This window comes from Fundulus heteroclitus, chromosome 15 (assembly GCF_011125445.2).
Source record: "Fundulus heteroclitus isolate FHET01 chromosome 15, MU-UCD_Fhet_4.1, whole genome shotgun sequence".
Lineage (NCBI taxonomy): Eukaryota > Metazoa > Chordata > Actinopteri > Cyprinodontiformes > Fundulidae > Fundulus > Fundulus heteroclitus.
In genome coordinates this window covers 1,115,001-1,186,099 of record NC_046375.1, presented here as the reverse complement: position 1 = coordinate 1,186,099, position 71,099 = coordinate 1,115,001, and the positions used below count along the sequence as shown (strand labels likewise).

Sequence of the window (71,099 nt, the reverse complement as noted above, 5' to 3'; positions counted from 1 at the left end):
ACCTGGTCTGTTAACTGTGACATCATCCAGAGAAGACGGCTCACCCGCTACTACCATCTAATGTAGAACAGATTACTAAATCAATGTGTGCTTCTGTGCTTTTTTGTTTCTCTTGTCGTGTCTCTGCTCTGTCTTCTGTAACCCCAGTCGGTCGAGGCAGATGACCGTTCATACTGAGCCCGGTTCTGCCGGAGGTTTTTCCTTCCCGTTAATGGGTGGTTTTTCTTCCCACTGTCGCTTCATGCTTGCTCAGTATGAGGGATTGCAGCAAAGCCATGTACAATGCAGACGACTCTTCCTGTGGCTCTACGGTTCCCCAGGAGTGAATGCTGCTTGTCGGGACTTTGATGCAATCAACTGGTTTCCTTATATAGGACATTTTTGACCAATCTGTATAATCTGACCCAATCTGTATAATATGATTGAACTTGACTTTGTAAAGTGCCTTGAGATGACATGTTTCATGATTTGGCGCTATATAAATAAAATTGAATTGAATTGAATTGAATTAAAGTAACCAAATTTAATTAAACTTATGAATGCCTAACGATTTAATTACAAGCAAAAAATGGAAGTTATTTGGAATAAATTAACACATTCAGCAAGGAAGTAACAGCTTTTTTTACGTGATGTTTTTGTTTGTTTTGTTTCGCCATTTTAAATGACTCTGCGTTTCAGTTTGGTTTAGCATTATTACAACCAGTTTAGAATCAGTGACGACTGCTAAATGCGGGAACAGCATACCTTATTTTGGGGCCCAGCAACAGCTCCTGTGTCTGCAGGAGAGGCAGGGTTTCCTGGGGCTCCTCTCTGCTCTGCCCTAGGATGCAGGAGGCAGCTTTTCCTGTGTTGGTCCCTCTAAGGCACCTTTGCACCGGGGGTCCTTTTGGCCATCTGGGGTTCCCCGGTGTCCGCCCCCGGCACTCTGGGTGTCTGCCCCCACACAACCACTATTGAGCATTTTTCTTATGGATAAACCTTACAAACACAAGTGAACTCTCGCAAACACCTGCAGGTGCTTACAGATTCACTTCTATCCAGAAAAATTCCTGTTATTATCTTCAGCTGTCACTTGATACTGTAACGCTTGGAGTGGAGATGAACCCGGTATTCAGCCACACACAGTAGCAAAAGCTTTTAACGGGGTTTGTTAACAGAGGAGGTGATGAGTGGGAATCAGGGAGACAGAACAGGATCCAACATATGGGACAGGAGGACATCCAGGTAACACTTGGCAAGTAACAGGCAAACTGAGATAAGGCAAAAACAGACAAAACAGGTTAGCTGACGGACAGAATCAAGGTGCTGGGAGGCTCTTACCAACGGCGGAGAACTGAGACACGAAATGGCAACAAGTGACGAACCGATAGGGAGCAGAGAACTAAGGCAGGCTTAAATAAACGGACGAACAGGTGAGCAGAGTGAAACTAATTAATCACGGACAGGTGGAAGCGATTGAGGGAGCTGACAGGAACTAGAGAATAAAACCTAAGACCGAACGAAAACACAGAGTTGAAAAGAGAACTAATAAAGAGATCAGATAACTAAAACTGTAAACAGGCTAAACATGAATCCAACACAATACAAAACTAGAAACAGAAATAAACCCTAAGGCAGGAAAGCTAACTTAACCAAAATAATAACATGAACCAGAACAGAACATTACAGATACATCCCGTATTAAATAACACAATGTATTTTTCAGTGACATTATCAAGACGTTTGTCGTTTGTACCTGTAATACTTTATCGGCTGGTTTTGCTGTTCTTTTTTTTATCTCTCTCTGCATGTTCAGATTCACTTTATTAGCCATTTGCAGTTTTACCTGCATTGGAAAAAAAATGTGCAAGTAGCTCAGAGTGCAAAGTCAATGTAAACACATCAGAGGACACAACATAGAAAACAGACAAACAAAGCCACATGAAGCCTCAATATTAAAAATGCTCCATATAAAAATGCTGTACAATAAAATCCACAGTTCACATAAAATCCACAGTTCAGAACTGCTTCTACACAGACTCCGAAGATGAGAGAGGAAAGACAGGAAGTGGATCAGAACCAATTGGGCCTTAACTCGCTCAACACTGTGAAGATGACAGTGGACTTCTTGTGAACATCCTCCACATTCTAAGTCTCAGCACATAAATTGTTTATATTCTATCTGACAGAACGGTCTTTCACAGTTGTGGTTAATAACTTATCTTCCTCCAGTGCTCCTCCGTCATGTAGGGTCCTACAGAGGTGCATTCTTAAGCCTGCTAGTCCCAGCTTTTGCCCCTTTGCTCCCCCTTGAAGTGACTACTCAGCACCACTTGTCTTTCCGCTGTTATGCAGATGATCTTCAGACCTAGATGTGTTTAAAACAAGGTAACAGTCATATTCAGCACATCCTCCTTGTAGGTCTGTCTGCGGAAAAACAGCCGTTAAACCTCAACTAAGACATATGGGGTGATTTTTTAACGTTAAAGTCAAACATTTATTTATTTTTGCCGATCTAGAGAAAGCTATACAAGCTTTTATCAGCTCAAGGCTTCAGTTGGTCCAAAACGCAGCTGCATGCCTTTTAAGTGACACCCCCAGACGGGAGCACATTGCCCACTGGTTGCTGGTCCATTTTAGATCTGCATTAGGGATCTGCATTCCCTGCAGATCCCTAAGAGCATCTTCCCAGTTCTTCATGTATGTTCAGAGAACTACATATAAACTTTGGGGCAACCGGGCACCTTGGCTCTGGATCTCCACTCATTTAATGACCTCCTCTTAAATCTAAATTTAAGACATTTGTACTCAGAATGGTTTATTACTCAGTAGCACTGTGGAGTTTTATACCAGATTTCTAACTTTTAGTTATTTTTGCATCTGTTTTATTTGATTTTGAAGGATTTCTGTGAATTTACTGTGAGGTCACATAAATACATTGCCTCCGCTGCCATCATTCAGTCTGTTTTGTGCAAATCCGTCGCCGTATGTCGTGGCTTACCCACAGAACAGAACCTGTCCAAACTGTAACGAACAATCAGGTCTGCAGAAAGGATCATCAAGGCTAACCTTACCTCCATCCAGGACTTGTACAAGTTTAGGGTGAGGAAAACGGCAACTAGACACAAAATTTTTAGACTTTTGCCTTCAGCTCAGCAATACAGAACAGCATCTGCAAAAGCCAGCCGCCACGGAGACATTTTCTCCGTCCAGGCTGTCAATCTAATCAACATAATAAACACCTTACAGCCTGAGTAGTCAGCTATGCTGCTGTTAAACAAAATAAGCACATTTGCACTGTGAAAAGCTCACGACCTACCTGTTTTTCTTGTTTTACATATCGTTATCATCCTAAAATAATGGCCTAAGTCATTTTTTTTTTTGCCAAGAGTGATCTTTTTGCCTAAATCGGCCTAATAACAATATAAAACAAAAAACGTACTGTTTATATATTGATACTTAGCTATATTCTGTGACCGCATGAGTCAAATTCCTTGATTCTGCTCACTATCATGGGCAAATAAAGGTGATTCAGATTATTCAGATATCCAAACAAAAAATAATTGTGCATTTTTAAAAAAAAGTAACAAATGTTTTATATTCTTCATAATATGACCTGTTTTGAAGTCCATTTAGTTTGTGAGAAAATAAGCCTTGTGTTATGTAATTTTCCTGCCCACTGGATCTGTTTTAAGCTCTTCAGCATTCCACAGTTTAATGGTCTGCAGGAGGTTTGTGTGGCACCTCACAGCCGTGACAAAACAAACTAAGAGCCCGCACAAAGTAATCTGACACCTTCTGTCCTTAAAAGCTGCAGCAGATGACAAGCAGCAAGTATATATAGCTGAAAGGTTTCTTTTTCTTCTTCTTTTTTTCATATTGTACGCCCTCCTCAGCTCAGTCCGATACAAGAGACCTTCCTTTTGCAGAGAACTGAAATCTGTTTAAAGATGAAACACATGAAATACCGAATATGTTTTCTTTTAAACTGTGTTTCTTTATATGATTGAAAACCCAAATGTTTAATATTGAGAAATCTGGGATATTTTAGTAGATATTGTCTTAGAGCTCTGAAGAGAATGGCATACGTTTGATTTAAAGGTCCCATCTATTTCCATACTCCATACAAATCTCAGCAAACATATTATATAGATATTAGCAGTATTTTTAAGTTGGGAATAAAGTATAGCTTTGTGGTTATTAAATAAACGAGCAGGAAAGCAGCAAAGCGGCCTCATTCAGCCCAAACATGAGGCCCGGAGTGGCTCAGAGTGTGGCCTCTGTGGGGCTGCGTGTGGACTGTGGGAGAACAGGTGGGCATAGTTTCTGTCAAACAGTGAGAGATTGATGGAGTGGGTTAGAGCGCTGACTGGGGGTATTCCCTTACAGTAATGGCTGAGACAGAGACAGCTGGACACTGGACTATATGCGTGCATGTTGTGCAGCGCTGTGCTCATGGCCTTCTATATGGAGATGTATTGTGTTCCTCCTGAAGCCACTGAAAACGTGACGCTATGAGCGCTCCTGATGCAGTTTGGCTTAATAAGGGCTGAGGGTTTAAAATAGATCACAATAACGAAAGAGGAACATCTGTGTTAATAATACTAGATGAGACCAGGGGTGTCCAAAGTCGGCCGTTTGTGCCTCTTGAAATGATTTTGTGTGACCCGGATCCCAATTCAAGAAAATGTTTCTACAAAAATCCGACTGCTTTGTTCGTTTTATTAATATGTTGCATGATTAGTTATTGTTGATGTAAAAAACTAAAACAACGAAAAACATAAAACAAAAACTAAAAACAAAGACAAATTAAATGAAGACTATTTTCTATTTTTAATCTGGTTTACATGGCCTGAAAGTAATTTCAATTTACTGATTTTGGCCCATCTGGCCAAACGTCTGGACACCCCAAAGTATTTAAAATTCCTATTTCCAGCAGCTTTCTTCAGACAGATGTAATGCTTTTCAAATAAACTGTTTACTACACTTATTATTCATGAACATGGCTTTATCCGCTATACAAACATATGCTTAGAAACTTTGATTTGTGGGATGCAACATACTTTACTCGCTATTTTAAAACGTGTAGATTTTAGTTTATAATTAGCATTAACCTGAATCTAATGTGTCCCATTTTTTTCTTTGTTCAAGTCTACGAGAATATTATTTTCCCAGAGATGACTGTGACCAAGTATAACAAAAATATTTGGGATGTTAGATGCAAATGATTTATAAAGATTTATAAACACATATGTGCATAAGAGCAGAAGCCATGGTTAGGTTTAGTTTTTGGTTAAAATTTAGATATATCTGTAAAATCCAATCAGACTTTCCTTTTCTGGTTATATTTTATTTTGGCAAATTCTAATATCAAGGGTAGATAACCACAGCAAGTTTGCCAAAAATGAACATCGAAAGTGTTTTCAGGGCCTCTTCAGCCCGAGTCAGTTATTTCGCACTGATCGAGTGTATCAATGATTTCTGAAAAAAACCACTCATCGTGTGGCATGTAGTTTAAAATAAATACTGATCAGTGATCAATTTAATGGAGGCAATCTAGTTTTGCCACAAGGTGTCCTGGTTCATCCCGAGCAAGCACGTGGCGACACTGGAAAGAAATGACTCCCCTCTGCCCTAACACTTCCTGATCCAATGCCTGTGACTGTATACTAAGAATATTTGATGCATTTCCAGTTCGTTTCCTGTTTCTGGTCTGTTTACATTGTGTGGATTCTGCTTAATTTATTATTCTCAAAGGTATTATTATATAAAACAATCTGTTTTTATGTTTTCTAAGATAAGATAAGATAAGATAGGCTTTATTAATCTCACATTGGAGAAATTCCCATGCCACATCGGCTCAATAATCAGAAGAAGGTGCCAAAAGTAGGACAAGGTGCATCAGGTAAATAAAGTGTGTCCTCATTTATACAGTGGATCAAAAAGAAGTAGATAGGAAAATAAGAATAAAAAATACAAAATAGAAATAAGGCAGAGGATATTTTATGTACATTCACGGTGACTTATATACATGTGTATTGACATATATTCAGGTGGTAATAGCAGCAGAAGTCACTTCGTTCAGGATTATTGCACAATGTATTAAATAGAATTGCATATTAGATATTGCACATAGGTTATTACAGTTACAGTTATAGTTAATTGTGGTTTTGTTACAGTTATTGTGCAGCATTCTGCATTTTCTCCATAGTTTATTGCCTTATGTCTTGCCATATTCTGTGGTATATTTTTGCCACAAGGGTTTTGCCATATTAGGTAATTTTTTTGTGTTGAGTTTATTAATTTATGATTGTGCTCTGCTCTGTTCAATTAGACCTCTGCTTATCTTTTCCCCTTGGTTGATAGTCTCTCTGTTTCTGAGCTCGGCTCCAGTTGTGTTAATTATTCTCCCTCCATCAGCTTCCCTACTTAGCTCACCTAAACGTTTTTTGCCAACCGCCAATAAAAAAATCAAGAAGAAGAAGAAGAAGCTTCCCTACTTTCCTATCGCCACAGCTGCTCCACATTTCCTCTGATTAGCTCATCTGGCGTCTTTGTCATGTTCCACCCCTGCCTCAGCAATTAAGCTCCTGTTTTCTCATCGCTTCCTACTGGAATCGTTATTACTCTCTCCGGTAACATGCCCGTTACTGCCTGCTTTGCTTTGTGAATTTTTTTTATTTCTTTTTCATTACTAAGAAAAAAGTTTTGGCCACACTCTGCATTTTGGTTCTTTTTCTACCAAAAACCATGACGTCTGCGATGTCCCAAGATGCAAATTCTAAATAAATAAAACAACAAAGTTAAACATTGCATGTAACTATTAGCACTAAAACCATTTTTTCTGTAAAATAATATCCGACAACCCTTTGTCTTCTTTGCCAAATTCAACCAATGTGAATAAAGACGGCCTTGAGCGAGCAAAAAGTATTTTCCTCAGCGACCCCTCTCCCATCTGATGAGCTTGATACAATGATGCCGCTGTGCTGCACATTTTAATCCGTCCATTTCGGTTCTTTAACCGGATTTTGGAGGTGAACATGCTCAGGTACGTCCTTACTGTTTTTTTCTCGTCTGCGTGCTACTGTTGTAAATACCCCAGGCACGCAGAGCACAAAATACCGGCGCTGTGTGGAGTTTGAGAGGCGAGCAGTGTTTAATCACACATCCTTCAAAACCACAGCGCTGCACAATGGGTCCAGTCAAGGGCAAGTCTCTTAAGCAATGCTTTAATCAAAGCAAAAATGCACTCAATTTAAGGAACAATGTTTAAAAACCATCATTCTGCGTCTGTCTGCCGGGACCTTCTGTCCGACGAGGTTGTCACTGAAAACTCACAAAGCGATGATGTTTTGAAAGAGCAATAAATTAGTTTTTCTCCTAGTCCATAATCCGAAATGACCATGATATGTTCCTTGGTCTTGATGCTCTGTAAGAAAAAAAAGAAAAGATTATCTATCCACCTCTGGATAGAATAGGATATATAAATATGGCGTTGGCTCTTATTTATGATATTTTGGAAAATATACATTGATTTTCATACCATTGATTAGACATTTCCTCCATACATACACAGATGCATACTCACCCGGAATCATCTCAGGTAGAATCAGGAAAATGTCCCACAGGTGGCGCTGTTGTGCTTCATTTAAAACAAAAGATCAAACCGTTGCTGCTCCGTTTGTCAAGTTTTGTTCTCACTAAAACATTTTTTTTTCTTTTTATTTTTTTTAAACAGGGGGGAAATGAACCAGAAAAATGTTTGTCCTTTGGGATATTTTTTTAAAAATGTGAGCAATAAACTGTGATATAAACAATCCAGAATGTTGCTTCTAATTGAAGCAGAAATTTGAGAACGATCACCAGGGTGCGTATCAGCGCCCAAAAACACTTTCAGCATACTTTAAAGATGCCAGAGGCTTTGACGGGGAGAAAAACCCTGCTGCCCTGGGAATGTTAACAGGTTGGGAACAAATATTTTAACTAAGATACTAGCAGCAGCGGAAAACAAGTCCTGCTTTTTTTTTTTTTTTTTTTTTTTTAGGAAGGTAAAAATCGCTTTTATCTCAATACTGCAAACAGGTGGGTTATTGGATGCTGAAATTACTGAAACATCTCTCCTGACTTTCATTTATCTGCTCCGGCTGAATACATTTGCTTAGAAAAGCGTGAGGCAGACCTATTTATTTTACACCTCAGAAGAAATGTTGTCATTTTACTAAATTATCTCTGTTTAGTCATCCTGTGTAATATCCCAAAACAGTGTTAGTATGATCTGCTCTTAACCAACAGGATATATATATATATATATATATTATAGTGCCTTTAAGAATTCATGTCTGAACTTTTTCACATTTTGTCCGGTTACAACCACAAACCTCTTTGCATTTTGGTGTATTGTAGGGATTATAGGCAGTTGGCCAACACAAGGTATCACATGACTGTAAAATGAAAAGAAAATTATCTGAAGAGTTGATACTTTGTAGGAACCCTGAAAGATTAGATAGAAGCATCTCTGAAAGCAAACTTTTCAACCCTCTCTACAGATTCTTAACTTAGATTTAGGCCTGGACTTTGACTAGGCCATTCAATATTACAATGCTTTGTTCTAAACCATTCCTCTGTTTCTCTGGCTGCATGTTTAGAGTCAGTCCTGTGGGAAGGGGAACATCCAGCCCGCCCAGCGTTGCCCGCTATCTGATCTAATCCGTCAACTCTTACCGGCGTCCCTGTCTCTGCTGAAGAGATGCATCCCCACAGCATGCTGCTGCCACTATCATGCAATGTTAGTTTTCACTAACAAAATAATTTTTCATGTAGGTCCAAAATTATAATTTTGGTTTGTCAAGCTCCAAACATTATACCTTGCACTTTTTTTGTGCGATATTGTTTTGCCTGATTGTTTATAACCTAACTGTGTCTTAAACTTCTTAAGCAGCTATAATGTCTCAATATTGTCACACTTTTTAACTATATAATGTTAACAATTATAAATCTTTTTTAGCCCTACCTTTACCTGCAGTCAACTTCTAACTAGCTATGTACCTCGTATAGCAAAAATCTTATTAAGCCCTGAGAAACATAGCCTTAGTTACATTAAGTTTTGTACTTTTTTAGGAGTTCAATCATATTCCTCATACTACTGACCGCAGGTACTGGCCAAACAGCAGGGGGTGCTGTTGTCACATTTAGAAGGCCTTTATTTTCTGGACGGTAAAAGAAAAGGCTTTTCCTGCGCCCCCCTGTAGTACCTTCACGACCCCCTAGGGGGCACTGGGGTAATTGGTTGCACTGGATTTTATTTTAAAGTCATGGAGTAAAAGGGGCTGAATGGAAATTTATGAGGCAGCGCACAGATTTCGATTTGTTAAAAAAAACACGTATTATTTTCCTTTCACCACATATCTATGCGATATATTAAGTTGAACTGTCAAATCCAAATAGAGTAAATTAAAGTTTCTGGTTCTCCTCTGATAGATTTTAATACTTAAGCAAGAAAATAAAGTTAACTGGAAACAGTCAAAGGGTCTTTCAAGGTTTCTGGTTGGCGGCCTTTTCACACATTTTCAGTCCAGTTCTTGAGCCGAGCCATCAGAGGGTCCGGTGCCAAGTTGACTTTAAACAAAAGAGGAAAGTGGTGGCAAACAAAAACTATCTACAGCAGATGAACGGTGTCTGAAAATCATGTGATTGAGAAATTAAAGCAACAGAACTAAGAAAGGACTTGTGAGATGGGCCTCCTCCAGGTTTCTACACATCAAACTGTGATATCTTTGGTATTTTACATGGCTTCAACTAAAAAAGTGGGAACAGAGGCATTGTGACAGACTGCTACTGCTGGTTCTTTGCTATGTTCTCTGTCTGGTTTTGACAAAAACCCCGTTTGTCATTATTACGTCTAATTGATGCAAAGATTAGAGTTTTGTATCATTCCTCTGAAAATGATCCAGTTCTTGATTGAAAAGGAGTGCTGAGGGAAAAAAAACAGCCCAAGTGTAAAAAATAAGATGATATAGGACACCTGCAAAAGGCCTGGAGAACTAATGAATTCACTTTAACACGTGGCTACAGGTTTAGCAGCTTGGAAACATAATACTAAAAAGTAATGGATGACCGACAACTTTGATGGAGGAGCTGGAAAAGTTCAAGTTCGGCTTGATACTGGTTTATAATCATGTGCAGAGCTTTATATCTTTTTTAGCAGTTTTTGCACATTTACCGAATGATTCCAACAATGTTAATGCTTACAAATCAGCTATTGAAGTGCAATAAAAAACAGAAGATATAAAATGATTTAGCAGTAAAAAAAATAAGGTGTATTCGGTGGGTTTTGTTGTCATTGTTTAGTTCCAAAGCTGAAAAGAAAGAGAAGCAACCCTGAGCTGCAGCTGTAGAAAGAAGTCCTTCTTTTCTTTTTTAAGGAGAGGGCGGCGTTTCTAAATTGAGGTCTGACAGTCGGATATTGATTGAGCTGAAACCTTGGACGCCGCAGAGCCCACACCTCTCGCTCACATCCCCTGTATTTGGTATTGTTCTGGTCCATCGTTCTGGAAGAGGCTGACCTGCAACTTTCAGGAGCTTCGCTGATACACTTAATTTGTTAGTAAAACAACAGCGGAGACCAGAAACTTTCCCAAAGACAACAAAAAAACAGTTTTTACTCGACAAACTGGGTTAGCATTGGAAAACAAATTAAGATTGGAGGTTTATTTAAGAGAGTCAGTATAAATATCAGAAGAATCCAGCGATGAACAATGACAACCAGACAGCTTATATACAGGGGAAGGAGTAAAGCATGGAGACACCTGTGCGAGTAATCGGGTAGTAAATGAGGAACGGCTGATACTAAATGAAGGCAGATGAACTGAGGAGATGAATGACCAAGATCTGGGCAGAGAATGAAGAATCAATAATCATTATCTTTTCAATTCAATTTTATTTATATAGCGCCAATTCATGAAACATGTCATCTCAACACATTTTACAAAGTCAAATGCAAACAGATTATACAGATTGGTCAAAAAAGCTGTCCTTTCTAAGGGAACCCAGTTGATTGCATCAAAGTCTTGACAAGCAGCATTCACTCCTTATGAAAGAGCGTAGAGCTACAGGGACAGTCGTCTGCATTGTTGATGGCTTTGCAGCAATCCCTCATACCGAGCAAGCATGAAGCGACAGTGGAGAGGAAACCTCCCCTTTAATGGGAAATTATGTTTTACTATAATGACATCTTTGATGAGAGGTAACCATAGGAAAGAAAATAAACAGAAATAACACAAAACATACAAAGAACAAGAATTTATTTAAATGACTTCAACTAGAAAACATAAAAGAAACCCAAAAAACACCAAAGGATGATGAGAACTTCCCATAAGCAGGGACAAGGAAGTTGGGGATAGTTCATGGATAGAGCTAAATGCAGGGTAAAAAAAGCAATTTCACAATTGATAATGACATATACTCTTAATCCAATCTGACTGAGCTTGGGTGGTTTGTAAAGAAAAACAGGCATACCTCAGATGTGCAAAGCTGGTACAAACAAGCTATTGATTCAGGAAAGCTGAGTTGATGTGCACGCCACACTTTTCAGATTTCTTTTTTTGATAAAACTTATTTTAAGTAATGTAATTTTCCTTTCCCTTTTCAACTAAGTCCTGACATATTGCATAAAATCACAGTAAAACAAAAAAATCTGTGGCTATGTGACGTGGAATTATTTAAGCTATGTGAATAATTTTGTAAGGTAATAGATAAAGATTTAAAATATGTGGCGCATTTAAGAAAGTCTCTCCTGTTGTCTTTATGTGAACAAAGATCAGCCTTTATACTCAGAGGTTGCTTTGATATTTTAAACACAGCTGCTATCCTAAACAGTTCTGTGGGTCTTTAACACTGCAGGTTAAATACTTCTCTTATTACTAATTGGAACAATTAAGTCTTTCTGCATGTTTGTTAATGTATGAAAGAATTCTAGTCAAGGATTTATTTAGCTTATTCCATTGTTTTTCCTCTGTAGTGTTTTTTCTGTTCATGTGCAGCACTTCGAATCATCTTGTGACTGAAAAGCGATATATAAATACATTTACCTTACCTTAAAATCTAAAGCAGCAACAATGTGTGATTCAATTTTTTCCCTGCAGAAAATCCACCGTGGTTATGAGAATAAAAGAACATTATTTGCTTCATGGTGCTATAGAAGCTGCTAGCACCTCTCAAATACTTGTGGAGGTCTTTTAGGTTAACAGCTGTTAAACAAAAAACGTTGCCTTTTGTGTTTGAGTTCTGAATAAAACTAACTTTTAATTCCTACGAAAGGCCATGACCTTTAAAATAAAGTATATAAAAAGGAATTGCAGCACCTGATGTAGCTTTAGTTTGCAGATTCTTTTACAGTCACCCTCAGAGTAGAAAAGCGCCTCAAGGTTGCCTACCAACAGCACCCCCTAGAGGCCATTAGAAGGTACAACATCATTTTTCATTGAAGAATTATTTTTTTATTGGGAAATGACTAAAGATTAAATATAAAGGAAGTTTTCTAAAAACCAACCAGTTGTATGCAATATCTAAAAAGAGGAGGTAGTTGTAGATGTTGCAATTTTTTTTAATCCAAAATGACACAAATACTAATAAATACACCATGTTTTTGTAGCATATAACATACAGTGTATAACAACAGCATGTTAGTGTCCCAGTTTTATTAAGTAAAGGTTTTTATGTTCCACCTGAGTTAAATCAGTAGATTACCAATATCCAGTATCCTTCTTGATTTTCTTGCAATACAGTAATTTTTTTTTTCCCAATAATAGTCACCTTTTCCTGAAACATTTATTATTTGTAAAATAATTAAACTGGGCATTAGCTGCTTTTTATTTGTAAACGAATGGCTTAACTATTTTTTTAACATCCGTAAGATTTATCTTTGTTCCACTTTAGCGTAGGAGGGCACCTAATCTCAGTGGATTGATCAACAAACAGTTGGACACAGTTTGAAAATGGTAAACAAAGTTGATCAAAAATGAATCAGATAAAATGTAGTTTTGCACAGTTTAGCGCTGGAAGGTTTTTCATTTCTTTGAAGGTAATATCAGGAATTTTTATTAATTGAAGATACTTGGAGAAGCATTTGTAATTTGCTGAAAACAAAGTTAAACAAAATTATTTAGCTGCTGAAGACTGAGTTTGACCCACATAGAAGCGTTTCTCTTTAACTGCTAATTCTTAGTATTTCAGAAATTTAAATGAAATGAAATTTTCTCCAAATACAGTTGAAACCAAAAGTTTACATACACCACATTCAAAGATAAATAGCATTTTGGATTAAATACGTGCTTTTTAAATGGTAACTTTTGGCTCTTTGCTCCAGGAACTTCTCCACAATAGTTTGCTGTAATGTTTGAAGAGATGCGTTAAATTAAACCCAAAGTTGTGCCTCCATTTAACGCAGTTGTTCTATATGTATATTCTGGAGTTTCCCAAATTGCTCAAAGGCAGAAACCTTGTCTCTTTTATAATCCAAGTATTTACCAAACTGAAACAATCCTAACTGACCTGAAATGTTTTGTCTTATTTAATGTTCAAAAGACAGAAACAAGCTTTTTAGACAAAATATGCAAATATCGGTTCTTAACTGGTTGCATTTCTTTAGGTTTTAAGTTTGGTTTAGATTATAAACCACATATTTTAATGTCAAAAATCTTCCTATTTTTGATGTTCAAACATTGCTGTGTAGTAATTACAGATAATTAGCATATCTTTTACATTCTACATTTCAAATACTCACTGGAGATAGGCACCAGCACCCCCCGCGACCCCATGAGGGATAAAGCGGTTCGGAAAATGGATGGATAGATGGATGGATTTCAAATACTCAATTTATTTTCCAAAAATGGTCCACCATCTCCTGTGGCCCTTCACCTGACTCATCAGTAATGGCGAATATGTCCTGGGTTTTATCCGTCTGGAAACTAAAAATAAAATGAGAAGATTATTGATTTACTCATCAAATAAAAACTAAAAGCAGTCCTAAATAAAAGCTGCTGCTGGAGACATCTGTTCCTTGGTAATGTGAAGTTTCCAGTGTTCGGCTCCAGTTATTGTTTTTAACCCTAATTATAAGTAGCTGCTGAACATTTTTGTTCTGAAGCAGCTTTCTTCAGATAGAACCCAGAGTAGGATCTAAAGCTCGTTGAGGAGTTGATGTAAATCCTTTGTGTGCATAACGCAGAGGAGTGAGTGGAAATATCTACACCTGCTGATCTAAAATACGTTTAAACAGATATCTGGTTGGTTAAACATCCTTTTCTGCTCCTTTGTGTTCTCAACGCATTTCAAGGCCTCGGTTTGTGTGAAAATACCTGCTTAATAGTTAAGGTTCTGAACTCTTTCCTCAGATTTAAATCTCATGAAAATAACTTGGTCGGTCAGTATTTTAAGGCTATATTCGCAGTGCAGCATTGACTTTTGTTAACTGGTAATTTCTAAATTATGAGTATATCATATCTAAATATTTCTAGAGCTCATATAAATGCTGACGGTCATTTGCTTTTAATATTTATCTTTATTTTCTTTGATTCCCTGTAGAATGTCTTAGTTGACATTTTCTCTTGATGAACATGTTTTTATATTTTTTGGACCCACATTCTTTAAAAAGCTTTTTAATATTTAAAGGTAAAGCTGGTAGTACCAGAAGGCTCTGTGTTCAGGCCATTACTCCTTACTATGTGTGCTTCCAATACATAAAATTATTAAATACATACATTTACATAATTATGCTGATGATACTTAGCTATATTTTTCTATAAAGCCTAATGAATGTAAACAGTTAATTAGACTGAAGCATGTCCTAGAAACATACAACCTGGATGAAGTTTTGTTTCTGCTTTTGTAGATGGAGGCTGCGGCAAAATGTCCTCTTCCCTTGCTACACTCTCCACCATCATTCTGGGGCATCCAAAGGCGTTCTTAGACCAGAAGTGATTTATAAATCCTCTAACATAAACTGGGTCTTCCCCCGGAGGTCTCCTCCTGGAGGAATGTGCCCAGAGAACAGCCATGAGATGCCCAAACCACCTTAACTGAGTCCTTTCAATGCACAGAAGCAGTGGCTCTACTCTGAGCTGCCCCACGGTGACAAAGCCACTCACAGTATCTCTGAGGTTGAGATTGGCGACCCAACAGAGGGAGCTGATTTCAGCCGCTTGGACCTTGAACTTTGGACCGTTCCACATCTCATCAGCATAGATGTGAGTTGGAAGATAGACAGATTGATACACTGAGAACTCTACATTTGGCTCAGTTCTTTGTTCTTCTAACTTGACTCTAGCCAGATTGACATTGCTCCGCCTAGCTTCACTCACATACATCTGGGACATCTCCCATAGAGAGTGATTTCTCCAACCAATTTTATTGTCTAGCCAATCAGGATGCAAGGCTGGAGTTTCATAGATGTGACGTAGTGGAGAAGCGACCGTGACGTGAGACTGTTTTGATTCAGACAACAATGGCGGCTCGCATCGAGGAAGCAAGCGTTAACATTGATGCTGCTATTTCTTCCGTGTTGTCCAATCTACCTAATATTGTTTCATTAAAAGAACATCAGAGAACGCCTCTGAAGGCTTTTGTTGGTGGAAACCATGTTTTCACCCTTCTCCCGACCGGATTTGGCAACTTTTGTTTTCCGGGGCACGTCTGCGGCAGAGCGGTTAGCGTGAACCATGTTAGGAGGCCTTTAGTCCTCAACGCGGTCGGCCCGGGATCGACTCCGACCCGCGGCGCTTTGCCGCCTGTCTTTCCCTCTCTTCCTGTCAGCTCACTGTCAATAAAATGCGTGCCACTAGAGCCGCAAAAACATTAAAAAAGAAAAAAAAAATTGTTTTTTCCTGCGTCGCTTTCACAGCGTCACGGGTTAGCTTCTGTGTGAGTGGTTGAAATAGCACGTCGATAAAGATGACAGACAAGTGGCTTATCCAATCATATGCAAGGATTTTTGATAAGGCCCAGCCTTCAAAAAAGGCAATTCCTATGGAGAGGTCCCAGATGGGTGTGAGTGGAGCTAGGCGGGGCAAAATACATCTGGCTAGAGTCAGGTTATTGTTCTTCACCACCACCAGAAAAAAATGGCTGCATTGCTGCAGATGAGATCCTAATGCATCTATCCATCTCCATCCTATCTTTATTTGTGAAAAAGACACCAAGCTACTTTAACCCCTCCACTCATGGCCAAGACCAACTCTCAATGCTGTGGAGTTATCCTGCCTTTTCTGGATAAAGACCGTTGCCTCAGATGTCACAGACCCGACTCTTATTCTGGCTGCTACAGTAAAAGTCGTGGCTTATAGATGTGAACAGAAGCACATCATCTGCAAACAGCGCAGATCAAACCTTGGGTTCTTAAACAAGACACCCTTTTCTCCCTGACATGAGGGATTTTTGTACTCCCAAATGTAGCTTTTCTTCTCCGTTGCCCCCTGTTGACTGCAGAAGACAGTCACTCCCACTGAGTTTGATTCTGCTGAATGTTTTGTCCATTGGAGCTTTCTTTCAACTGTGCCTAAAGGTATGCCCTGGAGGAGAGATTGCTGCAAAGTAAAAGACGTCATACAATCACTGGGACTCCCTTGGACAACATGTTAGAAGTCGATTAAATGGTCGACTGAGTTTGAATTTGTTGCTTAAAAGTGAGCATTTTAATAGGACTGTAACTGGAACCGAAACAGATCATAGAAATGCTGAAATGGAAGGAATAGGATGTGAATGTAGAGTAAATTAGATTTCATGAAACTGGATAAACTCCTTGTCTTGTGAGTTGCCTTGAGGGAAGATTTCTTCTGAATTGGTGCAATTTAAACAAATAAAATGAGCTGACTTTAACTTTATAAATTTGAAAGGAAAGACTGAATATTTTGGTGCTCTGAAAATTAAACTGGACGTTCCTGCCTGCTGGGGAGTGAATAGACGGGAATACGTTGTTTTGAAACGACTTGTTTGCAAAGAAGGACACTGATCTCTTTTAGCTGAAGATTAACAGTAGATATTGATCCTGTTTCATCTAGTTCACATAGTGCTCATCAGCAAATCTGCAATTTAATCCCATCAACATGTAACAAGCATTAGTGATTGGGTCAGGATCATTCTTGCAATGATTTTAAAAACTTGTTTTTATACGTTGGATTTTCAGTGGAGGACAATCTAGTAAGTTTAAAAAAAAATGGTAAAATGCAAACAACAGTAAATAAAAATGATTTATCATAAGTTCTGTTTATTTGTGCTTAAATGCAAATTCACACTGAAACTTGCACATAATATCAAATCTGAAATGTGTTTTTTTTTTTTTTTACTGAACCGTTAATGTTTGAAGGGCTCAAAGTCCAGAAGTAGCATTTCAAACCTAACATGGTGAGTTTAAAACAACAAAACTGATACTGTAGTCTGAGTACAGGTAAAAAAAAAAAACTTCTCTCAAGTTGACTGTGTTCTTCTTTACCAGAACAAGGAAGGAATTGAACAGAGTGGCTCTGTATGAATGGAATACCTTCATATTGGGATGCAGGACAGCAGCTCTGGTCTAAAAAGCGACTATAAACAAGGAGTTTGACCCTTTGCTCTTTGCTGTCCTTGTTAATGATTGACGAAAATCTGAGCTGTCCTATTTATCCTCCCAACTGTGCTATAAGGACCCTAATTATACATCTGAGGGAACATCTGGGTGAGTTGACAATGAGCTACTAGTGTGGGGCTTTAAACATGGACCTATACAAGACAGCTCTCCTCCTTGGAGCCTTCATCTGCTCTGGTAAGACTCAAGGACATTTCTGAATAATAATGTTGATTCCTTGAACCAAATTTCAATACTCATGCTACCCTTGAGATGAGAAAATCAAAAAGATGTCTTCAATAAGTTTAGTCAATCAGGACAGATCCTTAAAAGTAGTTTCACACAAATAGGGTAAGATCAAATTCTTCTGGAATGTCTTTCTTGTCGATTAGTTTCTGGATACGTTTTTGTTTAAATGGTTTAAAATGACACATATAAATGTATGGATGTACTATTACAAGGTATTCTTTTAGTTGTTTGATGAAAAATGTCTACATGTTTTCTTTAAGCAATCTAGTTTTGACGGCACAGACTCTATTCATATTGCGTGTTTTTTTCCAGTCTTATCCGTCATTCTGTCTTTTTGCCTTTGACACTTGGCAGGACGGTGTGACTAAAACTTTGTGTAATTACATACATTTTTTTCGCCAGGCCCTTGTGGGAGGATTTTAAATCACTGAGTAGATTTTAAACAGATCTATGACATTTGATCATTATACTATAGCAAAATATGGAATAAGCCGGATGCTGTCTGTGGCTTCTGTTTACAGAAAAAGACCTATTTCAGCTTTTTATTACACAACTAAATTTATTTTAATGCTCTCCAAAAAAACCTACCATCCATAAGTAAAGGGTAGGTAAATGCTACTACTCCAGGATGAAAAATTATGTTTTTAGTTCAACCTATATCTACCCTACACTAAGGTCAACTTAACAATAAAGTTTTCACATGAAATTATTACAGAAGTGTTTTAGTTCAAATAATTACACTGTATAAAACGACTAACATTAGATTCTGAAACATGCTAATTGGTCGGTGTGGCTATTAACTAAAATAGATTACAGGAATAGAGATGGCAGTAAATGAGAAAGTTGATGTAGATTAGACCCAATCCCTACCAAGTTATTGAAGGAGATATTCCCTTTGATAAATGCCCCCTATTTTAGACATGATTACTCTATCCTTAGTAAATGAATATGTACCACAGGCTTTTAAAGTAGCTGTTACTTAAGAAACCATTTCTTGATCAAGATGACTTAATAAATTACAGACCTATATCTAATCTTCTTTTCTTTTCTAAAATTCTTAAGAAAGTAGTTGCTAATCAACTATGTGAACATTCACAAAGTAATGACCTACTTGAGGAGTTTCAGTCAGGCTTCAGAGCTCATCATAGGACTGAAACAGCTCTGGTGAAGGTCACTAATGATATTCTCATGGCCTCAGATAATGGACTTGTGTCTGTACTTGTCCTGTTAGATCTCAGTGCTGCATTTGATACAGTTGATCACAATATTTTCCTAGAAAGAACATACTTTAAAGACTAGGGAAAAGCATTAGGCTGGTTTAAATCTTATCTGTCAGACAGATTCCAGTTTGTTCATGTTAATAATAAATCTTCCTCAAACTCTAGGGTCACTTGTGGAGTACCACAGGGTTCAGTCCTTGGACCAATTCTCTTTACTATATATATGCTTCCGATCGGCAAAATTATCAGACAGCATGGGATTAATTTCCACTGTTATGCTGATGACACTCATCTATATTTATCCATAAATCCTGATGAATCCAATCAGTTACTTTGACTATGGATGACTTTCCTGCTTTTACATTTTGACAAGACAGAAGTTGTAATCTTTGGACCAGAGTCCTCAAAAAATAAATTTCTTAATCAATCACTTAATCTAGATGGCATTAATTGGCCTCTGGTAATAAAGTAAAACAATCTTGGTGTTATTTTTGACCAAGACATGTCATTTAAATCCCATATTAAACAGGTTTCCAGAGTTTCCTTTTTTTCACCTCCAGAACATCACCAATATTTGAAATATTCTGTCCAGGAGTGATGCTGAAAAACTGGTCCATGCATTTGTTACTTCAAGGCTGGACTATTGTAATTCTTTACTATCAAGAAGTCCACAAAATGCAGTTCAAAGTCTTCAGCTGATCCAAAATGCTGCAGCAAGAGTTCTGATGAAAATCAACAAGAGGGATCATATTTCTCCAATTTTAGCTTCCCTTCATTGGCTTCCTGTTAAATCAAGAATAGAATTTAAAATACTCCTTCTAACGTATAAAGCCCTTAATAATCAAGCTCCATCATATATCAGAGCTCTGATTACCCCGTATGTTCCTAACAGAGCACTTCGCTCTCAGACTGCAGGTCTGCTGGTGGTTCTTAGAGTCTCTAAAAGTAGAATGGGAGGCAGATCCTTCAGCTATCAGGCTCCTCTCCTGTGGAACCAACTCCCAGTTTTGGTCCGTGAGGCAGACACCCCGTCTACTTTTAAGACTAGACTTAAAACTTGCCTTTTTGACAAAGCTTCTAGTCAGAGTGGCTCATGTTACTTGAGCTATCTCTGTAGTTATGCTGCTATAGGCTTAGGCTACTGGAGGACAATAGGGTCTATTTCTCTCACTCTGCTGAGTTCTCCTACTGTTCTCCAATCTGCATTGTTTGTTGTTATTTCAACTTTTAACTTTTTGTTCTCTCTCTTTTTCTCTTCATAGTAGGTACACTTGGTCCTGGCAGAGGAGCGTTCACACTGAGCCTGGTTCTGGTTCTGCTGGAGGTTCTCCTCCCTGTTAAAGGGGAGTTTTCCTCTCCACTGTCGCTTCATGCATGCTCAGTATGAGGGATTGCTGCAAAGCCATCAACAAAGCAGACGACTGTCCACTGTGGCTCTACGCTCTTTCAGGAGGAGTGAATGCTGCTTGGAGAGACTTGATGCAACCTGCTGGGTTTCCTTAGAGAGGAATTTTTTTTTACCAATCTGTATAATCTGATTGAATTTGACTTTGGAAAGTGATGACATTTATCATAAATTGAATTTAACTGAATTTAATTAAGATAAATAATAACATCCTTTCATACTTTACAAAAAAAACTTGTTTCTTTTTAAATAAGTAGGGGGGCAGTTTGTTATAAAATTTTACAAAAAATTGCATCAAAATCAGATTTCTTTCAGAAAAGTGCCCACTGAGAGCAGCTCTGATTATTTAGCCCATCAAACTGTTGGTTGAAATGTGGGCTGCACAGAGGACCGGTTGGTAGCACTGTTGCTTTGCAGTAAGAAGGTTCTGAGTTTAAATCCCTGCCTGGGGTCATTCTGTATCTTCTCCCTGTGCATATGTGGGTTCTCTCTGGGTATTCTGGCTTCCTCCCAATGTCCAGAAACTTGACTTTAAGGTTAATTGTTGTCTAAATTACCTTTATATGTGACTATGGGTGTGTGTATAGTTGCCTGTGATAGGCTGATGACCTGTCCAGGGTGGACCCTGCTTCTTGTCCAATTACCACTGGAGATAGGCATAGACAATGGATGGATCAAGTGGTTTGCTATGTTTTAATCATGTAAAGCACTTTGCATTGTCCCTGTACTGAATTGTGCTATATAAATAAATTTGCCTTGCCTTGCCTTTAGCAACTGTATTATAAACTTTCCATTTATTTATATGAACAATATATAATATCAAATTAATATTTGCTTTGTCACCTGGGGTCGGGATCATTTCAAATAAGAAACTTTAGCCTGATTTTTCAAATCATCCATTTTTATATAATGTACCAGATTCTGGCTTTGTTTTTCTGACAAACTTAAATGTTTCAGATCAACTAATCTTTATATCGAACCAAAATAATGTAAGTAGACATTAAAATGCAGTTTACCAATAATTGTTTCATTTATCAATGAAAAAAAGCTACCCAAGCCCACCTGTCTGTGTGAAAATATAATTGTGGTGCATCTTCTCAGCAGTGTTCAGCCTGCCAACATGACCCCAACAGTGCAGCAACGACCCACCCAGAAGATCCCGAAAGAAAAGCACCGCAGGCCTTGTCAGCCTCAGTTAAGATCAGGGTTCACGATTCAATAATAAGTGACAGACTGGGTGAAATCCACAGCTAACCAAAAATAACTAAAAATACAAAAGGCTCACATTTACCAAATGTCTTGATGATATTCAAGGCTTTTTTTTTTTTTAAATATTCATGACAATAGTGCATTTTAAAACGTTTTCTAAAACGTGTTTGCCTTTAAATCTGGTGTGAAACTAACATTTAAGAAAAGAACATCATACTGGCAGTGAAACACGGTGGTGTTGGTGTGATGGTCTGGGCCTGCTCTGCTCTGACTGGACTAACTTGCCACAATTGATGGAACCGTGGATTCTGCTCTTCAGCAGGAAAAACTTAAAGGAGAAAGTCCTACCATCAGATTGTGATTTCAAGCTCAAATGCACTTGGGTTATCCAGCAGATCAATAATCCGAAGCACACTAGCAAATGCACGTCTGAATGCCTCAAAAACAGAGACAGAATGGCCTAGTCAAAGTCTGGACAGATGACTCATGGTGGAAAATCCCTCATAGTGTAACTAAATCAAATCAGTTGTGCAAAGAGGAGTGGGCCAAAGTTCTTGACCAGGGATGCAAAACACACATTACCAGTTAAAGCAAACATTAGATGGTAAATGTTGCTACTGATTAGTTATTAGGTTTAGTGGATTTTATTTTTTATTTTATTATTATTATTTTTATTATTATTATTTGTATTTTAAAAGGTTTTATCTTTTACCAATTTGGCTTGAATTGCTGTTATTTCCCCTAAAAACTGAAGTGATTATTCAAACACTGCCTTTTGTATTTTCTCTGGGTATCTTTGTTTGATATAATACATTTCTGGATAAGAAGAATTTAAATGTGACCCAAAAAAGAAAGCACAAAGTCCATAAGGGGCCAAACATCCTTTAGGAACACTATGAGTTGTAAATTATTCTTATTGTTTTTTTTACATTGTCATTACTCCTTTGACCTAACCAGTCCAGTGCTGTAGCATTAGCCAAGAGTTTATAAAAATGTACAAATTTGCTAGGAATATACCTTGTAGAATACTAACAAAGACCTAAAGTTTTTAAACACTTTGTATCTCTGAGCTTGTTACTTTTTCTTACATAACCAGGCACCAACTGGGTCATGGTCTTGATCCCTGCAAACACCAGTTTCTCAGCAAACTTATAGTATGTTAAAAATTACATAACGCAGTGGGAATGGATTTCTGTTGGTGTATCACCTTAAATATTCTGTTTCAAATATATTTTATATTTATATATTATAGCATGCAGGATCCTTTTGCATCTACTGTATTTTGTGAGTTATTGTATTTAGGTTCCCTGTTAAATATTTTATTATGATTCATATATTTAATGCAAATTCAAATTATTTTTGATGGTATTTAGTGTAAAAAAATAAATAAAAACATTCTTCGAACATAAATCATTGCTGCCATTTACACTCAGAATGGGGTTTGTCCTGCTGGTCTCTTTATGATAACTTAAAAATTTTAAGAAAAGCAGATGATGCATCCAACAAAATTAAAGCATTAAAGTAAAATAAAATCCCCAAAGTTTTTGTTTTTTGAGGTCTACATATTTTTTTTTCTACCTGAATGGATTTACTGGTGTTTAAGATTGTATTTATGGATTGTGACAACCATACTTAGTCTGATTACACTACTATGGAAGAAAGAATGAAACATAAAAACAAACTTTAAAACATTAAAAAACATTTTTTTTAGCCGGTGCCACAGACGTAGACGGCTACACCAAAACTGAAGGTGCATGGGTTCTCTCTCTGAACAAAAGGCAGTACATGGTAAGCGAAGTCGCCAGCTGTGCAGCCAAATGTGACGCTGAAACATCCTTTACATGCAAGTAAGTTCACGCCTGTTACTCCGTCTTCTCCCGTCGGTTCAGAAAACCCGAAGTTGAAACAACGTTTTTCTTCCAGAGCTTTCATATATGTGGAGAAGGATCAGGAATGTTGGACGGCAGCATCAAATTCGAAGACGGAGCTTGTTGTTCGCAGACAAAGCTCCGTTTTATATGAAAAGAAAAGCAAGTTCTCTCCTTTTTTCCTAAAGATTTTTTTTAAAACTTATAGCACAGTTGTCAACGTTTTACTCTGTGGTGCAACATCAGTGACGTTTGAACCATGTCTGCAAACACAGCAGAGATCAATGACATGTTAAACCCGTTTGCTGTGTGCTTTGAGGGGTAAAACATCACTGTTTGGTAACGGTTACACGAGTCCCACTGGAAAACTTCTTTGTCTTGTCTAGAATACCTCCTGGAGTGTGTAAATGGACTCGGAGAAGATTACAGAGGAACCAAAGACCGAACAAAAACAGGAAAACTGTGTCAGAGATGGGAAGCAAAAACTCCACACAGACCCAAGTATCTATTCATAGACCCCCTTTTAATTGCAATGAAATGCAACAATATTTTATAATTTATCATCTTTTTTTTCCTAACTGTTCCTTCTCATTTTTGCTGAAGTTACACACCACAGACCCATCCCCTCAAAGACCTGGACTCGAACTTCTGCAGAAATCCTGATTCCGACTCTCAAGGACCCTGGTGTTACACCACTGACCCAAACACCCGCTGGGAGCACTGCAACGTGCCCAGCTGTACTGGTACGGTCAACGCTGCTTTTTATAACACAAAAACAGAAAAGAAAAACCAGCTTGGAAACTCTTTATCAGTTGTCGACAATAATTCTTAACATTTTTGGGGACAAAACTGAATTTTTAAGGAAAATTTTAAGACCCAAAGAGAACAGTTTTAGAGATGAACGTTTTCCCCATTGTTGCCTAATTTATGTTGCTAATCAATTCAGATTCTCTCCTCTTGACATTTTTTGTTTTATAATGCGCCTAACATCTTCAGAGGGTGATAGATCTATAACTCCATCAGGACATTTGATCACCTAAACTGTGCAAAAGACATAATTATACTTTTTGGTACCGTTTGAACACGTGTTAAAGGTATACTATGCAACTGGGGTTGATTTTCCAGCGAGGCTCCCCCCAGAGGGCGAAAGTAAAAGTGCACTGTCGTAAAGATGCTCAGCTGTTCTGGTTTCTCCGTCAAGCCAGGCGCTTTGGTTGTTTTGAGCTTAGCAGACAGGCGAACGCAACGAAAAGTGGAAAAAACGGCAGTACAAACAATGACTAACACAGTGAAAGTATGAACATGCACACAGAGAGAGAGAGAAACCATTCTAGTGTTACTTACAATCGCATCAGCAGAAACGCGAGGTCCGCGTCAGCCTTGCAGCCTTCTTTTTCTTTTAGCTCTCGCCATTCGGAAAAAGCTTGCCCGATGTTCACCCGTGTACGACTCCTCTCTCTGTCCAGAGCCCTTTTCCTCTTTCTTGCCTGCTCCGACATGGGCTTTCGCTGTTTTCTCGCTGGTTCCGCCATGATAACTGCACAAATATCGCCACTGCGCTAGCAACGAGCATGCCTTTCCCTGGGGGCGTGTAGCAGTTCTCGCCGTAAAGCAAGACTGACTCTCGCAATGCACAGATTTCTGAGCCTGTGGGTGCGGGCCGAGGGCTCCTGCAATTACAAGTACGGTATTTCCCCCACAGACCACCAGGACGGCCAAGAAAACCTTTGTTCGACCTGAAACGACTCATTTAATCATCCAAAACGGTATGGAACACATTAATTAACTGAAAAATGTTGCATAGTATGCCTTTAATGTTGTGAAAGACAGAAAAGTCTATTTTTGCAAAATAAGAGGCCAACACCCAGGCACAGATATTATTCAGTATTAAGTGTGACTTCAAAGTTGTGCAACGACAAAGTTGGGAAATGGAATCAAAATATTACAAGGGACCAGAATATATGACTGCTTAAAAGAAATAATGTGTCCCGGCCTTGTTTTTAATTGGTTGCAGAGGACTGTATTCATTGCAGCGGAGAGAACTACAGAGGAAAGACCTCCACCACTGAAAGTGGTCTCACCTGCCAGCGCTGGGACGTCCAGCAACCTCACAATCATGGTTACAACCCAGCAGCGTAAGCCTGCACTGAAATATTTATATTTAACAAGGTTAAATTAGCCTACTCTCAAAGATAGGTATTTTAGGTGATATAATAAAGCTTAAGCATGTCTGTTGACACTGGTTGTAGTCTTCCAGAGAAATACCTCGAGGAGAACTACTGCAGAAACCCAGATGGAGATCCACGACCATGGTGCTTCACCACCAGCGCGTCCAAACGATGGGATTTCTGCTCCATTCCTCGCTGCAGTAGGTCCTAACAGCTCAGTCCTTTCACTCTTTTCAATTGCTCCAACTCTTTAGAAATTGCTACCCTTCCATGATATGAGTCCTCCCTGTGATTTTTTCACATTTTGTCACAGAACAACCACTGATTACTATCGTATTTTCAGGACCATAAGTCACACCGGACTATAAGTCACATTAATTTCACACAAACCAAGACTAAAAACTGCCATTTAATCTGGTAAGGCATTTTATTCAATTACACAACTGCATCCACAACCGGATGACTAACATGGAACATACCTGGGAGGTAGATTGGGGTAAATTAGTGCAACAAGCCAGCAACTCCTAACCTGACTCCGCCAGATGGATTTGCTCCGCATATCCATCTGGAAACCTTCCGTTGAAGTAATTTTGGGAAGGGGCGAAAATACTGGTTAGCTGATTGGCCTATGTTGGTGATAGACGGGCCAAATAAACCAATCAGATCAACGAAACATATGACGTACTAACAGAGTGACGACGAAAACACAACCGGGAGAAGAGCAAAAACATCTTTTCCTCTGAGAAAAGCCTCCAGAGCAGCGTTTTGCTCTTCTTTCAGTGAAGAAATACTCTGTAATTCCGATAAAACTTGCTCGATAGCCACGCTAACGCTAGTTTCGTCGGCTGAAACCGCCATGTTCTTTAGACTGAACTGTCGCGCTTCCCGTTGCGTCACACCTCAACCCGCCTCAAAGCCAACGCTGATTGGACGTTCGTTTGGTGAACTGCTCCAAATTTTCTTTAACGGAAAGTAGCCAGACTGATCTGCAAGTGAAACCTTGAAAGCTCGCGAGATCAGGATGGTCTCACGAAGCTAAGCAACTCCCACTGTTCCAGCGCATTTGTCGAAATTAGGTTGAAGTTAGACCGTGAGCGTAACGGTGCTACGTGCTAAGCTAACAGTACGACACGGATTGAAAGCAACAAAAAAGCTCACCTGCATCGGTGAAGTTGTGAACCGCCTGGACAAGAGAGCTGTAAGCTAGCGCTAGCTCAGAGGTCAGCAGCCTTTTTGGAAACTGAGAGCTACTTCGTCGGTACTGTGTCATACAAAGGGGTACCAGTACTGACCTTTGAACAACAAGAGTCCAAGCTCATCTAAACTTCACATAATATAAACATGTTTATAATAATATACTTTTTAAATCTATGTGAATACAACTATGATTAAAAAGGAAGAGCAACTGAATAAAACAGCATCCATGGTAATGTTTACTTCATGCTGGTCAATATTAATTACCATTTAAAATTGATATATAAGTCACACCTGGAGTCGCAGGATCGGCCAAATTATACAAAAAAGTGCAACTTATAGTCCAAAAAATATGGCATTACGGTTTTACCCCATTAGGGATAGTCATCAGGGTTTGTAGAAATATGGAGCAGGGTAATCCTGGAAGAAATCCTGGAAGAAAGAGAAAATCCCTGTAAAATTTTTACCTTTCAGCAGGGAAATGTCTCTGAACATACAGTCAGAGCTGCCACAGACTGGTTCAGATGAAACCATAATAAGTTAAAATGGCCTAATTAAAGACCAGAAATAAGTGAAACATGAAAATGTATGACAATGCTTTAAATCGATCTTCACTGATGCTCTCCATTCACTCTGACTGAGCTTGAGCTATTTATCCAAGAACAATGGCCAATGTTTCTGTCAATAGATGTGTGAATGTGGTAATACCTCAAAATGCTTTAAGCATAAGCAGTTTCTACAAAATGTTGACTCTATGGGGGCGTCTACGGAGCCCTAGAGGGGTCATCGCAAAATGTTTTGCATGTTGAGAGAATGTGCGCTCGTTTTACTAAATCGTGTGCACAATTTACTATATTCTGCTCTCGGTTTAGTATAGTGTGAGCTCATTTTACTAAATTGAGCTCTCATTTTAAGCATAGTAAAACGAGGGCACAATTTATAAAACGAGTGCACTACTTACTCAAACGAGCGCACGATTTATTAAAACGAGAGCACAATTTAGTGAACATGGTTATAGAACATTGTGTGCACGATCTACTTAAACGTGGCCACAATATGTAAAACGTGCACTCAATATTGTCTTGACACATGTAAACATGAGCACGTTATAGTATATTCGAGATCTCGATCTACCAAAACGCACCCACGAATAATTAAAACGTGTGCTCGAATAAGTTTTATTAATTCGAGTGCTCAATTAAATGAAAACGTGCTCACAAATTATCACGACCTGAAAAAAAATATCACTTAAAGTGAGCTGTCCCGGGCTCCGTAGGCGTCAACTCACACTTTTCTGATATTAATTTGCCACAAATGAAAATATTGGCCAATTTTCCTTCCATTTCACTACTAAGCACTACTTTTATTGCTCTATCCTGTTAAAATCCAATACAATATGAAGCAAGGCACTTTCGATCAATTGCATTTGAGCTCTGTCAACTTTTTTCCTCTTTTTAGCATCGGAGCCTCCCACCATCGTCCCGGAAATGACTTGCATCAGTGGTGAGGGTCAAGAGTACAGAGGAACGATTGCTGTAACAGAGAGTGGCAAAACCTGTCAGAGCTGGTCTGCTCAGACGCCTCATAAGCACAACCGCACACCTGAGAACTACCCCTGCAAGTGAGGACATTTTTTAGATAAATGACATAAAAGGAAAATTAATGATGGTACTACTTGTCAATCTTCACACTAGAATACTCTCTGGAGTAGCCTTGAAAATGTTCATAATTGCTTTGTCTGTGTTCTTCCTTTTCAGAGGTTTAGATAATAACTATTGTCGTAATCCCGACAATGAAAGGAGACCTTGGTGTTACACCACCGACTCTGAGACTCGCTGGGAGTACTGCTCTGTGCCACGCTGTGGAGACGCTGCAGATCCAAGTATGACAAGGAGCAAATGATGTGTCAAACATAAGTTTATCTCCTAAAACTCCTGGAAACATTTGGGCCTGGCGTAAGAAAAGTAACGCCATTTAATGTGAAAATATATTGTCTCTCTGTGCAGATGAAGGTGTGGTTCCCCCCGAGGAAGACGACTGCTATGAGGGGAACGGCAGCAGCTATCGGGGAATAACATCAGAGACCATCAGTGGGAAAAGATGCCAGAGGTGGCTCTCTCAGACCCCGCAAAGACACGACAAAACTCCAGCGAGTTACCCCTTAGCGTGAGTACAGAAGCATCAGGAGTCATGGATTATTAAGTCGGTAAAACTGAGGTTTTCCAGGTTGAAACACTATAAACTGCTGTGTATGTGTAACCTCTTTGTTTGTCTCAGGTCTAGCAGGTTGAACTTGACAGTAGATACATCCAGCCTTACTGTATTTATTCTAACAAGAAAGAAAACAAAGTTCCTGTAGCAGTGGTGCTGCAGCTTCTGCCCTGAATGACAAGCCAACTGTTACCGTATCGTGGTATACTACATAAATTTGAGTTATTAATCCACATAACAAAGCTTATCTTCAACATAAATAGTAATGACGTTATTTTTAAAAGAATACACTCACATATTTAACATCCAAAGACCATCACACACCCGGCAAATGAAACATTTCTTTGTATAAAAAGTTAAAACATACCTTACAAGAAAGACGATCAAGTTGACGGTCCAGCAGCTTCTTCCCAAATACAATAAATAAAATACAATAAATAAACTTTAGAGTAATGGTTCCCAAATGAACAGTTGGCAGAACAGTTAAGAGTTATAAAATCAAACCCGGCTGAAATACACAACATTGATTTAACACAAAGTACACATGACATGTTTTGTATAATGTTTTAACACTTAAAAACATAATACAAAACAAGGCAAATTTACACATGAAACCCTCTATATAAGTTTGTTTGTCTAAGATTGACGTTAAAATATAATACTCGTAAAGAAAATACCAAGCTCGAGTAGAAACGTGTTGAATAAATAAAATTAATTTGAAGAATAAACCAATTTTGACAAACTTCACATTTACATTTATAATAATAAAAAAAACAATATTACATATTCTCACACACACACACACACACACACACACACACACACACACACACACACACATCTGCTACTGATACATTTATTTATGAAGTTATATTTTATGGAATAACCTTTTATGTTTTAATTACTCCTAAGTTGTGGGATGATCTGCCATTGCATGCCCAACAGGCCTTCTCTCTTTCAGAGTATAACACTCTTCTTAAAACACAGCTATTTGTTGCTTTTGCACATCCTGAGAGGTTGTCACTATTATTAATTATTTTTTATTTATTTTAACAGTCTTTAACTATCCCTTTTGTCTTTTTTAGCTCGCCTGGGTTTTAGTTGTCTATTTATTATAAAATTACTGTTATTCTAAGTTGTATACATACAGCACCTTGTTGACCTTCATTATTATAAAGTGCTTTTTAACTAAAGGTGGTTTGGTAATTAATCTCCATATGAAAATAAATAATTGGTGATAAAAAATTGTCAAAAAATAAATTCTTGTGGAAATAATAATTGACCAAAATGCTCTTTTATCAATAGAAAACACCAAATCTATCATTAAAAATTACAAGTCACCCAAATCACACACTATATCAATATCAGCAATATCAGCCCAGTTTTACTTACTGAAACCGATGTGTTAAAATTTTACCAGGAACTTTTATCTAGTTAAAGCATTGATTTAAAAAGAAAAATGCTAAAGTTGGATTTTTGGTGCAGAGATCGTTAGTGCAGTGAGTTTATAAATAAAAAAAAACAATTAACATCAGATTTTTCTCCCCACTGATTATTGTGTTGTAGTTTACTGGATTTATTAGGTTATGCTCCTGCAGTAAAAGATGAGTCTTTAACAGGTAGGCTAATATGTTTGAAGGATGGTTTAATATTTATGTTTTATCTAAAGTGTATAACTTCCTACGATCATCAGTTTTTGCACAATAACCAATAACTGGGTATGGAATATTAACACGATTGCACGAAGCCCTTGTTTGATGCTTTACTGTTCTCCTTTAACAGGGACCTCAGGAGAAATCTGTGCAGAAATCCCGACGGAGACCGAGCACCATGGTGTTACACCACCGACCCCAAAGTCCGCTGGGAGTATTGCAACATTGAAAAATGCTCCAGCAAGCCCACAGGACAAAACCCTGTTCCTCAGGCCACCCAGACTACTGCAGAGAGAGGTGCATCTGTTTTTTCCCCTCATCCTTGTCGTATCTTTGCTCTCTTTACCATCTGCTTCCGTTTCAGACTGCAAGATCGGAAATGGAGCTGCATACAGAGGCCCGACCTCCATGACTGTGCTGGGTGTAACTTGTCAGGCCTGGAGTGCTCAGAGCCCACACCAGCACAACAGCTTCACACCAACCAGTCATCCAGATAAGGGTCTGGATGGAAATGTAAGTATTTTCAAAACTCATACAGTGCTCTGCAGAACTATTACACTTGAGTCTGTTGCACATTTGACTACATCATACCCACAAGCTTTGTTGTATTTTATCTATAAAACAACTAGGAAGTGGAAAATTGTGAAGTGGAAGGAACATGAACATGATTTTCATCATTTTCTTTCAACGTGTGGCACACATAATATCCAGCCTCTTTTCCTCTGATACCCCTAAATGTAATCCGTTGCAACCTGTCTTCTTGTCTATCTTTGTGGCATTAATTTCCTTTACACATCGAATAAATACAGCTTTTCTGTGAAAGCATTTGGAAAAGGACAAAGAGAAGATGTAAGAACATAGAGAGGCACGGTAACTCTGGAGGAGCAGCAGAAATCTACGGCTCAGATGGAGAATTTGTTGATGGGGACCAAACTCACCCTCTCAATTGGTGCTGGTGTCAGACTCTGGTCCTCCAGGGTTGGTTTTCCGCATCTTTTAGATATGTCTCTGCTCCAGAATTCCTGATTCAAATCCTTGAATATGCTCCTTAACATTGCATCAGGCTCTGTAGAAGCCTGCTAATGACCCACCTGTTTGATTCAGGTGTATTGAAGCAGGAAAGCATCCAAAACCTGCAGGATACCAGCCTTTAACATCTTAAACCCGTCTGGCCTGGTCTCGGGTTAGGCAGAGCTACACCTATTTTATCAGGCTTTAAAGGCAGGCCAGAAATGGTCAAGTTTTTTCTTTCCTAAAAAGAGGAGGCTTTAATGTTTATAAACCCAGCCCCTAACTTTTTTCAAAAATACTTTCGGTTTTACAGCATTTTAATCACACAAAAAAACATTTGACTGTCCATCAAACATTGCTGACTCTCTCAGAAAATTGCTTTTCTGTGCAGACATGCTTAACTCCACCCCCCAAGGTTGGTAGTTTTAAAAATGAGAGAGTCCTACCTTTTAAACAAGATACAGAGTATATCTCTTCCAGCTGTGTTAGTTTTGTAATCGGCATGCAATGGAGCTGACAAAACTCTCACGAGCTGCAGCTGTGACCAATTAACAATGTAACATTCTACAGCGAGATTTTTTTCTCCCCTCTAAATGTTTATCACCATGACAATGCAGTGGAGTGAACAGATCTTTCTAGAAGTTTCTTAAACAGATATGAGTCACTATTTCTGACATTTCTCTTTGTTGTATTGATTTATGCTGTGCACAATAATACATGTTGATGAAACACAGGGTAACTCATAATACCAAAGGGTTTTTCATGTGCAGAATGAGTCCTAGAATGGAAAACAGCACGCCTGTCACACTGCCTACTAAAACCTTTGTGAAACAAATATGCTTTAACTGATTCAGCCCATATTTGCTGCAGCTATTGTCAAGATGTAGATATACAAGGCTTCTCCTGTATTTCCATAAGGGTTTTCATGTAGTTTTGCTGTGTTTATTTTGAAAAATATTTAGGCGAGGCTAAATATAGACTCTAGACATACCTATATAGACACCATATCCTCAGTGGAATAAAGTAGTGGCAGCATCATACTCTGGGACAGCTTTTCTTCAACAGGGACAGAAACAGGTCAGATTTAATGGGAAGACAGTTGGAGCTAAATACTGGATAATACTGTAGGAAATCCCATTAACTCCCCTTGATCACAGGTAAGTTAATTAGGTAACTTTTGAAGGATACAAGGTTGCAGAGGATTTTATTTCAAGGCATCAGGGTTCAACAGAATACAGGTGCAAGTCACTATTTTTATTTTTTATGTTTGATGACTTGGCACTATGATTTACTGGTTTGTCTCATACCAGCCATTGCATTTTGTGTTGGTAAGATGATAAAATGTGAAGAAGATTAAAAGGTTTGAATTTTGTACAGGAGCTGCATAAAGTAGTAATAAAGCACACATGGTGTTTTTCTTTCATACTCACTCTGTCTTCCATAAATCTTGATCAGAGCTGCAGAAACCCAGACAACGACGTGAACGGACCATGGTGCTACACCACTGACCGGAACAAGAAGTGGGACTACTGCCAGATCCCTGATTGTGGTGCGTGAATGTTATTTTAAGGTTGGATTTGTAGATCATGGCATGAGTTACCAGGCCTACATAAATGAAGCAGACACTCTACAGTTACTTTAAAATGATACCAACATTGCTGATTCAAAGACACACTAAAGATTTAGCATTATTCTTCGAAAGATTTCCTCAGCAAACATCTGACACTTTATGATCTAAACAGCCCAAAATGCTTTTGCTCACATTTTTGCAAGACAAAATTTGCTAATTTCTTTTAGATAAAACCAAACCAAGTCATGGACAAAATACAGGTGTACAGTTCTGATTCTGGATACTGGTCTAAAATGCCTGCACTACAGATTTGTAACCCACTAAATAAAAGATCTAGAGCATTATGAAACAAAAAATAGGTTATGCAGCAGAATGGTTAATTCTTTTGAGATCATTACATCCCACCCTTTAAAAACAGGGTTGTAAACACTGTGTAAAATGGAACTGGGAAGGTTTTAAGTTTTAACTCTAGGAAGGTAAAAATAAATGATTGGGGGTATAAAACATTTTATTCAATGTTGTCTGTCTTTTGTGCATTTTTTGTATATGTATTAAGATAAATTTTAAATAATCTTTAATTAGGATTTAAGAAATAAAACCGACACTACCTTGAGATTTCACTTTAAGATTCCTGTCATATCTGTACTTTTGTAGTTATTAATTCATCAACAATAATTTCTTCCTATATGCATAAGCAGCAGTTTATTCTAGTCTGTATATAATTTATATTTCTGTATTCTAAGGTGAATAGAGGAACATTCACCATATCTACAAAATTATTCACTCATCCATCTAAGTCAGTGAAATGAGGCATTCTGAACACTTCCATTTGTAGATGAGTGCACCAAGCAAGGTCAATAAAATATGGATGATCAGGTTTAGTGTGAAAGAACTAGAGTGGCCTTCCTAGAGTCACGGCCTCCACCTGATGCAGCTCCATCCATCCATTGTCTATACTCTCTGGTACCTGTCTCCAGTGGTCATTGGTCAAGCGGTAAGGTACAACCTGGTCAGGTTTCCATTCCATAATAGCTGATAGAGCTCCTTTGGGGTAAATTAAAGCAGAGACTGTGAATCAAGCCCATCTTTAATGTCTGATCTTACAAATGCACTTACTAGTAAATGGAATCATCAACTTAGTCCCAGAGGGTGTATTGCACACATTTCTGGTTTATAATTTAACCTAAAGGACAATACACTTCCCTGTGGCTTCACTATTAAATACAAACTGATGGAATGCATCCTTACGGTTATGACTTTACCTGGGTGGATTTAGAAGGGTCCTCTTTTGTTACAACACTGGTGCTGGTTCCGTGGGAACTGGAGGTGTGGGGGTTTGGCATTGGGGGGTCTCTAGCATCGTCGGGGGTTTGGTGCACATTATCATCCCACCCGGTGAAATGTTAATGTGCCCTTGTCCAGTATGTCAGCAGGTTTGGTGGGTAGGTGGGTGGTTGGGGGAGGTTGGAGGGGTGGGGAGTTCTCTTGCTTGTTGCAAACCCCCAAAACGCTAAGGGGGCCCAGGTCTCAGGCTTGGACCGTGCTGTGGTGGTGGCATTGTGGCTGGTCAGAGGTGGGTAATAACCAGTTACATTTACTTGAGTAACTTTTTGAACAAAAGGTACTTTTAGGAGTAGTTTTAATGTACTCTACTTTTTACTTTGAGTTAAGTCATTATTACTCAAGTATTGCTACTCTTGAGTAAAATTCCTACCCACACTACCTGCGGCAAGTAACTTCATGAGTAAAGAACAGACTTGTTTTAACCAAAACTGCACCAGAGAGATGAAAACCTAGAGTTCACATTAAAGTAAAATTTCTTATTTGTACACAGACCTTGTTATTTTAATGTTATTTTTTATCCACTGAGCTCATTGAGCCATTTGGTGGTCAAATGAACCTACCGTAAATAGTAGATATTGTCATTAGAAGTACTTTGCACCAGTCTAATATACTGCCTTCTATCGCTCTCTCCACCCTAACAACTGTACACCTCCAGGTGACAAACTCACTCGCATACACTCACTCACTCAACACAAGCACACTTTCTTTGATAAAGTCAATCCCCCAATAAGGATTCTGTCTTGAGATATCTTTTTTGTAGAGCAAATCTACCCTGGCATGTGGAGCAAATCAACATCTCTATCTTGTATTACTGCTAATACCCTAGTAAAACATAACTACAGCTTGTTTTAAACATAAGAATTGTCATTGTTCGTTCCGCCATCGTTTCATAGAACTATGAGCGTTAGTACAGCAGTGACAGGGAAGATTAATGTTAATTTAATGGTGCTTGTGTAACGTTAGGATTAAAGTTAAGCTAATGTAAACAATGGCCACAGGAAGTACCCCGACACATTATTTCCAGTCGATCGTCTGCTTACAGCGCCCTCTAGCTTCCTAAGTTACCAATTCGAGTCTTAATTATTTCACGGAAAAATAATTACATTAATAAAAATTAAACGTCCTAAAGGTTATTGATTACTCTTGAGGAAATAATTCTTTAAAATGTTATTTCCTCGAATAATGTCTTATATGACTCAGATTTGCATTGTGAATAGATTGAACAGACTAAATGTTCTAAATTAGTTAAGCTAATTTAACCTCATTCCACCTTCTTTAAGATGAACTTTGGTTCTCTAACTTAAATCTGCAGTGAACCAGGATTTGCTGAATCATTCTGATGATGGTTTTCAACCATTTTATTTGTTTTTTGTTCCTATTGTGTGTACATAGTTCCTTAGCTTCTTTTTATCTATATTTTGCTTAGTAGTTTTAGTTCATTTTCACTAGCCTCATAGAGAGGATTTGTTGATTGAAATATAGTGTTAATTCAGATAAACAACATTATATAGATGTTGTCTGGATGTCCATTTTATTTCTGTTAATAAATTCTTGAACTTGAGGAGAAGTTGTCACTCATTTATCATTTGTGTGTGCAGAGTTTGCTGTTAAAAGATCCCCAGTGCTCAAATCATTCCTTTCAGTTATTGTCCTGATATCAGCTCTAGAGCTGATATTCACCGGACAGTACCTAACAGACTCAGGGTTACGGTATTTATTAAACATTTAGATGACTTAGAATTGTGTGTAATGGCACAATCCGGGTCATCGCAACAGCAAACAGGCTTAAATAAGAACTGAATAAGAACTCAGTTTTTTCTGAAAACATTTCGACACCTATCCAGGAATTTTTGTCAATTTAATGGTGAAAAGGAAGAACTGAAAAGCATGAAATATTCCCTTTAAAAAAGTGGCCAACTAAGTAGGATGATTTTTAAAAAATTACAAAACGTGTATGTATGTTTATGCATAAAAGACACAAGCAATCTATTTACAAGAATGAAAAAAAAATGTTGCAAAACAGCACGGATTTAAGCACTTATTTGAAGGAACATTACAGGGAACCATTCAGTCTGGTTCCCATGTCTGACAATGAGGAAGTGGAACCTGATACCTAAGCAGTGATTGCTGGAGTAGCTAAAAACATCCATTTGAGAGCTAAAAACATCTATTTGGGCGGATGTCTAGAGCAGACAAAAGTTACCCGAGATTCAAAAAGCTCTTTGCATTGCGGGGGTGTTGTCAAAACTCTGCTTTAATATCACTTGGAGAAGAGTGCCTATAAAGTTGAAGACTTGGGTGGTGGCCCTAATGTTTTCAGAATCTCACGCAGAATGTGATTTAACTATCTAATGTTCTGGCTTTTAAGGCTTTGCTGGAAAAAAAAACATGTTAGGGTGTTGAAAGAGTATAATGACTGTCCAGTTTTACTTTCATGTGTTAACACATTTGTACTTCTAGCTTTTGCTTAATACTGTCTCTGTTTTATTGCGCTCTGTATTTTTGTTTTATATTTTGTAAAGCACTTTGGTCACTGCAAAGATTTTTGGAAGGTGCTGTAGAAATAAAGTTTGATTGACTCGATTAATGAGCGGCAGCATGGTTGCCAAACCTGAAACTAAAATACAAAAGAATTGTAAATAGAAAATTACTTTAAGATTAAAGCTCCATTCTTTGTATTGCTCCCATTTAAAACAAAAAAAAAAACAGGCATTTTACAAACCACCATTGTAAAATTAACTGTTAACTTTCTTTGTAGCTGGATTGGACTGTGGGACACCGGTTGTCAAACCAATGCGCTGTTTTGGTCGCGTTGTTGGTGGTTGTGTGTCCAAACCTCACTCCTGGCCCTGGCAAATCAGCCTGCGAACCAGGTGAGTAGAACAACACTAAAATATGACATGAAAGACTTTGCCAAAATTGTATTTCTTTTCATGCCATCTTCCAACTATTGATATGAATAGCCATGGTCTTTATACTATACTCTTTTAGATGTAACTTATCATAATGTCTGTCACTTAATCTTTATAATACCATATACAACTGAAAGTCATATTGATTGATCTAATAACTGCTGTATCAGCTTGGTGTTCATAATTGACTTTTGTCTTTTAGTTTTGGATTTTTTTTTTTTTTTTTATATTTGAATTTCAACTTTACCCCACAGCTTTGTACCATATGTTGTCTCTTCTTTTATCAGTTCAGGCGTCCATTTCTGTGGCGGGACTCTGATTCACCCACAGTGGGTCCTCACTGCTGCACACTGCCTAGAAGGGTCAGATAACCGCAGCCTTACGATGGCACACTCGTAGAATAAATCCTGCAGTTAAAAACAAACATTGGATGATTGGTTTGCATGTTCTCTGCTGCTGTAGTTCCAAGCGGCCCTCAGCCTACCAGGTAGTCCTGGGTATCCACACGGAAGCAGCTTCAGAGCCGTCCAAACAATTGAGGCAGCTGGAGAAACTGGTGCTGGGACCTAATGGAGCTGATATTGCTCTTCTCAAACTACAGAGGTTAGTATAACTTTAACTGTAATTATGTCCCAACACAGTATGGTGTTATGTTGTTATTTCCCCACACAAACACACCTTATTACACTTCAGATGTTGAGGTTAAAATTGGTTAAAATTGTGAACGCTTAGAAGACTAAATCAAGTTTTAGATGCCTTCTGGAGGTCAACGTTAAGATGAAGTTGCAATGTAACAACCCATTCAACATATCAGAATTATATCGAAAAGGTTATTTATTTCAGTAACTCCTTTCACTAAGTGAAACACATTAAGTAGCTCCATTATAGACGCTGTCTTTAAGTATTTATTTCTGTCAATTAGGATGATTTTCTACTGTCATCCACCCCATACAGATAAGGAAAACACATTCCTTCACATTTTTAATACAGAAAACAAGGACTATTTACATCATGCAGAATAATAGAATATGCAATAGGCATAATAGTGCAGCAGCATCCCTTGCTAAGGCGTGTTACCCTAGCATCTGGGAACAGAGTAAACAATTAATGGTTGGTCAACAATTAGAATGATGTAAACAGTTATGTCTGTTGGGAGCAGCCAAGATTATCTAGTCTGATTGCAGCCGAGAGGAACGACCTGCGGAAGCGCTCCTTAGAGCATCTGGGGTGTAGCAGTCTGTCGCTGAAAGAGCTCTGCAGCTCTGCAACAGCTCCAGGCACTGGGTCCAGAGGGCATCCCAGGACAGAGCTGGCTCTCCTAATGAGTTTATCCAGCCGCTTCCTCTCAGCTACAGATAAGCTGCTCCAGCAAACCACACCATAGAAGGCAGCTGATGCCACCACAGAGTTAAAGAAGGATTCAGGAGTGCCCCCAGTAGTCCAAAATACCTCAGCATCCTCAGCAGGTAGAGTCTGCACTGACCCTTCCTGTAAAGAGCATGAGTATTATGAGTCCAGTGCAGTTCATGGTTCTGGTGAGCATCCAGGTACTTATAGGAGTCCGCTATCTCCGTATCGGTTCCCTGGATGTCCACCTGTGTCAGTGAGGTGGGTCTAGGTGTGTGAAAGTCCACCACCAGCTCTTTAACCTAAGGTGGTTCTGCTGGCACCAGTCTATAAAGCTCTGGATCCACATGTCTGTATTCTGACTCGTCCTCATCTGTGATGAGACCGACTATTGTAATGAATCAGAGGCAGGGGACCCAGAATTCAACCAGACCAGCAGAGGTTCAGATCAGGTTCTTTTATTAGCAAAAAGCAAAACAGGGAAAAAACCAAAAACACCATCAAACCAAAAGACAGCACAAAAATAAACAGACTAACGGGGCAGGTAAGGCAGGAACAGACAGAACGGGACGGCTCAGGTTTTTGGAGACAAGGGGGTCAAAAATCCAAAAGCAAACCATACAGAAACTTGCAGGAGGAGACTCACCCATACTCAACAAGACGACCTGGCACTGATGTCTGGTCTCGACTGTTTATATGGAGGAGGAAACAGGTGAAACCGGTCAGAGATGATTGCAACAGCCTCGTGTCCTGGTATACTGCAGTCCACCAGTGAGGTAATCCAGTATCCACTGGGACAGGTGGTGATCCACTCCTGACCGCTCCAGCTTGTCCTTCAGGAGTCCAGGTTGGATCGTGTTGAACTCACTGAAGAAATCAAAGAACATGATCCTCACAGTGCTTCCAGGATTCTCCAGGTGGATCAGAACTTGGTGCAGCAGGTAGATGAAGGCATAATCCACCCCGATACCAGACTGCTAGGCGAAGATGGTTGAGGATCAGCCTCTCCGGGGTCTTCATCAGGTGTGACATTAGTGCCATCAGTGATTGAGTGGAGCTCATTAGTGGAGTCATCTGAAGCGGAGGGGGTGGATGACAGCTGAGAGCTGAAAGATGTCGACCAGGATGAAGGTGTCTGCAGCATGTTAGACTGAGAGTGCAGGAAAGGCTCAAATCCTACACCAGGACTCAGGTTACGGACACAATTTATTACATTGTGGACTTTCAATGCAAGAGATGAAATCCAGCTCTGAATAATTGGTTCATATCAATATAAATGGATGCTTAACAGAACAGGTTTTAAGGGGGTTACATCCTAAAAAAATGCCATGCTGTTGTTGTTGTGAGTGGTTGTTCTATACACTACAGAGGCTCTGTGTGTTTTTTTTAGTTTACCTTCATGTCTTGTTTTCTTCAAATTTTACCAATCTGATAAATGATACCAGACAAGTGTCCATTGCAGATTAAGCTCTTGCACAGTGGGGCAAGTTTTTCATGCGTGTAACCCACATAATCCTGTTGCTCTACCCCCTAGTTTATTTTCCCCTTAAATCAAGACTAAATAATCTTTATTGTCATTATGTACCAGCTTAGATTTCACACATAGACACAAATCAGGACATAACATTAAAGTTGAATGCACCAACAACACTTCTTAAAAAGGTAAAAAAGTGTGCAAATACTTATTAGCATCAGACAAGATTTAAATGTTCATAAAATACACGTAGCAGTCTGTTTAAACATGGCACCACTTATAGAACATTAAATAAACTTTTTCAACAAGATTTATTGCCAAGAAACATTATTAAAACTAGCAACTTATCTACTGAACACAAATTTCCCTACTGTGGGTGCTAAATTTACTAAACATATTACTACTAAAGATGGTTGAACAGACTCTTGCATCCTAGGGTCTACTTAGTCATTCCCGTGGCTGCCTAACAGTTGTTGTTTTTTCCAACGACTATATTGATGATTGTGATTTGTCAGCAGGTCTCAACTTCACATACATTTTGCCACAAAACCTGGATTAACTACGAAAATGATGCCCATCAGTTATGTTGTTTGTAACACCCAACTGTGGTCTGGATGTGTTTAAAACGCATTAAAGTGATTATTCAATTCAATAGAATTTTATTTATATAGAGCCAATTCATGAAACAAGTCATCTCAAGGCACTTTCCAAAGTCAAAATTCAATCAGATTATACAAATTGGTCAAAAAAAAAAAATCCTATCTAAGGAAAGCTAGCAGGTTGCATCAAGTCTCTCCAAGCAGCATTCACTCCTCCTGAAAGAGCGTAGAGCCACAGTGGACAGTCGTCTGCATTGTTGATGGCTTTGCAGCAATCCCTCATACTGAGCATGCATGAAGCGACAGTGGAGAGGAAAACTCCCCTTTAACAGGGAGGAGAACCTCCAGCAGAACCAGAACCAGGCTCAGTGTGAACGCTCATCTGCCTCGACCCACTGGGGCTTAGAGAAGACAGAGCAGAGACACAGAAAGCACAGAAGCTCACATTGATCCAGTGGTACTTTCTATGTTAGATGGTAATAGAGGATGATCTGTCTTCTCTGGATGATGTCACAGGTAACAGAACGCCAGACCAGGCGTACCTTCTATGAACAAAAAAATAACATAAAACAAACAGTTAAAAGCTGAAATGACAACAAGCAATGTAAATTGGAGAACAGTAGGAACTGTTGATGTGTATCTTTATTCTTTATTTTTTTATTAGGCCCGCTCTTATAAATGACAAAGTGCTTCCTGCCTGTCTGCCAGAAAAGGATTACATCGTTCCCAGTGGAACGGAGTGTTACGTCACTGGTTGGGGTGAGACTCAAGGTATGTCACAAACTATTCTATGAATCTTTATTGTTATCATGGTGAAATGTATATTTGGCCACTCCGGCTAGGAGAACACATAAAAGACAAACAAACAGGCAGTGAACGAGGGTTACAGTGTTTTTTCCCCATTATTAAGTTCAAAAGATTAACTTAAAAGATGAAGATTTAAAAGTTTTTATGAAGTAGTTGTCCTTTATGAGTCACGGATTACAAATAATGAGGTAATACGGTGCTTTTGTGCAGCGATGATTTGAAGCTTCATTTATAGAAATGTGCATTTAGACATTCTGAGATAATAATGTTCAAATAGGCAATAACATTTACATCATTTAATTATGTGTGCTGTCATATTTTTGGGACCTTTTTGATGTTTTAATCTACTTGCTTTACTAAGATGTAGAATATTCAGAAAACTCTTCACAGGTTGCTAAAAGCAAAAAATATCAGCTTCCTTTTAATTAAATACCTGAAAAGTCCTTGATTAAAATGTTCAGAGGGCCAGGAAATCAAAATTAATTATCATTACCAGCAATACACCAGGATAACTGAAAAAACATTACCTTTCATGTAAACATTGAGTTCAGTTTCTTTAACAGCTGCGTAAAAACTGTAATGGGGAAATCTGTTAAGTGCAACAACTGTGTTGTGTGTTTCAGGTAGTGGAGGCGAAGGTTTCCTGAAAGAAGCTGGTTTTCCCGTAATCGAGAACAGAAAATGCAATCGGCCATCTTACCTGAACGGAAGAGTTAAAGACCACGAGATGTGTGCAGGAAACCTTGATGGAGGAGTCGACAGCTGCCAGGTACAGAAAACGTGCATCCCTCTAGAGTCAGAAAAATAAAAACTAGTTCACCACATAGGAATTTGTAAATTCACAGTGCCAAAAATGAACTAGTTCATGTATCATTTGCTCATTCTCTATGCATTTCTAATTTCTAATGATCTATTAAATATTGTTTTATATTGAGAGATGGTGTAATTCATAAATAAGCATGTTTACTCTATAAATTAATAATATTTTTATTTATTTAAACCTTTATTTACCAGCTACAATGATGATACAACCAAAACATTAAATATTTTTTTGAAAAAAAGAAATCCGGCCGGAAAATTGCGCCTTTTTTATCCTACACTGAGTCCTCATAAATAAACAAATGAAAATAAAAGGTCATTCAATAATTTTAATTTTAATGAAATGTTTGTCTGATTTGTTTTCTTGTTCTCCCAACAGGGTGACAGTGGAGGTCCTCTGGTCTGTTTTGCACAGAATAAGTACGTTCTGCAGGGCGTGACTTCATGGGGTTTGGGGTGTGCCAACGCCCTGAAACCTGGAGTCTACGCTCGAGTCTCGAAGTTTGTGGACTGGATTGACAGAACAATAAAAGCCAATTGAGATGTTCCACCGTGAAAAGGACTTGTCGTCAAACAGTGCATCCTTCGTGGTTTTGGGTCTACATAACTCAGTTTTCTGTGATGGCTTTAAATGAAATGTTATGACAAGGAAATCTGGAATCCATACTTGTTAAAAAAAAAGTCTACCATATGCTATTTGAATTGATTAAATAAAACAATAGAATTAGGTTGTTTTTGGTTCCAAAAATCCCTTTATTTTTCATTTTAAAATGAGGATGAAAGCATTTTAAAGGGAATACTAGAATTAAAAGTTTTACATCAGATCGTTGGCCAACTGACCTTTTTTATGTCAGAAAAAAACAAAAAAAAAGAGCTTTGTTTTGATTAAAATGATGATCTACCAGGACAAATTAATGTAATGGACATGTTTATTTGAAAGACCTTTGAGAAAAATATTTAAAAATAATCAATATAATTTACTTTGGATTCTTAAAACATCCTGTGCATATACTATTTTTTTTCCTCCATATCTCTTTCAGTGAAGGAACAGTGTTTCAGACATATCCTGTTTATATGTAACTTGTGAATGATTTGCACTTTTACTGGAAGTCAATATAAGACCATAAATTCTAAGAAACAAATTAGTAAATAGAGTCCAGTTGGGGACTGGTGCCAGCGGTCATTGAGCAAGAGGCAGGGGACAACTCTGGGCAGGTCGACAAGTCCATCATAGAGCAAAATACAACTACTTAGGTGAAACAATCGAGCAGCAGAGTAATTAGTTAACAGTCAGGTTGGATGAAGCCAGGGTACCCGAGAGAGCTCACACATTCACAGGTAACTCCATTCACAATGACTCCATGTTGAGATTCAACCCCAGGACCTTCTTGCTGCAAGACAAAAGTGCTAACAACTGTTGAATTAATTCTCTAAAAATGGAAAGACCATGGTACAACTTCATACTCGCGTATGAATAGCCTGCAAACCTGACCATCAGCAAGGCAGGCAAGGCAAGTTTATTTCTAAAGTACTTTTCAGTAACGAGACAATTCAAAGTGCTGAAAATGAACAAAAGAGAAATAGAAAGCATTACAGAGTTAAAATAAAACATTCGACAAAGGGAAAACATTACAGAAGAAAGCATATTGCAGTGGAACAGTAGCAGCAGACTAAGATATAAGACAAGTTGGACTACAACTTTAAACATATGGATTTTTAACATTGATTTAAAGGAATTCAGGTTTTCTGTAGTGTTACAGTTTTATGGGAGTTTGTTCCAGATCAGTGGAGCATAGGAACTAAATGGTGCTTCTCCATGTTTGGTTCTGGTTCTGGTTCTGCAGAGCAGGCTGGAGCCAGAAGACCTTAGTGGTCTGGATGGTTGATGCACTGATAACAAGTCTGTGATGTATTTAGGTGCTAAGCCATTCAGGGATTTATAGACTAACAGGAGGATTTTAAAGTCTATTCTCTGAGATACAGGGAGCAAGTGGAAGGACTTTAGAACTGGGGTGATGTTCTCTACGTTCTTAGTCTTAGTGAGGACGCGGGCAGCAGTGTTCTGGATCAGCTGCAGCTGTCTGATCCACTTTTTAGGCAGACCTGTGAAAACAATGTTGCAATAGTTAATTCTACTAAAAATAAACACAAGGATTAGTTTTTCAAGATCCGGCTGAGACATTAGTCCTTTAATCCTGGAAATGTTCTTCAGGTGATAGAAGGAAGACTTTGTAATTGTCTTTAAATGCTTTTGGAGTGCATAAACAATCTTTAGATCCTGCTTGGACGTTCATCAAGTCAAATATTTTTCAGCTGTTTACAGAAACTCTGCATAGACGTGGAGCTTCAGGTGTGGAGGCCTAAACTGGAAAAAATATTAAATGGCTATTAAATAGATATTGACTTACAACACCCCTCTAGGAGCAAACACCAGTCTAGAAGTCTCTGTCTCAAACTGTCTCCAGTTCATGCATATTATTTCCAGTCAACACATGTCCAAAGGAAAACCTGCCCATGTTCAAGTTCATGACTGCGCAGATCCCTAGTTGGTAGTAGCAGATGGCCATTCACATTGAGCCTGGTTCTGCTGGAGTTTTCTTCCTGTTGAAGAGGAGTTTTCCTCTCCACTGTCGCCAGGTGCTTCCTCAGTATGAGGAATTGCTGCAAAGACAACGACGCAATGAAAGCAACAGTTCAATGTGGCTACATCCTTGTCCATGAGTGAAAGCTGGATGCAATTTTAGGGTTTCCCTTAGATAGAATGCTTTTTAAACGATTTGAATAATAAACCTAACATAACTCATCATTGGATAACTGCAATACCAATAATATAAATATATGTAATTGACTCGGAGTCTGTGGGATTGGACTAAATTTACTTTTTCGGTAATATGCCTTCAGGCAATATTTGATCAAAATGGGCACCATATAATAATAAATAATAAACTGAATGGAATTGATGTTACACAAGATCATTTTATCACATTATTAATGTAATATTTGTTTAAACTAAAGAGAAAAGTGACGTAGTCATCATTAAGACCAACACGCATAAAAAATATATTTTACTCGAGGTGGCAAAAAACGAGACAAACTCCTAAGCCCTTCCTTTAGCACCATTTTTCAGCATAGTAATGACTACCATTTAAAATGTCTGAACATTTGTACAATATTTGTAGGCATTCAAGTATAAAAGTATAAAAGCAATAAATTTATGAATCAGAAAACGCCTGATAGTTGTGGGCCTTAAGAAGGGCCTTCTTAGGACATGGCCAGTTACCAAAACAAGCAAACCAGACAAGGGAGCTCAGGTACAAAGTGTGCGTACACACAAAAAATCAGCAGTGTAATGTTTTAAGCACAACTCGGCAGGTACAAAAATTAACATTGCATGAAAATGTGCAGTAATCAAAACGTCTTACTAGCTGTGAAAATGTGCAGCAGCAACACAAACTTCTTCAACCAAGCCACAAAATAGCAAGTCACCCAAGTACTCTGAAATATAACTTAGTTCAGTTTTATTTAAATCAGCATCAAACCAGATGTTTTTTAATGAGTTTGAGCTTTTATAGTGTAATCCTGTCAAATGAAATATAATCACATTTAGCCTCATACAACTATCTTACCCCCCTCAAAATGAAGGAAACAACCTCAATCAGATGTAAACTGTGAATATTCTTGTTTTTGTCACGTGTGGATATAAATGAGCATCGGTGTGTGCTGTACTGACAGCCCACACTATCAACAACAGCACCAGTTTGCGAAGGGGAACAAACATTCCTGCCCTCTGCTGAGTATTTCTGTGATACTGAAGATATTAAAAGTTTGATACAGCATTATTTGATAAAGATCTACTAAAATAAAAAAAATTGGAGGTGGAGAACATAAATAAATTAAACTCAAAGGTTATTAGAAACGGTCAGATAGGGCTGTGAAGAAATATTGTTATTTCTTTGCAATCAATATGTCAACACAAGGTCCAAAGTATGAAGGCAAGAATGCATCAGCTTATGCACATTTTGAGCAAAACCAACTGAGTCTCGAATAGTATTAAAGGCTACATTATAGGTAGAATAGGCGATTTTTCTGGAAGAAACACCCAAGTCCCTCTTTGAATAACTGTGCTCACTGCAAAAAGGGAACTAAAAGTGAGTACAATTTTCTAGAAATTAGTGCATTTTTCCTCTATTTGAGCAGGTAAATAAGATTTCTTGCCAATGGAATAAGATTTTTGCACTTAAAATAGCAATGTCCATCATCATTTTTCAAATGCAGGATATCTAATTATCTTATTTTAGGGGTAAAACTACTAATCCCATTGGCAAATAGTCTTATTTACCTGCTTAAATCAATGGAAAATACACTAATTTCAAGAAAGTTTTACTGACTTTTAGTTGCCTTTTTGCAGCGCATGCAGAAATGTCTTACCTGCTCTTCCACTCCTCAGGGTAATTGCCTGAAAAAAATCTCCCAAATATGTCACTCTGGTCTTATTTACATTTTCTGAGGCCTTCCTCTTCTTCTCATAAACAGTTTGCTTCTTGCGACTCAGCCATTTTCAAAGTGTATGGTGAGAGCAGCAGAGCTACGATGAACGGCTTACACTGGCGCTAGTTGGATACATAAACAATAGAAGTGCGCATGCGCAGCTAGCATATGTAAACTAGCAAGGAGCATGCACACATATTGCCGTTACGTGAGCGTGTCATAATGATTGGCATGTGGGATAACCAAAATATAAGGTGATCTCCCCTGAACTCGACGTACAATAGGGGGCGTGGGCAGGACCAGTCCTCCCACCATTCCCTGCCATTCGGACCAAATGACTGGGATTGGTCAGAGTTTGTAAAGGCCTGCAGCTCTAATAGAGCTCTAATTGTTTTGTTTCCTTTCCTGAATACATAATGTGTTGACTACTCTTAGGATGGAAGGACCATTTCATCCAGTATAGTCAATATGAAATATTGAATATGAACTTGTCAATATGAAAACTAATACTTCAATTCACCCTGAACACACCATTTCCACAGTAAAAGATGGTAATAGCAGCATCATGCCATGGATTTCTATTAGTAAAGCAAATTTTTAAATGTTGTATAAATTTTATTTAACTTCACAACAGCAAACATGGTTAAATCAGAGGCAAGTGGATTTATGTTCAGTTTTTTCTTCTTCCTGAAAAGGAAGCGGTGTATAATAGATCCGGCTGCTGCCCGCGTCCTCCATGTGTAATAAACAGCGGCGCACCACTGTTTATTACACATGGAAACACCTCCTCCTAGGCGCCTTCCACTTTAAACCCACCCATTAATGTCCTGGGTCAATAGAAGCTACTGCTTGGTGTGAGTGGAGTACTTGGTTACTGTGGTATGAATATTATTCTGAAGTCACTATGGCCTCACGCCACTCGGACATGTGAGCACGGGCCCGCTGATTGCAAGCCCAAATGCTGTGTAGCTACTGTGCGGGATGTTGATTGTCTAAGATAGACTGTCTTTGTTTTGTGTCATGCCAAGGCCACTAGGGAGTATTAGAGAGAGCTGAAAGCGTGGAGGGGCAGAGACAGGGCAGAAACAGACTGCAGCAGGACCGTGGGGGTTGATTACTTTCCATCTATGTGATCTCTGCTCTATTTCTCAATAAAAGTGCTGGAACTTCATCACTCCGCCGTTTCCTTATTCAATAACTCTGGGAAGTCAGTTATTGTTGTTTGAAACTCCGACAACAGTTACCTAATTAATGGTGAGACTGCTGAGACTGCTTTGGAATGTGTGGGAGGACTAAGCTATAAACACTGGGGAGTTGGAAGTGCAATCCTCCCCTTCAGTTCAGTGTTGGCTTTTTTCTTTTAACTAAGAAGGCTTCCTTCACCTCTCTTTCAAACCATCTGTTCTCTGTGACCAAATTCAGGACATCATTGTCATCAAAAGTGTGTACTTTCTTCAAGTGGACTGCTAAATCTTGCCACGAGCTGCTGGTCCTCCGGTGCTGCGGCATTCATTCATGTAGCTGTTGTTTAGTTTCTCCAATGTAGTCTGAGTATTCCTCGCTGCATTGGACCGCATACACAACGCCGCTCAGCTGTGGTTTTGCTGTTTTGTCTTCGGGATGAACCAGTTTTTGTCTGAAAGTGTTATAAGGTTTGAAATTTACCGGTATGTTGAATTTTGAGAAAAGTCTCCAGAGTTTCTCAGACACTCCTGACTCTTATGAGATGACATTGTCTGGCATCGGGGAATGCTGTCCGCCCGGTTACTCAGAGCTCTGACAACAGAGTTTGTGCTCCAGTAGGTGATGTGAATCAAAATACAGATATTGATCTGTGTTTGTGGACTTCCAGTAAACCTCAGTTTACAGACTCACATCTTCCTTAATTTGCCACACAGTCCAGAAAAGGCAACATATTACACACCCATGTTTCTGTCTGTAAAAGTTGTCTTTGTATTTGGAGCAAGTGGTTGAGAGACAGAGGTCCAACAAATCAGAAATCTGGTTTGGGATTAAATTGGTTGTCTTTTAGTGATATGTCATGTTCCAACTGAGTCCTGACAGTGTTCACTGCCTCTGATGTAGAAACGCAGGTGAAAAGAGAGTTCACATCAAAGGAAACAATGGTTTCAGCTGGTATCAGTCTCAGGTGTCGTACTTTGGAAACTAAGTCTGTGGAGTTTTGTATGTGCCGTGGGGTGTTTCCAAGCAGTAGAGCCAAAATTGTTGCAAGAGGTTTTTTAATGTTGTATGTGACCGAGTTAATGCTGGTTACAATGGGTCTGAGTGGCATGGTATAGCCTCTCCTGGATACAGTTGATTTCTCTCTTTCCGGATTTTGTCGTGACTCAGTTATTTTCTTTTTGTAGTTATTGGTTGGGTCCCTTTTCAATGTCTCATAAGGACCTACCCAATAATCTCCAGGTTAAAGAGCACGGTACACTGCAAAAAGGGAAGTAAATGTAAGTAAATATTTCTTGAAAATAGTATATTTGTCCTTATTTTTAACAGGCAAATTTAATGGAATAAGCCAATGGAATAAGATGTTTGCACTTAAAATAGGAACAACTCATCACCATCACTTATTTCAAGTGCAGTATATCTAATTATCTTATTTTAGGGTCAAAAAACTCATTCCACTGGCAGATAATCTTATTTACTTGCTAAAATCAAGGACAAATACACAAATTTCAAGTAAAATTTTACTTACTTTTCGTTCCCTTTTTGCAGTGTATGAACTATGTTCTTGAATGTTTACAGGCCTCCTAAGACCAAAACAAAATTTTAAGGATTTTAATGACCTCCTGTCCTTAGTATGTGCTATTTATGATTGTTTAATTATTATGGGAGACTTTAACATTCATGCTGACAACCCTGAAGACAGAGGTGCAAAAGAACTTTGTGAAACACTCATAAATTTTGGTTTAATTCCACACGTTAAACAACCAACATACAAACAGGGACATATTTTAGACTTGATCATCACTTAGGATCTAAACATTGTCAATGTAAATTATGTTGCCCTATCTGATGATCTTTGAAAGCATAATTTCCAATGACTCATTTAGCCAAAGAGATGCCATAAGAAAATGCATCTTTAAGGACAATGCTACTGAAACCTACAACCAAGCTTTCTCTTCTATTTACACTTTGTCCTGTAACTCAGTAGATGAACTAGATAACTTTCATTCTAAAGTTTCAGACATTATTAACTACATCGCTCCAATTAATGTGAAGGTTATTTCAAGGACGAATAAATCTCAGTGGAGAAAGTGCTCCCTCAGTTAGAAGTGAGAAAAGGGAGTGTTGAAAGGCTGAACACAGGTGGCAAAAGACTAGACTCCAGGTTCACTATGACATCTATAAAGAGAGACTTTACAGATATAACTTAAAACTGAAAAATGCAAGAGAATCTTTCTTCTCTGAGTTCATCAGCAAAATATTTATACTGTAGTTTTTGGACTGTAAGTCGCATTTTTCTTTCATAGTTTGGCCGATCCTGCGACTTATATTCAGGTACAACTTATATATCAATTTTAAATGGTAAATCATACTGACCAGCAAGAACCATGGAGTAAACATTACCGTCTATAACCACAACTGGGCTCTCTAGGCTTGTGAAAACTATCCTGCTCGTGTACCACTTTATTGAAACATTAACTTATAGACAGACCTCTCAACTTTTATCAAAAGTTAGGAGTGAGATTATGCTAATTTGGGGGCGGGGCTTGTTTGGGGGCGGGGCTAACCGGACCCTGGAAGAGCCGGTGGAGTCAACTCCATCTCATTTTTATCCCACCAGACAATGAAGTAGACATGTATTACTTGTGTTAAAAAGAGAAAGAGACATATTAATACTTAATAATAATAATACTTAATTAATTGTTCAGTTAATGGATTAAAACATAAATAATACACAATTGTTCAAATAATACTGAATAAAATTAAGTAGATTTTAATTATTGACCGAATTATTATACTGTTACACATTCATCTATGGGTTGTTTATCATTGTAAATCTATAACCTGATAGGTGAATCAGGCTGAGTTTCATCAAGCCTTTATGATCAACAATTTCCCCTTTAGCAGCAACACTGAAGCTCACAGAGGTTCCCGCTGCGTCTTTACGCACGATCCAGCTGCTGATGTATCCCTCTTTTCAGCTCAATGCACTTCTAGACTGTTACAGTTTATAACATTTTCATCACCTTTCACAGTGACAGGTTTCTCAGTCAGTCGCCGCGCTGACCAGACAAATCTCTATTGCTCTCGTTAGCGCGCTCTGGGCGCCCAGAAAGCACCTGCTCCGAGGGAAAGGAGGGGAGGGAGAGGAGCAAGCGCGGAGGCACAATTACGGTGCATGTAGTTAAAAAATGCAGAATTAATAAAAACGAAACTTATAAACAGACCAAGTGGCGTTTTAAACTGCATCTGGTTAGCAAAACTGTTTTTATGATCAGCGTGCAGCCATGACTGGTTCTGAATGAACCGGTCATCTCGCAGCAGCTCCGCCCCCTCCCCTCCTGCATACACGGTACAGGACCTTATACCGGCTTACTTTCACCACTGTTAAGACTAAAATTATTCATAACTCTGATCACTCTTCCTGCTGCTCTGTTAACACGAACTGCAGCAGGAATTACTGATGGCCACAAGTTGTGAAAGAAGCCGAAACAGCTCAGCAGAAGGCGGAGTTTTGTCGTCCACAGCCCAGATGGGCTTTGTGATTTTTATGCGTGAGAAATTCCATGTTTGCGTGTGAAATGTCTTGTGTTGCGTGTGAGCGTGTGAAGTTAGTGAAATGCGTGTGTCACACGGTCAATGCGTGAGAGTTGAGAGCTATGCTTATAGACAACAATGAACACACATTGGTATGTTGTTTCACTGTTTCAGTATACATTAATGCAGCAGAGCCTTGCATGGTGCAGCTAGAAGAGCCCAGACCATGACAGAACCCTGTTATTGGGCTGTCCGTGAAGCTAATAGCAGCTAGCACTAGCTTACAAGGCTGTTGTACAGGCAGGTTACAGCTTCGCTAATGCACTTGAGCTTTTTGTTGCTCTGAAACATTCATGTCATAATGTTAGCTTAGCACAGAGCACCATTACGCTCACAGTCTAACTTCTATGGAGGACCCTCCATAAACTTCAGCGTAATTTCAGCGTAATAGGCCATTACGCCGAAATGTGCTGAATAAAACCTTGCTGGTTAACTCCATTCATCCTCCCTCCATGTTACTCAGCCGGTTGTGGATGCAGCTGTGTAATTTAATAAATTGTCTTACCAGATTAAATGTCAGTTTTTAGTCCTGGATTGTGTGAAATAAATAAATGCATATATTCTAGTGCAATGTATAGTCCAGTGTGACTTATATATGCTTTTTTCCTCTTTATGATGCATTTTTTGACTGATTCGACTTATATTCTGGAGTAACTTTTAGTCCCAAAAATACGGTAATGCTCATACCTTATTTGCCACAGCGAGAACGCTTCACATATGAACGCTCCTGTGACTGTGTTATCTGAATTCCATTCCACCAGTACCTACCTATGAATTTGCCAACTTCCTTACTGAGCAAATACAAAAGATTAGAGGGGAAAGTCCATGACTCAAAAATCCCCGTCATTTTGATCAGTGAGCGATAAAGACTCAAATCAAATTTGCCATCACTTACGTAAGGTGCTATCTCATTAGGTATGAACTGAATGTTAATTCTGATGTCACATGCTCACGAAGTAGAAAAAAACTATAAGAAGCAGAAAATCTCATCTCCTGACTTTATTCTCAGTGCTGAACGGAAAAGGAAACTGTATTCCAAGTGTTAGTTTGCTTACAGAGCTGATCAACTGAAATTATTTTTTGTTCTTGGTATATATCTTGCTTTTATAATTGCTATTAATGGGATCATCTTCTTCTAAAACCCTCCATCCACGTAAGTTTCAGTAAAAGCTGGTATTTATGTGTTAGGCCTACTGAACAATGTGTGTAATCAACGGTTCAATGTTTCTTTTTTTAATAGTTCTAAAAGAGCCATGGATTCAGATTGACTGGGAGTGAGTATATTGCAAACTTGTATTTTATTCTCAACATTTAAGATGTAATATTTTTCCTTCCCTCGAGCAGAGAAGATCGAGAGAGTGACTTGGAGTTCTTAAGGAGCTACAAACCTCGAGCTGATAGCCAGCAGCTCAGGATTCTTCTTCATGGTCCAGTAGGAACTGGAAAATCGAGTTTCATTAACTCTGTATCCAGCATCTTCCAAGGCAGAGTGTGCAACAAAGCTCTTGTGAATAATGCTGCAGAAAACAATGGCACCAAAAAGGTATGAAAAGGTTTTTAATCAACCTCTATTGTTGGTATGATGCTCTTCGTATTTTATCTAGTTGTAATCAGCTTTATTATAGGTCAAAATGAGGTTAGATATAAGCCTTACAAATTATTATTCTTTTATGTAAGCACGGTTACGTGGTTAATTTGGTGGCGAATGATATTGAATATGTTAATATGTTTTTTTATATTGTGGACTATAGGCTGTACTTGGGGAAGAGGTTGTTTCCTCTGTCCAGGAAGAATTTCCCCTATGCAATACGAATAAATATTCTTTAAAATAGGGGTACACAAGTCCAATCCCCAAGAGCTACCTACAACTTTAAGATGTATCCCTGCTTCAACACACCCTCCTTTGCCTATACCCGCTTATCCATTCAGGGGGACTAGTGCCTGTCTCCACAGGTCATTGGGCAAGAGGCAGGAGACACCCTGGGCAGGTTGCTAGCCCATCACAGAGACAGACAATCACACCTAAGAGAGACCAATTAACCTGCCACTCATGTTTTTGGACTGTGCGAAGAAGCCAGAGAACCTGGAGGGAACCCACACAATGCCAGCGATAATATGCAAACTCTGACCAGAAGGACCCCTGGACAGGATGTCAACCCAGGACCAACACACGTGAATCTAAGGAATCATTCATTTGATTTAGGTGTGCTGGAGAAGGAATTAATCTAAAAATTATAGGACAGTAGCTGTACAGGACTGGACTTGGGAACAACTGCTGTAAAATGTCTGGCCTGTGAAATATAGTACATGGACAAAATATTCGGTCTCCCTCCCTATCACTGAACTGAGGTGTTCCAATAGCTTTCCTGACCACTGGACCATAAAGTCCAGCAACTAGGCATGAAGACAGCTCAGTGCTGGTGGCATGAGTTCTGATCCGATCATTAATCGTATTATTCGTGTTATGATATCATGACACAGTATAGCGTTGTTCCCACATGCTATGGTAACTTGCACACGCCTTACTAATCCGGGATGCTGTTGCACTATCATGCATATTGGACTTTGTTTTGTCGTGTGTATGTAAACAGACTTGAGTCTTTTCCACTGTTAGAAATTTTCCACTGTGCCATATTTACTCTATTTACTTTTTTATCGTCTATTCTTGCAATTTCTTTAGAATTAATTTAGATTAGACTCATTTGTTCTTTTTTCTTCTTCTTCTCTTCATTGTTGGTGAATGTGTGTAACTGTCTGTGTGTTTGCCACTGTCACACCCAAATTTTCCCATTGCGACACAGTAAATTAATTTTTATTTTTATTCTTATTCACCAGTGGGTAAAGCAAAATCAACAAGAATATAGAAGAATAAGTTTGTTGTGGGAGAACTTTAGTGGCCTGTGTTCTGAGTTTCCCTTGATAGAACCTCTTTGTAATGAATTAATCAGGCGTGTGAGTGAAACCTTCTTGTGCATGACCTCACATACTTTCCCTTCACAAAAAAACACAATCTCTGTCTTTAAAATGCATTCTGAGATGCAGATTGTTTGTATTTTTTACATTTAAATATGGCTTTTCTGCAAGCGTCCATGTCTTTTTCCTACTCTTCTACAAGAAGGAAACTGTAATGCAAAAAGGTGGAGGTGACAGAATCTGCAATTTGTTAGTTACTAGTTCCGGGACAAATGGAATGCACCGTATTCTTCACCTAGTGCACCATATCAGGTGCAGGTCTATATTTAACCCTTTGGAACCTTTAAAAGAGTTTTTTTTAACACTTTGCACTTAATTTGCAAGTTGTCTTTCTAATGTTTGAAACAGAACTTTGACCAAACTGATGCCTGAAATCTGAAGGGGATCTTGTCTGAAATGAAACCTGAAATACCTTCATTTAAAAAAAACATGAGACCTCTTTTAGGAGATAAATCACCTGGGCAAAAGTTGTTTGATCAAACGTATATGCAATCAGGCATGGTGATTCCAGGGTTGTTTCTACATTGTGCTTGATGTTGGTTAATAGTCATTGCAACAGTGGATACTTTCTCTGTCCACTCTTAGATATGCAAAAACCTTTGCTGTGTAATTTCTGAAAACACTTTTTGTTTTGGCATGAAGAAGGTACATGTTGAAAGTCAGAGCAAATGATGGAAAGTCGGAGCTTCAGCTAAACAAGTTGCGTTTGTCATTTCTGATTGTATTTAAACAACATGAAGCTCTTTGAAAATAAGAATTCTGCCTTTGAAAGTACTGATTTATTTAAACCATATAGTTTTTAAGTAAATCATTTTTGCTTTTATGTTGGATTAGCTGGTAATTGAGTCTATGTTTTTTCTAACATCATTTACAGTATTCCACGTATATGTTCCAAAGGGAAAGTGACCAGAAGTTTTACCCTTTTGTTATAAATGACATGATCGGTCTGGACAGTGCCGGCAGGAGAAACAGAAACATCCACGTAAAAGACATCAAAGAGGCAATGAGTGGACACATAAAAGATGGTTACACGGTAAAGCTGATTGAACACCTTAAAAAGCAGAATTTTTTTTTTGTGTACTTAATCTAAATAGAACAATTGGTTAACGGTTTAAACTTGTGTTTTTAGTTCAATCCTGAATGCAAGATATTGAACGAAGATCGACACTTCCAAGATTGTCCTACTGCCAATGACAAAGTACATGTGCTGGTTTGTGTCATTGATGCCACCAAAGCAACTCACCTGAAACCGAAAGTTGTGGAAACAATTCAGAACTGCAGAGATGAAGCTGCAGACTTGGGTGAGATCACAATCATTTGACTTTTCAAACATGAGTTAATCAAATTTTAAGAATTATATGAAATAATTTAATTACTAACCCTAATCATAATTAACCTGACTCAAGCCAGACGCATGTCGCTCCGCCTAGCTCCACTCACATCCATCTGGGACCTCTCCATAGGAATTGCCTTTATTGAAGGCTGGGCCTGATCAAAAATTCTTGCATATGATTGGATAAGCCACTTGTCTGTCATCTTTATCGACGTGCTATTTCAACCACTCACACCGAAGCTAACCCGTGACGCTGTGAGAGCGACGCAGGAAAAAAACTGTGTTTTATGCGTTTGCGGCTCTAGTGGCACGCGTTTTATTGACAGTGAGTTGACAGGAAGAGGGGGGAAGACAGGCGGCAAACACGGAAGAAATAGCAGCATCAATGTTAGCGCTTGCTTCCTCGACGAGCCGCCATTGCTATCAAAACAGTCTCACGTCATGGTCGCGTCTCCACTACGTCACATCTATGAAATTCCAGCCCTGCGTCCTGATTGGCCAGACCATAAAATTGGTTGGAGAAATCACTCTCTATGGGAGATGTCCCAGATGTATGTGAGTGGAGCTAGGTGGAGCGACATGCGTCTGGCTTGAGTCAGGTTAAATCATAATGCCACTAAGGGAAACTTTCAGCAACCTTGGTAAAATGATAGCATAATTAGATGTGCTGTCTTTCTCCTGTTTGGGTTTTTTGTCATGTCTGTAGCATGTGATTTCCTCCTATGGAGATCCATAAAGCCTTAAGTCTGGCCTTAAGTAAGCTTGAATTAACTCTTGGACACTACAGGAGTTACAAGATCTTTGTCAGATTTTGTTGGATCAGAACAGTCTGATTAGGACAGGGTTACGAGAACAAGACTTAGACAAACAAGGGCAAATGATACTTATCTTATCACTATACCACAATGCCAGTTATGAATTGGCTTCATGCTCAGAGTTTGGCATGCAAAGAAGCTCAAAACCCCACACACAATAGCTTAACCAAGTGTTTTGATGTTTGAAGAAGAAATGTCCTGTCATACAAAGAAATTGATGCTACAAAAATGGGATGACTAGAGGTAACTAGAACAACAGACCAAGGGACTCCTTCTAACTGGAGGATGATTAGTTCGATCATCCTGGTTTCAGTCAGAACGCGAGCAGCAGTATTGTGGATCAGCTGCTGTTGTATGACAGATTTTTCGGGCAAAACTGTGAAGATACCATTGGGGTAATCAATGTGACTAAAAATAAACATATGGATGAGTTTCTCTAGATCTCATTGGGACATCAGTCCTTTAATCCTGGAAATATTCTTCAGCTGATAGAGGCTGGCTCCCAGAAAGGAGCAGAGGAAATCCCCAGGAAATCCCCCAGCAGCCACAGTGTCGAAGCCCTGGTGACGAGCCTGTGGGTTTCCCAGAAGCCAGTTAAGCCAAAGCGGATCCAGCCATGGGCTGAAAGATCCGAGGCCCAGGGGCACCCCACCCACCAGCGGGGCCCCAACAGAGCCAGGGAGCCCAGTTGCTGCAAAACAGGCGGCATAAGTGAGCAAGCACACACATGAGCACCTAGCTCCAGACACCCAGGGGGAAGGTCAGAGGACTGCCCCAAACTGGGCATACCTGGGTCCACATCAATGCCAGAACCCCATGCTCCGATCCCAGCCCCAACCACCCCAGAGCCAGTCCACCAGGAGGTGGAGCTAACACAGTTCGAACGAGCCAGACAACCTCACACCCTATTCCCAGGGAGAGCAAAAGTGCCAGCCCCAACCCCAGTCGACCCCCTGCACCCAATGCCCAACCCCAGCCCAGACCAGACCCTGGCTTGGCAGCTCAACCCTGCAGGCCTCAAAACATTATTCTTTTCAATGGATACAGAAACACATGCTAAAAGGGAGAAAATGTGACAAAATAGAGTAGAGGAAAAAGAGGGTATAAGATAATGTCCTCGGAGTCTGTTTCTATACCTGCATAGAGGTATAGAAAATGAACAGCAAAACCAACCAAAAAAGTGCCATGCCTGTAATGCCTTGATAACATCACTGAAAAATACATTGTATTATTTAATACAAGATATATATAGTGACTGCCAAAGCTAATGCAACACCTAGAGCACCGAGGCAGACACCGGGTAAACCAGAACTCCAGATGCCTGAAAGAGCCCCCAGAGTAGAGTGCCACAGAGTAGAAGGCCCCAGAACCTCTGCGGACAGCCAGCTATGCCAGAGCAGATCTAGTCATGAGTTCAGAGACCCAAGGCCCAGGGGTGTCCCGCCCCCCAGCGGTGCCCCACAGAGCCATGGAGCCCAGGCCCTGTCAAGGAGCCTCCAGGAGTGAGTCAGCACACACCCGAGCACCAAGGGCCGGACACCGAGGACCACCAACGCACCAGCTGGTCAAACCACCAGGCCAGCCAATGGAGGGGAGTCAGACGGGGTGGATGGGCTCCACACTGTTTGCGGAAGTAATGGTGAATGCAATTGTTTCTAGAACTGTTCAATAACGTTTTGAAATGAAAAAAATAATTGTGGATACCAGCCGGCATCTCTCCTTGCCATTATTAGAAACCTGCTGAGCAATGGGAGCCGATAATATTAAGGCCACATCATAGCAAGATGAAGTAAAGTAAGAAGAAAGCAGCACAGCTATTAACTGCTTGTACTGTGTGTGGACGTGTAGCAGTGTTGTAGTACTCGAGTTCGAGTCTCGGACTCGAGTCCGAGACTCAAACTCGAGTCCGAGTCATTAGCTAAATTTAGAGACTCGTGACTTGACTTGGACTTGAGCACTGATGACTCGAACTTGGACTCGGACTCCTACATTCAGATCATTCTGACTCGGAAATTGAGAAAAAGACTCGACTTTTTTTTAAATCATAAGGCTATAATTTTAATATGTCATTAGAATATTATTTGGTGTATGATTTTAATATCTAAATTATTAGTGCAATGTGGTGGAGTGTGGATTTTTCTTTTAGTTTAAAAACATGTAGGCTATGCTTACTTTAGTGCGGAACTTGGACTCGACTTGATCAATAAGGACTCGACTCGGACTTGACTCGGATGAGTAGTGGACTTGACTCGGACTCGACTCGGATTTTGTTTTAATGACTTGGACTTGACTTGGACTTGAACACTGGAGACTCGAACCTGGACTCGGACTCGAGACATAGTGACTTGACTACAACACTGACGTGTAGTGAGAGACAAGAGAGAGACATGAAAGACGGATAAAATGCGACATCACCGTTCAAACTGAGGACGCTTTGAAAAAAATCGGATTCATCCGAATGAGTATCACATATAGAAGTGGCACAAATCTGATTTTTTTGGGGGGTGAAAAGTTCTGAATTGGGCCGTTCACACTGCTGTGAAAAACACAGATATATGTCGCATACGGGTAAAAAGATCAGATTTACATTTCCTGCAGTGTGTACGCAGCCTTAGTGGAGACCTGAGATGCCCCAGGAGAGTGGGCGGTCCAAAACATGCAAATACTCTTAACCACACATAAAATAAAAAGAGATGCTGTACACGCACTTGCACTCACCACACACATCCTATATTACTTAACCCGCTCATCCTCCACGCCTGAAACTCCAGATGGCAATTGGAGAATAGAGCTGTAAGAAAGACGCTGCCCCTGCCACTGCCTGTTCAAATTTTGTGTTGTTACATGTTGTTTTCAAGTGCATTTAAAATTGGGAGGGCTAAAACGTTCTTAAAGAAAGCTGTGGGTAGAACATCAAGACAACAGGAAGAGGAACTTCGTTGGTGTACAATGTGTATAACCGTGGGAATGTTCAAATAATTGGCTTAGAAACCAGGAAGTAAACATGGGTTACACGCCTCAAGGAAGTAGTTCTAAAAGGAGAAAAACTTGACTAAGACGTTATAGATCGAGAGAACTGATTATTTATAGGGAAATGTCTCTGAATAGTCCAGGTACGAAATTAACATTTGTTTGAGGGTAGTTCCTAGAATTCAAAATGATTGGGTAATTACCTTTTGTCATTATGCTGCCCTGTGCTTCAACTGCTGCATTTTTTTAAATAAAGAAGCACAGGTGTTTTCTTTGAACCTTTATTTACATTTAGTTAAACTTCTGTCAGACATGTCTTGAGCTTATACATTTTAATGCTACTGTGCAAAGACTCATAACTATAATATAACATACTGTATATAATGTTCTTATTGTTTATTTTGTCACAGAAACGTAATATTTTTATAATGGTTGTAAATTTGCATGAATAGTCTTGTATGAAATATACTTATCATAATAACTTGCCTTATATTTGTATTTTATTATACCACATTCAACCAGTTTATTAAATTTAAACCAGGAATTAACAGTGTTACCGTGATTAATTTAAACTTTGTTGCATGTTCTGCAATGGCAAGTAATATTTTAGTTGATGCTCAAACAAAACGTAACATTGACTGAGAATGTAAAATATAATAAGACTTTGTTTCTTCTCTGCAGGTATTCCTCATGTAGCCATTTTTACTAAAATTGATGAGGCTTGTCCCATGATTAGAAAAGATGTAACAAATGTTTACAGGAGCAAATTGCTGAAATCAAAGGTATTTATTTATTTATGTGTTATTATTATTATTATTATTATTATTATTATTATTATTATTATTATTATTATTATTGTGTTTCAGTAAAAATCTATTTGATTTGACATTGTGTTACCTGTTCTATTGTTGTTTTACCTTTAAGATAGAGAGATTCAGCAAAAATGTGGGGATCCCGCTGAGCAGCATCTTTCCAGTTAAGAACTACCTTACAGAGAGGAAACTAAATAATGACGTAGATGTCCTCATCCTGAACGCAATGAGACACATCGTTGAAATTGGAGATGACTTTCTTAACAAAAAATGAAGATTCTAATCCTGAGCAATCTGAACACTGCTATACCTACACCATGGTTTAAGTTACTGTAAATGTCACAGTTGCAAAGTGTGGCTCTTCGTTTTGTATATATGTGCAAATACTTGCAAGCAAGTAAAGTCCAATGAAATCATAGTATTTTCCCCCCCAAAAAAAACAATAATTATGGACATTTGAATAATTCATATGTAGATTGTTAGATCATTACTCTCTGTGTCGCCACAGTTCGCACAGTGTTAGTAAAAACAGCCTAATTCCTCTGTTCCTTCAACGTTGAATCATCTTTAACAGGAACTGAAACTGTCAGATCAGATTCCTCTGCATTTAAACATGACACACAGTATAACATGATTTATTTTATCATGGCACATAGTATAGCATGATTTATGATATCATGTGTTGTGGAAATATATAATCAGTTTTTGTATTAATCATGTATTTTTATTAAAGCAGTAAGAGTTATGTAATATTTAAATACCATTTTATGGTGGTAAACCTTCAAGAAGGTTAATGGTTTAAAAGCTTTATATTGTTCTTCAATGTCTATCTTGATAAACACCTGGCGAAATGTATCAAGAACCCAGCGCCTTAGTTGACACTGGAATGCGGATCTGTTGTGCTTGTGAGAAGATGAGCACAGATAGAAAATGAGTGGGAGTGGTTCAGCAGACATTCGCCTGCAGCCGACACGGGAGGGCGGACTCCATGGTTTACTACATGAGGCTTTAGGATAAAGTCGGAAGTGTGTCTCCCAATTGTAATAAATATATTTATATTCAAACCTTTCGGCTCTTATCAAGTTCATTGCTGCTTTCGTGTTTTTTAAACCCAAAATATTTCCAGACATCTGCCTTCAAGTTTGTTGGTGGTGCTTTCAATGCTTCCGCCATCTTGTTTTGTTTCGCTACTCAGGTAAGTAACGAGAAGTCACATGGGAGTTTGGGGAAAAGACGTAATAAAAAGATTGAATTAAGGGTTTTATGAATAGATATCGGGCCATTCAAAGGAAAATTGATTCAAATTAATCGATTTTTTTAAACCCAGCCCGACATAGCATGATATAATTTATCATAACACACTATATAGCAATGTATTTTACAGTAAACTGTGATTTATTTTTAGCATTAAACAGTACAGTACGACCTACTTTTTCAATTTGTACTGTAATACATTTAATACATGGTACAAAGTGACATATTTTACACAACTACAAGTCACATCAAGTTTATTTGTATAGCACATTTCAGCAGCAAGGTGGTTCAAAGTGCTTTACATCATGAGAACATAAAACCATCATGAAAACATTGAAACAGTCACCGGTTGTTAGACCAGTAACAAACATTACGTTGCATCAGGTGAAAACATCAACACTCATCAATATGTTGGTCAGTCTTCCTGTTATTATGGCTGAAAGCAGCTCTAAACTCTGGGTTTTCAGTCTGGATTTAAAGGTATTGTAGTTTTCTGGAAGTTTGTTCCAGATTTGTGGAGCACAGGAACTAAATGCTGCTTCTCCATGTTTGGTTCTGGTTCTGGGTCTGCAGAGTAGACCAGAACCAGACGTTCTGAGTGGTCTGGAGAGTTGATGCAGCAACAACAGGACTTTAATGTATTTTGGTGCTAAGCTATTCAGTGATTTATAAACTAGCAGAAGTATTTTAAAGTCTATTTTCTGAGCTACAGGGAGTCAGTGTAAGGACTTTAGAACTGGGGTGATGTTCTCTTTTTTCCTAGTTTTAGTGAGAACACGAGCAGCAGCGTTCTGGGTCAGCTGCTTTTGTCTGATTGATTTATTTTGGGCAGATCTGTGAAGACACTGTTCCAGTAATCAATGCGACTAAAGATAAACGCATGGATTAGTTTCTCTAGATGTTGTTGGGACATCAGTCCTTTAATCCTGGAAATATTCTTTAGGTGGTAGAAGGCTGACTTTGTGGCTGTCTTCATGTGTCCTTGAAGGTTCAGGTCTGAGTCCATCACTACACCCAGATTTCAGGCCTGATCATTTGTATGTAGTTGTAATAACTGAAACTGCGTGCTGACCCTAGTTCATTCCTCTTTAGGTCCAAAGATGATAACTTCAGTATTCAAACACAATATGGTGTGATATATTATATCATGACAGGTAGTATGATGTATCTTACAGTATACAGAGGCATTAACACATTAAATCATACAGTTAGTATGACTTATTTTAAACACAATGTTTACTATAATGTATTTTACAAACATATCTAATGATCTCTTTTAAACATATACAATATCACATTTATCATGAGACATTATAGTATCACATATTTTATCATGCGCTCTCAGTATAATGGCTGTTTCTGAAATGTTAGTTTTTCCACACAACATGTAACAGAAAGCACACCTGCCAGAAAGTTCTACTTTTGTCAGCTTATATAACGCTTTCCACGAGGTGTCTGGGACCATCAATACATGTTTTGGCAACCACGATATGGGACTTTTTTATTCTCTTTGGTCAGTAGTGCCTTTGCTTGGAACTCAATCATAGACGGCATTTTTGCCCATTCTTTCTTATTGATCCCTGAATAATGGCCTTAAAGCAGGAAAGGGAGGGCTCCAGCTCTTTAGACGTTCAGGGTAGTAGTGTGACCTCCCGGATGAACCATTAATTCAGTTCAACTCCAAAATACTTTATTAATCTCAAAGGGAAATAATTAAATTATGTTGCATCTCAAATTTTGCAGGTTTCTTCAAAGAGTTTTTGCAGATACTGATGTTCAGACTGGACAGAAAACCTCAGTTTAAATGTGTAACCTCAAAAAGTACATATATGGGACTGTAAAACCGAGTGATTATCAGCCATAGCTGTGTATCTTAACCGCATCGTAAAAACTGCAAACTGAGAAATGTGAGATTTCTGGCCTAATTTTAGGGGATGTGAGATGTCCTGGTGAATTTGAACCTTTTTGAAGACTGGATGAAGAAAACAATGAAAGCCAACAAAAAAGTTAACCATCATGTTAGTTTTACTGTGAAAAAAACTATATCTTTAATTTATTCTTGATTTTCTATCTATTTTCCAGACTATTTATAAACAGTTCCATTGTTTTAGACCAAATGTTTTAAATTAAATTAAATTGCTTCATTAGTTTTCAAGGCTTGCTTCATTTCTTGATTTTCTTGATTCCCCTTTCTCCTGAGGAAAGAAAAATGTAAAACATCTTCACCGCAGATACACGTTTTCAATCAGTTTAATTGGCATCATGTAACTAGTTAAACATGGAAAGAAATATTGATGCACTCTACCAGGGCCAACAAAAATATCTAAAAGTAACCATAATCTTAAAAATTATTTTAAACATTCACGTAATCTGAATTACGCTTTGAGAACATGAGATATTTACTTTGATAAAGCTACAAAACCATAGATACACGGGAAAAAGCTATATTGAATAAAAAGAACAGTAAATAGTTTACCTATCAGGAAACTCAACATCCTCAATGGTATCAGGGAGAGCAACACCTCTGGTTTCAGGTAAAAGCAGAACCAAACCTCCTGCTACAAGGGCTACCGCGCCTGGATGAGATAACATGAAGGTTTAAAATGCCTCTATCCTAAAAAGACAAGAAACTTGACTAACCTAGCTTGTCAGCACCGATTTTCCAAAATGCTCTGTTCCCATTGATCTTCCAGCATATGGACCAACCTAGATGTTTAAGTTGGAAGAGAATGTGTGCTTGCCCCATGTGGCATAGACTTAAGCAGGCCGCTGTCTTTATTGACATGGAGCTGCTTGGTGACTGGTGATCAGTGGAGTAACATTAATACCATCGTAGCTGTAGTCAGTCCAGCTTCAAATTCTCAGATTTGCTTTAAAGCTATAGTTGGTACTGCTGTTTAGAAACACTTTATATTATACTGGGTAAAATCGCCCTTCCATCCTGAAAGTAGTCACAAAAAGGAGGTTAAGAGTGTTCAATCTGCGGGCTAAATGTCTTTAACGACCGCCCATTACTAAGAGTTGGACCTGCTTCGGTTGAATTTGCATGTTATCTAAGCCATTACAAGGACTTTGTTTGGGCAGTATTATAAAGCTTGGTATTCATCATTACTCCAGACCTTTTGAATTGAGAAAGCTTCCTGGAGAGGAAGCGAAACGTCTTCAACTACGGAAAACAAGTCCAGTTGCTTTGTTTTTTACTGTTTTTGGAAGTTAAAAATGTTCTCTGTGGGAGCTGCAGGCCTATAAAAACTACAACCAATCTCTGCCGTTCGGTCCGAAGGGCAGGGATTTGTCAGAGTTTTGTTCCTGCTCTCACCCATAGACGTTATATACTCACCCTCCCGTCGTCCCTCAGGTTCCACGGGTATCGCCTTATCTTATGTTAATCATTTTGACACGCTCAGGTAACGCGAGTGTCTGTGTTTGTTCCTTGTTAGTTTCTGCTTGCTGGCTGCCCATGCGCACATCTAGTGTTTATGTATCCTGTTAGCTTAGCGGCTAGGTTAGCAGTTAGCTTGGTGGTTAGCCGTTCATTGTAGCTCCACTGCTCTCACCGTAGACTTTGAACATGGCTGAGAGTCGGAAGAAGCGAACCATGTTTATGTTTATAAGAAGAAGAGGATGGACTCAGTAGAAAGAAATAAGACCAGAGTGGACTAGGGAGATTTTTTGTTCACACAATCGCCATGAAGAGCAAAAGAGCAGGTAAGGTTGTCTTGCACATGCACAGTTATTCAAAAAGGGACTTAAGGAAACTTGTGGAAAAACTCTACCTTTAACTGAGATATTGAGCTGCCAAGATTTCACCATAAAACATGTTCAGAACATTTGGGAAACCCTCAAAGTCCTTTATTTAATATTATTCAAGATTAAAAACACTTTTGTTTAGGACTGCCTTCGACTGCTCTAGTTAAACAGTTCTACTGAAACATCACTAGTTCAACTTTTTTAGTCCAACTGTTTTTAATGTTCTAATTCTAATCATGTTTTAATGTTCTAATCATGTAAAGCACTTTGCATTGTCTCTGTACTGAATTGTGCTATACAATTAAATTTGCCTTGCCTTATTTGTAATAAGGCACCAACTGCACTCTCTAGTACTGTAATACATTCCAGAAAACTCTAGAGACAATGCACATTCAGTTTGTCTGGTTATTGCTCTTTCTTTACGTGTTGTTCGGGAGTTTCTTAGGGACTGCCACCTGTATAAGGTCTTTGAAAGGAGCTGTCAGAAAACGAGGATAAACATTGTTCTCGCGTTTCCAAAGTGTAGAGCATTTGGAGAGCAGGAGCAGCTCCAGTTGGACTGGTAGCTAGCTTTTCTCATCCGGACAGGTGAGTAAAAGCATGAAGTCAGATGTTTGTTTTTGTTGGCGTTACAGTCGTGTTAGATTTGTGTTGTTATGTTGATTTGATTCAATGTAATGCTACAATTGTGGCATGTGTTAATTGTTGGAGTTTGGCCAGCAATGGACCCGGTGTTACTGTTGTGAGGCGAGTAGCCGTCAGTAGCCCAGCTAACACAGTTAGCATTGTTTAATGCAGCCAGACAGGCTTTTGAGCTGACCACTGGGATTCTTGTGTACAATCAGGGCATTATCTTTTTTTTTTGACAAAAAATGTTTCATTTAAATGGATAACTATTCTGGTGCTTAGATTTTGGAGCTAGAGAGAGGCGTTGCTTGCCACACATCTTGATTTGGTCTACAGACGATGCTCCACAGCATACCCAGTGGTGATATTTCCCCTATTGGTCTTTTAAATTATAATGTCAACACAAACAATGGCACATTAAAATCTAAAACCCACCAAAGATGATGAGGGGCAGTTCAAGCCAGACGCTGGCCAGTCTGTAGAGCAAGAAGGGAGAGACAATCCCTCCGACATCACAAAGAGTGGAACAAACTGACAACCCCAGGTTCCTGCAATTGATCCAAAAGTTTGAGAGATTAGTCATGTCGTACCTTAGCTTTAATGAAGTAATCAACAGATGTTCATCTGTCTCAGTGTGTTCATCACCTGACACAAGTCGGGTAGATCTCGGTGTTAACGAACACCACCATCTCAAAGGCCATAGTGATGCCCAGCCGGCCGATACATGCCACTGCGGTCTTCAGCCAGAACATGCCTGAGGAACAGATAGCATTCATCCAACAGCTGCTTTTTGCTTTTTTCTAATTCTTAACCTCTAACAAGACTCACTGTCAGGAATGAGGACAGTGATGATGCAGGAGACTCCAGCTATGATGTTGGCGGAGGCAAACGGAAGCCGCCGGCCGATGCGCTCAATCGTGAACAAGATGAGGAAGGCAGCAGGAAACTCTACCAGGGAGGAGATGAGGAAGTCGATGTAGACATTTCCTCCAGTTATGCCCACCCGCATGATGAGACCCTGATAAACCACAGCGCTAGTGAACCTAAGGAATAAAGACACTGAAAGTTAAATCTTCCCTAAACGCAGGGGCTGGAAGGATGTGTTGTTTCAGACGAGTCTGACCAGTTAAACATGAGGATGAGAGTGTGTTTTCTCATTTTGGGAGTTCTAAACAAGTCCAACAAAGAGGCAGAGGTGGACTCAGCTTCATCATCAGTTAATATCTATGATAAGACACAGTTAGATACAATTGAGATAGCAGTCATTGTGCAGTAGATGTTTAAATTATACAACAGATATGTAGCTTCATTTATTAATTTTTGTGAAGGAAAAATGTTAACAGATAATAACCCATTTGTTACCCACACATGGCCATTTTGTACATTTACCCTGCAAGTTAACAGTAGTGTACCGATTGTTTTGCTTTTAGGTGATTAGGTATTTTCATTAATTATGGAGAGAAAATTCAGAATTCTGGCATAATGTTAAGTTTCATTGTACATCACTAGAAGATTTTTTAAATTTCCACTTACTGTGGCCCCGTTTGGGCCAGTCCAATATTATGAAATATGACCCCTGACCAAACCAAATATTCATAGGTACCTGCCACAGTGACTGCGGATAGAAATTAGCTAAGAAGCTAGAATCTGGTACAGTACATCTTTTCTCTGTTAGACTTGAATGTTTTTTTAATAAAACATTAAATTAAATAAAAGTGGGTGCAAGACCTCCGCGAGGCATGCTAAGCACAGAATATCAAAGGGAAGAATTACTTTTTCATGCACAAAATCACCTAAACTAAATATCACTCACCTTAAACAATACATCTGGCTGCTGTATTTATTTTAATCGTGTAAAGAAAATAAAAAAATAGGGAAGCCTATTGGCATTTTTTAAGCACAAAGGCTAATTAGAAATGGACTTGAACGTTGTTTAGATGGAAAATATCAGCTAAATCCTTCCGCTCAAGAGGAAAGGTGAACTAATGACAGAGTTTACCTCAAAATCCAAGGAGAGTTTCTTCCCGTTCTCTTTGGCGATAGCCTTGGTTATTTCCAGAGCTTTTGATGAATTGTTCGTCGAGATGAGCCACCTTGGTGACTCTGGGATGAACCTGATGGGAGAAGCCATAGAGACATTTTAATATTCAGAGACAATTAAAGTGTTTTTTTTGCCTTATCAGCTTCTTAACGGAAAAACGAACAGTTACTTGTATTGTGACGGCAGCGGTCCCTTAATTGAAAGATTTTTCATTTGACAGTGTGAAGCATAAACATTTAGGAATGTTCCGAAAAGCTTTCCTGTAATTTTTCTAATTAACAGATGAATCATTATCGTGGCATAGCGATTTATTAACAGATGGACCCGTTCACTGTACTTGTTTTCCAGCTCAGTTATGCATCAACACAGAAAGACTGGCTCTGGGAAATTAAAACTCTGGGAATTTAGTTTAGAAACTGAAGTTAATGTTTCAAGTGATCATCGGCGCAGAGGTATAAACGTGGCCTTTGTCCCTCTGGGATTTTACCATCAACAGAATTTAGCATCTGCTTAGATTGCAGGTAAAAATTGGGAGTGGTCTGATTTCACAGGGACAGGTTGGGCCTCTTGATACCTGCCAATCATTGCATAGAAGCTGAAAAGTTTAACTATGCTTGCTTGTACATTTACTCTCACTGTTACGTTCACTCACGTCATGTTAAGTCATGTTTAAGAGACACTAACAGATGATTTGAGTTTCATCACATGGTGCATTATAAGAAGTATAATAAAGAGGTTCTCAGAAGGCTGGCATTTAAACCATGCTCACAAAGCGTAGCAGCTTAAAGTTGATATTTTCCATCTTTGGGTTGCAGTGAGTGGTTGTTGGAGCAACTATTGCTCCAATAACCACATGCTTTTGCTTATAATCAACCAGTTTGGTTGAGCTAGGTAAACTTATTGACCCACTATGTAAAGGTACTGCTTACTGAGGCTGAGTTTATCGCACTGGAGAAGAGTCTTGGAGGAGAGAGGAACCTTTCCGTGCGACCTTTTTAATTTATTTTTTGATTTTTTGACCTGGGTTATTGAGAAGCGTCAGGACAACTGTTGCCTTGTTTTCCTCTCAGGTTATTTCCCTTTGGCATGATCAGTATGGCATTTACATCCACCCAACGGCTACTAAGTGGATAAAGTTCTTCCTCAAATAATTACCTGTAAATGGTTTTCAAAATCCCAGTAGATCAGCTGAAATGCTTTAAATTCCCTTTTTCTTTTCTGTACTGATGATCAACTTGAAATATTTCACGTTTATTTTCTCCACCACACATAGATAACTAAATGCATAAAATGGCGGCCATGTGATTCAGTTTCCATGTTAAGCACCTGAGCAGGTGTACCTGATGGCGTTGCTGCTGAGTATATGAGTTCAAACAATTTAGCGTATTGTAACGGTAGAAAAAGTGAAGAAGTTTAATTGGCACGGTGAATGTGGAATTGGCACAGCTACAGATATGATGAGGGGAAAGTTAAAGCAATTAATACAGGCTTTGCAGTTTTAGAAATAAAATAAAGTTTTAGATGCATCTAATTGGTGGATTGTGCTTATTTTATTTTTAGAACAGGCTTGTGGGCCCCATGTTGGTGACCCCTGGTCTGCACAATAGCTGAGGCTGATATCAGTACACTGTATTAGTGAATGTGAATCTTTGCTCACAATTGGAAAAATGTCAATCTGGGGTTGGAAATGGAGAAACATTTACACATATATCATGTTTAGCTGACCATAATATACGCGTGTTACATGTCAGATGCATAGAAAGCTACACAACAGCGTCGCAGGAGTGGTTCACGTTAACTTTATGTAAAATAAACACATTTTTGCTTCGTGTGGTGGATGCTTTTACCACCACCACCAAGTGTTAGTATTGTTTTTTTCATAATTTGCATTTATTGGTTCCAGATTACACAATATACATGAGTTAAGCTCAAGTTATTTTATTTAGACATATTTTCTAATGGGTTCACTTTAGTTAATATCTGTCTAAATGGTTTACTTACTCTTGTTTTATTTTTGAGGTCCTGCAAATTCAAATCACCTGGAGGGGGAAGCCAGGGACATACTTTATTTGTTGAAGTTGACCTTAATTATTTTATTTTAATATTCACCTATTTGTGCTAAGTTAAAGACGACCTTGCTTTATCTGCTTATGCTAGTTTTTGTGTTCATAGTTTTGTGTTATTCCTCTGTTATGTTGTGCCTACCTCATGTTTAAAGTTTGGGTTATTTCACCCCTATTTAAGCAGCCTCTGTTCTTTGTCTGAAGGTCAGTTTACTGTCACTGTTTGGTTGACCTCAGTTGAGTTGGGCCCAAATCCACGTTATTTATTATTTGAGTTATTTTTTATTGAAGTTTAACCTAATGTTAACTATTTTTGACATTATTGAAGTATGCGGAGGAATTTCTTCCACCATCCCGCTTTACTTTACAGGCAATTTGGGCCAAAGAGCTCATAGTAACATTAAATTGAAAAAGTTTTAAAATATCACAACAAAACACGTGTGGTGCCCTGTTAGATGATAAGACAGGAAACCTAAAGTTTGATGCAGGGCAAATGGATGGATGTTGCGTCTTAATAATCAGGTGGCTTAATCTTAAACTTTATCGTTTCACATGGACACATG

The 71,099-nt window shown here is 38.7% G+C and overlaps 3 protein-coding genes and 1 long non-coding RNA gene across 5 annotated transcripts in view; 2 read left to right on the top strand and 2 right to left on the bottom strand.

Moving 5' to 3' along the window:
• The first annotated feature begins 17,650 nt into the window (after positions 1-17,650).
• On the top strand, positions 17,651-43,455 carry plg (plasminogen). Its single transcript, XM_036147189.1, has 19 exons — positions 17,651-17,770; positions 23,367-23,502; positions 23,579-23,685; positions 23,910-24,024; positions 24,127-24,266; positions 25,538-25,658; positions 25,773-25,891; positions 28,344-28,506; positions 28,643-28,767; positions 28,892-29,051; positions 30,879-31,045; positions 31,113-31,261; positions 33,215-33,308; positions 37,432-37,546; positions 37,873-37,947; positions 38,048-38,188; positions 41,670-41,776; positions 42,436-42,581; positions 43,011-43,455. The coding sequence occupies exons 1-19, from the start codon at positions 17,722-17,724 to the stop codon at positions 43,170-43,172; spliced, it is 2,391 nt and encodes a 796-aa protein (XP_036003082.1). The 5' UTR covers positions 17,651-17,721; the 3' UTR covers positions 43,173-43,455.
• LOC118566125 lies at positions 21,945-32,708 on the bottom strand. The gene is made up of 3 exons (XR_004932819.1): positions 31,687-32,708; positions 27,256-27,317; positions 21,945-21,999 (listed from the first exon to the last, which is right to left on the bottom strand). It is a non-coding gene; the product is annotated as an uncharacterized LOC118566125 (long non-coding RNA).
• Positions 43,456-52,921: 9,466 nt separating the features above from the next.
• Positions 52,922-61,228, top strand: LOC105940103 (interferon-induced protein 44). Of its 2 annotated transcripts, none has more exons than XM_036147184.1 (7): positions 52,922-53,051; positions 53,139-53,172; positions 53,243-53,441; positions 55,826-55,904; positions 56,001-56,172; positions 60,671-60,771; positions 60,914-61,228. In XM_036147184.1, the coding sequence occupies exons 3-7, from the start codon at positions 53,413-53,415 to the stop codon at positions 61,073-61,075; spliced, it is 543 nt and encodes a 180-aa protein (XP_036003077.1). In that variant the 5' UTR covers positions 52,922-53,051; positions 53,139-53,172; positions 53,243-53,412; the 3' UTR covers positions 61,076-61,228. The 2 variants fall into 2 exon arrangements, with proteins under 2 accessions (XP_036003077.1, XP_012738010.2); XM_012882556.3 differs by having other exon boundaries at positions 55,746-55,904.
• Positions 61,229-63,015: 1,787 nt separating this feature from the next.
• The window catches only part of LOC105940101 (solute carrier family 22 member 2), a 22,192-nt gene continuing 14,108 nt past the window's right edge, over positions 63,016-71,099 (bottom strand). Inside the window, exons 6-12 of the mRNA XM_012882554.3 lie at positions 68,432-68,546; positions 67,556-67,656; positions 67,261-67,475; positions 67,078-67,186; positions 66,868-66,980; positions 64,532-64,631; positions 63,016-64,250 (exon numbers count right to left, since the gene is read on the bottom strand). Coding sequence (XP_012738008.2) covers positions 64,187-64,250; positions 64,532-64,631; positions 66,868-66,980; positions 67,078-67,186; positions 67,261-67,475; positions 67,556-67,656; positions 68,432-68,546 — 817 coding nt within the window. The 3' untranslated portion in view covers positions 63,016-64,186. The remainder of the gene's footprint in view (positions 64,251-64,531; positions 64,632-66,867; positions 66,981-67,077; positions 67,187-67,260; positions 67,476-67,555; positions 67,657-68,431; positions 68,547-71,099) is intronic.

Coding starts and splice junctions, on each gene's coding strand:
- LOC105940103 (XM_012882556.3), top strand. CDS start 53,018: ATGGGATCATCTTCTTCTAAAACCCTCCATCCAC. Junction 53,173..53,242: donor TGGATTCAGATTGACTGGGA/GTGAGTATATTG, acceptor TCCCTCGAGCAG/AGAAGATCGAGAGAGTGACT. Junction 55,905..56,000: donor ACATAAAAGATGGTTACACG/GTAAAGCTGATT, acceptor TTGTGTTTTTAG/TTCAATCCTGAATGCAAGAT.
- plg (XM_036147189.1), top strand. CDS start 17,722: ATGGACCTATACAAGACAGCTCTCCTCCTTGGAGCCTTCATCTGCTCT. Junction 17,771..23,366: donor TGGAGCCTTCATCTGCTCTG/GTAAGACTCAAG, acceptor CATTTTTTTTAG/CCGGTGCCACAGACGTAGAC. Junction 28,507..28,642: donor CCTGAGAACTACCCCTGCAA/GTGAGGACATTT, acceptor CTTCCTTTTCAG/AGGTTTAGATAATAACTATT.